Source organism: Macaca fascicularis, chromosome 8 (assembly GCF_037993035.2).
Source record: "Macaca fascicularis isolate 582-1 chromosome 8, T2T-MFA8v1.1".
Lineage (NCBI taxonomy): Eukaryota > Metazoa > Chordata > Mammalia > Primates > Cercopithecidae > Macaca > Macaca fascicularis.
The window spans coordinates 58,315,111-58,386,738 of record NC_088382.1 but is presented as its reverse complement, the minus strand read 5'-3'; the positions used below and the strand labels follow the sequence as shown (position 1 = coordinate 58,386,738).

Below are 71,628 nucleotides of genomic sequence, written 5' to 3'. Positions count from 1 at the left end.
GCCATGTTTTCAGCTCCATCAAGTCATTTAAGGTCTTCTCTACACAGTTTATTCTAGTTAGCCACTTGTCTAACCTTTTTCAAGTATTTTAGCTTCCTTGAGATGGGTTAGAACATGCCCCTTTAACTCAGAGAAGTTTGTTATTCAACCTTCTGAAGCCTACTTCTGTCAACTTGTCAAAGTCATTCTCCACCCAGCTTTGTTCCATTGCTGGCAAGGAGATGCAATCCTTTGGAGGAGAAGAGGTGCTTTGGTTCTTAGAATTTTCAGCTTTTCTGCTCTGGTTTGTCCCATCTTTGTGGTTTTATCTACCTTTGGTCTTTGATATTGGTGACCTACAGATGGGATTTTGGTATGGATGTCCTTTTTGTTTATGTTGATGCTATTCTTTTGTGTTTGTTAGTTTCCCTTCTAACAGTTAGGTCCCTCAGCTTCAGATCTGTTGGAGTTTGCTGGAGGTCCACTCCAGACTCTGTTTGCCTGGATACCACCAGTAGAGGCTGCAGAAAAGCAAATATTGCTGCCTGATCCTTCCTCTGGAAGCTTCATCCCAGAGGGGTACCCACCTGTATGAGGTGTCTGTTGTCCCCTACTGGAAGGTGTCTTCCAGTTAGGCTACATGGGGGTCAGGGACCCACTTGAGGAGGCAGTCTGTCTGTTCTCAGAGCTCAAATGCCATGCTGGGAGAACCACTGGTCTATTCAGAGCTGTCAGACAGGGATGTTTAATTCTGCAGAAGTTTCTGCTGGTTTTGTTCAGCTATGCCCTGCCCACAGAGTTGGAGTCTATCAAGGCAGTAGGCCTTGCTGAGCTGTGGTGGGCTCCGCCCAGTTCTAGCTTCTTGATCACTTTGTTTGCCTACTCAAGCCTCAGCAATGGTGAACACCTCTTCCCCTGCCAGGCTGCAGCCTCTCAGGTCAATCTCAGACTGCTGGGCTAGCAGTGAGCAAGGCTCTGTGGGTGTGGGACATGCTGAGCCAAGCATGGGAGAGAATCTCCTGGTCTGCTGGTTGCTAAGACCATGGGAGAAGCACAGTATTTAGGTGTGAGTGTCCCGTTTTTCCAATTACAGTCTGTCACGGCTTGGAAAGGGAAATCTCCCAACCCCTTGTGATTCTTGGGTGAGGTGACACCCCACCCTGCTTCAGCTTGCCCTCTATGGGCTGCACCCACTGTTCAACCAGTCCCAATGAGATGAAATAGATATCTCAGTTGTTGGAAATGCAGAAATCACCCATCTTCTGCATCGATCACACTGGGAGCTGCAGACCAGAGCTGTTCCTATTCAGCCATCTTGGAAGGGAAAACTCACACACACACACACATGAAATTTAAATAGTCATTATAAATATGCTCAAAGAACTATAGAGAATCATGTATACATAATTAAAATTACATATGAGAATGCTGTGTCACCAAATAGGAAATATCAAGAAACAGACAGAAAATCTGAAAAAAAAAACAAAACAAAACAAAACAAAAAAAACAGAAAGTCTGAAGGGGTAATGTATAATCACTGAAGTGAAAAATTCCCTAGAGGGACTCAAGAGAAGATATAAGGTGATCAAAGAAAGAATCATTTACTTGAAAACAGGTCAATTGAGAGTATCTAGTCTGAATAACAAAAATAAAAAAGAAAGAAGAAAAAGAACAGGACCTCAGAGACTTGTGGGATGGCATCATGTGTATCAACATATGCAAAATGTGAGTCCCAGAAGGAAAGGAAAGGCGCATAAAAAGTACTGGAAGAAATAATAACAGAAAATTTCCCAAATTTCATTAAAAATATTAATCTACACATCCAAGGAGCTCAACAAACTCTGAAAAGGATAAACTTAAAGACTTCCAAACCTGGACCAGTTACAATCAAACTGTTGAAAACCCAAGACAAAGAGAAAATCTTGAAAGTAATAAGAAAAACAATTCATCAAATATAATGGATTGTCAACAAGATGATAAGCTGACATCAGAACACATACAAACTAGAGGCCAATGAGAATTCAAAGTGCTGAAAGAAAGTAAATGTCAATTAAACATTCTATACCCAGCAAAACTATACTTTATGAATGAAGGAGAAATTAAGACATTCTTAGATAAACAAAAACAGAGAGAATTTGTCACTAGCAGGCCTGCCCTACAAGAAATACTAAAAGGAGTCCTTCAGGTTAAAATGAAGTAACATGAGACAGTAATCTAAATGCATATTAAGAAAGAAAGCATACTAGAAAAGGCAACTACAAAGGTAAACATAAAAGTCAGTGTAATGGTATTTTTTGTTTGCAACTCTTTTCCTATCTGATTTAAAAGATAATTGCTTAAAGCAATAATTCACATATTACTTAGTCATAGCACAAAGAAAAGTAGAAGAAATGAAGCAGTATAGGAGTAATATATATCAATTGTTTTAAAAAAAAGAAAAGATTGGTTCCTGTTGTGATTAAATTGTAAAACAATAGCAGTGAAATGGTTGAGTTTTTTGTTTGTTTGTTTTCTTGAGACAGAGTCTCATTCTGTCACCCAGGCTGGAGTGCAGTGGCGCTGTCTCAGCTCACTGCAACCTCTGCCTCCCAGGTTCAAGTGATTCTACTTCCTCAGCCTCCCAAGTAGTGGCTGGGATTACTGGTGCCTGCCACCATGCCCAGATAATTTTTGTATTTTTAGTAGAGATGGGGTTTCATCATGTGTCCAGGCTGGTCTCAAACTCCTGATCTGAAGTGGCCTGCCCACCTCGGCCTCCCAAAGTGCTGAGATTACAGGTGTGAGCAACCATGCCCAGCCAAAGTATTTTTTTAATGAATATATTTAAGTGTATTAGGTAGCAATAATTTTCTTTGCAATGATTTCTACATTTATAAAAATAAAGTTGAAAAATCAAATATTCATTTTAAAATTGGCATAATTAAAAGAAGCTGACAACTGAAAATATTTGGATAGTTCAATACTCCACTTTCAATGATGGATATAACAACTAAGCAGAGTGTCAACAGAAAAATAAAATACTTAATATTATAAACCAACTAGACATAACAGAAATCACTCAATAACAGCAGGATATACTTTTCTCTGAAACCATCATGAAACTTTTTCCAGTTTAGAACTACAAATTAGGCCATAAAATGACCTTCAATAAATATAAAGTGATTAAAATCGTACAAAATATGTTATCTCATAAAATAAAATAAAATTAGAAATCAATAACAGAAAGAAATGGGAAATTCACAAATATGTGGAAATTAAATGCATATTGCTAAATAACAAATGTGTAAAACAAGAAATTACATGAAAAATTAAAAAATATTTTGAGATGAATGAAACCAGAACCATAACATGTCAAAACATATGGAATTTTTATAGCTGATATGTAAATATGTAAAGACCTACCTTTAAAAAGAAATCAATATCATAATTTGCAATCTTAAGAAACTAAGGGAAAAGACAGAAAACTAAATCCAAAGCAATCAGAAGGAAGATGAAGGAAGGAACAATAAATTAGAGACAATCAACAAAACTAAAATTTGCTTCTTTGCAAAGAGTAATAAAATTTAGAAATCTTTAGGTGTTTGGCCAAGAACAAAATAGAGAAGACTCAAATGACTGAAGTCAGGAATGATAAGAATGGACATCCCTACCAACATTAGAGAAATAAAAAGAATTATGAAAGAATACTATGAACAACTGTATGACAACAAATTAACCTAGATGAAATGGATAAATTGCTAGAAAGACATAAATTACCAAAAATGACTCAAGAAGAAATAGATAATCTGAATAGACATGTAATAAGAGACTGAATTAGAAATTTTAAAATTTCTCACAAAGAAAAGCCTAGAATCAAATGGCTTCACATGAATTCTACCAATCATTTAAGGAAGAATTAGTACCAATACTTCACAAAGTCTTTTAAGAAATAGAAAATGAAGAAAAACTTCTCAGCTAATTCTAAGTATCACCCTCATACCAAAACTGGATAACAACATCACAAAGAACAAAAACTATAGGCCAGGCATGTTGGCTCATGCCTGTAATTCCAGCACTTTGGGGGGCCAAGGCAGGTGGATTATTGAGGCCAGGAGTTCAAGATTAGCCTGGCTAACATGGTGAAACTCCGTCTCCACTAAAAATACAAAAAACTTAGCCGGGCATGGTGGTGGGTGCCTGTGGTCCCAGCTACTGAGGAGGCTGAGGCAGGATAATCGCTTGAACCTGGGAGACGGAGGTTGCAGTGAACTGAGATCATGCCACTGCATTTCAGCCTGGGCAACAGAGCGAGACTCTGTCTCAAAAAAAAAAAAAAAAAAAACGAAAAAACAAAAGAAAGAAAAAGAAAAGAAAAAACTATAGACAAATATTCCATATGAATGTAGACGCGCTCCTCAACAAAATACTAGAAAATCAAATTTAAAAGCATATGAAAACGTTATACACCATTACCAAGTGGAAGTTATCCCACGAATGCAAAGTTTATTTTACATCCAAAAACGCATCATATTAAAGTAAAGGACAAAAACTACACCATTGGCTCAACAGATGTAGAAGCATTTGTCAAAATCTAACACATTTTTATGACAAAAAATTTCAACAAACTAGCAATGCAAGGAAATTTCTTCAACCTGATAAATAGTATCTATGAAAAACTCTCAGCTGAGATCACAGTGAAAGACAATGTCTTCCCACTAAAAGTAGGAAAAGAATAAGGATGTTCACTGTCACCACTTCCATTTAACATCATACTTGAGATTCTAGTCAGAGCAATTAAGCAATAAAAAGAAATGACAGTCAGGCTGGGTGCAGTGGCTCACACCTGTAATCCCAGCACTTTGTGAGACTGAGGCAGGTAGATCACCTGAGGTCAGGAGTTTGAGACGAGCCTGACCAACAGAAAACCTCTCTCTACTAAATACAAAAAATTACCTGGGCGTAGTGACACATGCCTGTAATCCCAGCTACTTAGGAGGCTGAGGCAGGAGAATCACTTGAACCCGGGAGGCAGATGTTGCAGTGAGCCGAGATTGCACCATTGCACTCTAGTCTGGGCAACAAGAGCAAAACTCCATCTAAAAATAATAATAAATTAAAAAAAAAAGTCATCCAAATTGGAAAAGAAGTAAAACTATTTCTATCCGCAGATGACATGATCCTGTATATTGAAAATCCTGATGAAAAGCTATGAGAACGAATAAATAAGTTCAGCAAAATTTCAGGATGCATAAATCGAAGTACAAAAATCAGTTGTATTTATGTATACTAGCCATGAACAATCCAAACATAAAAATAAAAAACAATTTCACTTACAATAGTATCAAAAAGAATAACATAAATTAGGAATAAATTTTAATGAGAAAGTACAATATTTGTATGCTGAAAACCACAAAACATAGTTGAAAGAAATTGACCCAAATAAATAGAAAGAAAGGTATCTCATGCTCATGGATCAGAAGACTTAATATTGTTAAGATGGGGATATTCTCTAAATTGACCTATAGATTCACCACAATTTTTTTTTAATTCCAACTTACTGTTTTGAAGAAATTGACACATTCATCATAAAATTTACACGTAATGCAAGGGATTCAAAATAACCAAAACAATATTTTAAAAAGAAGAACAAAGTTAAATGACTCACAGTTTCTTATTTTAAAACTTATTACAGGCGCAGTGGCTCACGCCTGTAGTCCTAGCACTTTTTTGTGTCACAGAGTGACACAAAAATAAATAAATAAAACTTACTACAAAACTACAATAATCATGAAGGTGTGGTATTGGCATAAGGGTAGACATACAGACGAATAAAGTAGAATGAGAGTCCAGAGATTTACCTATACATACGGACTCAATCGATTTTTGACAAGGGTACCAAGACAATTCAATGGGGAAAGAATAGTCTTTTCAACAAATAGTACTGAGACAACTGGATACACACATGCAAAAGAATGAAGTTGGATCTCTAGCTCATACTACATATTCAAAAATCATTTCAAAATGTATCATAGGCCTAAAAGTGAGGGTTGAAACTATAAAACTCTTAGAATAAAACATAAAAGTCATCATGACCTTGGATTAAGCAGTGTCTTCCTAGATGTGATGCAAAAGCATGAGCAACAAAAGAAAAGAGAGATACATGAACTTCATCAGAGTTTAAAACCATTGTTCTTTAAAGGACCTCATCAAAAAAGTGAAAAAAACAACCTATAGAGAAGAAAAAAATATTTTCAAATAATATATGATAAGGGACTTGTATCAAGGATATATAAAGAACTCTTGCAACTATAATAACAAATTTGAGTAGCTATTTCTCTAAAGAAAATATGCAGTTGGCCAATAAACACATTAAATGATACTCAACATCATTAGTCATTCATAAGGAAAATGTAAATCGATATAATAATGAGATACCATTTCACATTCACTAAGATGGCTACATCAATAAGGTGGACAAGGACAACTGTTGGTGAGGATGTGGAGAAACAAAACCTCACAATTCCACTGTTTTGTATATATCCATGAGAAATTAAACATATATGTACACAAAAACTTGAACACAAAAGTTCATAACAGCATTATTTATAATGGCTAAAATGGGGAAGTAACCCAAATGTTTGGGGGTTTTCATTCCTTTTTATTGTGGAATAATAATCTTTCTGGAAGAGACGAAGCATTTCAATTGGTAGACTAAATGAAGAAGGCCCACCCTCACCAATGTGGATGAGTATCTCCAAAGGGCTGAGTTCCTGAACATAACAATAAGGTGGGGGAAGGGGTAGGGCAAGGGAAGGATGGAATAATATTCCACCATAAAAAGGAGTGAAGTACTGATACATGCTACAGTATAGATGACCTTGCAATCATGTTAAACTTTTTAAAGCAAGTCACAAAAGACTACATATTGTATAATTATATGTGTAAGACACAACCAAAATAGGCAAATCTAATTTTTTTAGATAACCTACAGAATATGGGTTAGCGGTTTTCAAAGGGAAATAGGGAATAGAGGAGATAAGGTTTATTTGGCAGTTGATGAAAATTCTTTAAAATTAGATAGCTGTAATGTTTGCACAACTCTATGAATATACTAAAAACCACTGAATTGTATATTTTGAATGGATGAATTTTATGATAAATGAATTAAATCTCAATAAGGCTATTATTTTCTTAAAGCTGTTCTAGATTTTGATATGCCAAAAGAAAAAAAGTTACAAGAAAAATACCATAAAAATCTACAAGATATTCTGTATTTAAATGTGACTAAAAAGTTGGGCTTCATGTTAATTAGTATGCTAATCTCTGAGAAAGAGCATGACCCACTTCAGAATTTCTGTGTATGTTTCAGCTATTGCAACTGTTACGTTACCATTATTTTAATATTATCATAAGGATACCTTCTGCAATGACTTTGATGCTGAGTTTTTTTACTGGTGCGTAGTGTAGTAGACTGGTTATGTCAAGCTGGGAACTACATTTTTCAGAATTCCCTTTCCTGTGTGTTCCAGTTTAGAATTAGCCAAAAGAAGAACTTCTGAGAGATTTGGGAAGCAGAGGTTGAGCAGCCATCATTGTCTGTGATAGTTGATTTTATGTCAATTTGACTAGATTAAGGGATGCCCAGACAGCAGGTAAACATTATTTCTGGACAATCTGGGAGGGGTTTCTGGAAGAGATGAAGCATTTCAGTTAGCAGACTAAGTGAAGAAGGCATACCGATGTGAGTGAGCATCTCCAATCTGAATTCCTGAACACAAAAACAAGGCAGGGAAAGGGAGAATTTGCCCTCTTCTTTGACTGGGACATCCATCCTCTCCTGCCCATCAGAGCTCCTGGTTCTCACAGCTTTGATCTTGCCCTGAATTATACCACCGACCCGACTTTCCTAGGTGTCCAGTTTGCAGACAGTACATGGCAGGGCTTCTCAGTCTCCATAATCTTGAGTCAATTCTCATAATAAACCTTCTCTCTCTTCATTCTCTTGGTTCTGTTTCTCTGGAGAAGCCTGACTCACAGACAGTTTTCCCCAGATCAGATGATGTGGTGAAGATCAGATACAAGTGTTGGGTGAGCTCTAGGCAGTCCTTCTCCCTTGCCCCCTCTCCAGTCCGGCTGCCAATCTTGACCTGTGATCCCACTGAACAGGGCTTGAGCTCACCACAGAGCCTGCTTGGGGAACCAGGAGGCAGCCTGTATGGGGACAATGTGGATGTCCCTGGAGCTCCTGGCTGCAGTCTCACTTTGGCAGTGGACTTGGTGGGGCCAGCTCCTCAGCCTGGAAGTGTTCTGATGCCTCCTCTGACCCCCACTTCCCACTGGGCCCCCCAAATCCTTAGATGTGTAAGGCTGATAGCCAACATAAACCTTTACCTCATGAGGCTCTTAGGACACTGTCCCCAGGCTGAGCCTTGGCAGAGCCCTAGGTCTTCCATCCACATTCGTTCCTTTGTTCAGGAAACATGTTTTGAACAAGGAAGAGGCTTTCCATGCCTCTGGGCTTCCTGCCTGGTTGACCCAGACAATTCAGCAGCCATGGACCAGGAGAGCACAGGCCTTGGGAGTCCCCTCTTCTGGGTGAGGTTACAGAGCAAGTGACAGAGTGACATCAATTCTGAGATCTGCAGGGATGACCACCAGTCAGATGAAAGCTGTCCCCAAGGCAGGCATGACAAAGCAATTGACATGGTTTGGCTGTGTCCCCACCCAAATGTAATCTTGAATTCAAGATGTAGCTCCTGTAATCCCCACTTGTAGTGGGACGGACCTGATGGGAGGTAATTGAATCATGGGGTGGGTCTTTCCCTTGCTGTTCTCGTGATAGTGACTGTCTCATGAGACCTAATGGTTTTATAAAGGGCAGTTTCCCTGCACATGCTCTCTTGCCTGCCACCATGTAAGACCTGCCCTTGCCCCTTCTTGCCTTCTGCCATGATTATGAGGCCTCCCCAGCCATGTGGAGCTGTGAGTCCATTAAACCTCTTTCCTTTATAAATTACCTAGTCTCAGGTATGTCCTTATCAGCAGTGGGAGAAGAGACTAATACAGCAACTCAGCACTGAGTGGGGCAGGTGAGCCGGGAGCAGAGGCTGAGGCTGCAGCAAGATGAGCAGGGCTGCTGGGGAAGGTTTCTAACGCAGCCCTGACCTGGGCACCTGCGACCAGGTTCACTCCATGGCTTCCCTTTGCCTGGTCTCCAGGGCCTGCTGCGCACTGCGGGCCACTGCCCAGCGCTCCAGTGCAGCCCAGGCCTTGCCCTTGCGTCTGCACTAGCAGCTGCCGCGTGGGCGTTTCTCTGCCGCGTGGGCGTTTCTCCGCCTCAGGTTCCCTTCCCTTCCGGCGGGCTCCCCTGCACTGCCTGCCCACACTGGACATTCTCGGGAGACCCTCCTGTCCACTATCTCAGTAGTCCAGGGCCGTCTCGTGCGGAGCGCCCCGCAACGATGGGGCCATACGCAGGGAACGGTACCTGGAGGCTGTTGCCAGAGGAGCCCGCCGAGGAGGCTTCGTGGTTTCCTTGGTTGCCGCGTTCTGAATACTCCGCAGGCACCGGGCTGTAGTGCGTGTTCATCCTTGTGGGATGCTGGGCTTTTCAGTTCCAAATGGAGGGCAAAGTATTTGTATCCATGAAGAGCATTACCAATAGAACTAACCTGCAATTCAAAACTAATTCCTTTTTTAAGAGGAAAGCGTAAAAAACTAATAATAATAAAATTACAAATATAAATATAAATAAATAATAAAAATAAAATAAATTGGTTGCCTTTCGTTTCTAAGAGTAAATATGCAACAGAGTTTCCAAGCTAATACAGGAAAATGTGGACAATTCAGTAATTAAATGCATCCTTTTGTCAGACATCTCTAGAGGCCTAGTGCATAACTGCTAAGTCCTGGGAATAAGGCACACTCCCTGCTCATCCAAGGAGAGAGCAATTGAGAAAGCAAGCATTTAGTTACAAATCCACTGAGCACTACCACCCACAAATGGAAACTGTAGGGGGGTGATAGTGTCCCCTAAATTCCTGTCCACTTGGAACTTCAGAATGCAACCTGACTTGGAGACAGGGTCTTTGAAGATGTGATTAATTAAGATGAAGTCATACTGCATTTAAGCTGGGCCCTAAATCCAATGACTGTTGTCCTTAGAAGAAGTGGAGGGGACACATAGAGATACATGCAGAGAAGTAAACAGGACATGGAAAAAGAAAGTGATTAAGGATCTTCAGAGGAGGAATTTACCCTGGACTATATGGGTGGCCCTAAATGCAATAATCTCTGTCCCTATGATATAGAAACACAGAGAAGGCTGCATGGCCAGGGAGGCAGAGGTTGGAGTGCTGTGGCCACAAGCCCAGGAAGGCCAGCAGCCACCAGAAGCTGAAGAGGCAAGGAACAGACTCTCTTTCACCTGGAAAGCCCAGAGGGACCCAACCCTGCCAGCCTCTGCATGGGTAAGAAAATGAATTTTTGTTGGGTCGAGTCACCCAGTTCATGGTAATTTGTTAAGCTACAGGAAACTGATCCAGAACCTTTGACCTCCTTGTCCTCCAGAGTCCGTCCTTCTGCTCCACCTGCTTGGCTGTCTGTCGTGAGAGTGGTATGAGAGTCCTTCTAGTATTCTAACCATTGCAAACAAGCAGATTCCTTGCGGGGACAGCACACGAAGAGCTTGGAGACCTCCATGCACAATCCTAGAGGGAAGCCAAGTGCTCTTCCAAGTGCTTTGCACACTTTCTCTAATTTAAACCTCGAGCAGCACTAATTGATGAGCACTATTGCTTTGCTTGTTTGCCAATGGGGAAACTTCAGTGCGGGGATGTTGGGTTACAGCTGAGGCAACAGCTCACAGGCGACAAAACTGGGGTCTGACCTGGCTTCAAAGCCCTGCTTCCCTCACCCAGCTGCTGGCCTGTCAGGTAAGGAGCTTCCTCTGAGTTGTATCTGTTATTGGAATACTTTGGGGAATAACCCATTTTAGATCTTGTCCAATGCAAATAAAGCTCAGTGTGCTGGATGAATGCAAGGGACATACTTTCCCATCATGATCAGCTCAGAGAGAGAATTCATCAGCCAGTTTGCCTTAGAAACACCACACAACATCCAACAAATCCAAGGCTGAGCCAAGAGAAGGTTTAGCCAAAGTAGATAAACACAAGAAATCCCCTTTTCAATCAAGAATATTTCCCCTACAATTTTTCACTGTAAATTGTGCATCTTGATGGGAGACCAGTCATTCCCTTCCGTAGCCTTCCTGTGACACCAGCAGGACAGCCGGGCAGATGTGTCCACAGATGGACTCTGCCCACCAGGAGGAAGGCGAAGCCCCCAGCCATGTGTCTGAGAGTTGGCTAGGACAGACCTAAGTTGAAATTATAACTGGTTAGTAAAAAATCTAATCTTGGGAATCCCCTCTTAAGCAAATGTTGCAATTTTAAGTACTCTATCAATATTGTGGAAAGTCCAAATAAAACTATCACAAAATGAAAAATTTTCCAGCCCATTAAGCCTGACTTTTTAAAATAGTACTTTTTACATTTGCTTAAATCGGATTTAGGTGGGGAAAGATTTTGGTTGAAATTTTTTTTTTTACTTTTATTTTTTTGAGACTGAGTCTCGCTCTTTCACCCTGGCTGGAGTGCAGTGACGAGATCTCGGCTCACTGCAAGCTCCACCTCCCAGGTACACGCCATTCTCCTGCCTCACCCTCCCAAGTAGCTGGGACTACAGGTGCCCGCCACCACTCCCAGCTAATTTTTGTATTTTTAGTAGAGAAGAGGTTTTACCGTGTTAGCCATGATGGTCTCAATCTCCTGACCTTGTGATCCACCCACCTCAGCCTCCCAAAGTGCTGGGATTACAGGCATGAGCCACTGCGCCCAGCCGATTTTAGTTGAAATTATAATTTCTTAGTGAAATACATAATCTTTGTGCTGAGACATTTTGCTATCTCTGCTCCCTGGGAAATGTAGCAATAGAGAATGACACCCTACGCTGACCTGTTGAACTCAGGATATGAATGGGGCAGTAGGGATCTGGCGTCCAGACAGCTGGCAACAAGCTCCTGAGGTGCCTGTATATCCCCGCCTGGCGGAGTACAGCCTGACAAGCCCTAGCCCCTGCCTGGGAAGATGGCCAGGAGGCACGGGAGCAGGAGTTCACAGACAGAGGGGCCCCAGGATCAGAGGAGGCTGAAGCTGTGTTACTTACCATTAGCATGCCTTCCCCTACATACTCTGTGGCTTCCAAGCTCCATTTGCCCCTTATAAATGGCGATTATAATCTTAAAATATCTTATAGGACTGTTGGGAACGTGAGTGAGGCTTAGCACAAAGCTAAGGGCTCAGTAACTGATCATTAAGATTCCCTGGAGTACCACAATTGTGGGGAAATCACAAATGAGTGTGTCTGATGGATCATTTTCAAAGGGTTTTTTTTTTCTTCAGTCTCCATGTCCCCACTCCCACCCCCAGCCCCTGGTAAACACTATTCTGCCCTCTGCTTCTGTGAGTTTGACTTTTTAGGATTCCACATATAAGTGAGGTCATGCAGTATTTGTATTTCTGTGCCTGGCTTATTTCACTTAGCATAATGTCTTCTAGGTTCATCCGTGTTGTCACAAATGACGTATTTCCTTCTTTTTCAAGGCTGTATATTCCATTGTGTATATACACCACATTATCTTTAGCCAAGGTAAGTCTCTAGCTCCAGCCCAGACCTTCTCCAGTGCTCTCCACAACCCACTCTGGAAGAATTCTTTTCTCTTAAACTGCCCATTCTCCCTCAAGCACATCCCCATGGAGAATGCTGGGAAATGGAGAAGAGGAAGTCTCCATAAAGAATTAACAGCAGGAAGGCAAGATAAAGAGTCTTTAAGTTCAGCAGACTAAGGAGCTCCTCCTTTTTATAACTTTATGTCTGCCGAGTGTGTGCCTTACATTCCAGGGACAAGTGCATTTTGCTCAGTACGCCTCATTACTCAGTGAAACTTGATACGAAAGCATCCCCCTCGCCCATCCAGCACTCAAGCCTTTGCCATCAGTCTTTCCCTAGAGCTGAGATTTTGCTCTCAGGGGCCTTTTGCAAAAGCTCATATCCCTTTCCTCTCTGTGCCCCCAGGCCAGGCAGGCTGAAGGCAGCAGTGCCTCCTGCTGCCTGGTGTTCATGGCAGCCATGAGGTCAAGTAAATGCCAGAGACTAGTGACCACCCCTGCCATGGGTGGAGCTGTCCTTCACCATCACCAGAAGGGCAAGAGAATCTCACAGGGAAAATCCCCAGGCATTTGTGTCCAGCTACATTTGACTCCATAGATTAACTGTGGGTTCATCAGTGTTGCTCAATTTGCAATGAGCTGGCAAAGGCTAGCAGCTTCAAGAATGCAGTCTGGGCTTTACTTCCCACCAACCAAGGCCCTTGGATAAGTCACAGTGACTTATTCTGGGAAATAATTAACTTCTTTGAAAAATCAGATTAATGCTAATATCTGCCAGTTTTCCTGGGCAAACAGAAAGTTTCGTTCATGACAGTAAAACACCACATAATGTGTTCTCCATGTTGATGAGACATTACACTCACAGTTGAAGTCAGGACTGTGATCCCTAGTATATCAAGCTGTATTAGTGATACATGATGGGTGTATAGTTTTGAAAACTTTGAAAGTGGTTTCAACATAGAAGATGCCATTTAGTCCCCCAGGGCTGAAGTCATTGCCTCCATTTCCTGGAAGAGAACAGATGCAGAGAAGTTAGTATGGTTCATGGCGGGGTGGAGGTGGGGGTGGGACCTGGTCTTGTGCCCTTTGCAGGACAGTGGGTTGGCAGAGAGCTTTGCTGAACAGTGGCAAATTACAATGTGGGTACAAATAGAACCGCAGTGCCGTGGGTCACTCAGATGTCCTGAACAATGCGTGGTACAGTGAGACACAGAGGGGTCAGAGATGAAATGGAAAGTGAGACACTCACACCTCCTGCCCCACACCTGCTGGTTTCTCCCCCCAAAACAACTTCCCCCATCTCACCTGTGCCCTCCTCCCTCTGTTCACAATTTCCCCACCTGAGTTTGCCTTTGTTATAGCACTGTTACTGGTAGAGGGTCTTGACCGCAAGTTGTTCAGGTTCTTGGCATTTTGAACAAAGAATTGGGCAAAATGCACAGCAAAGCAACAAAAGAATGAAGCAACGGAAGAATGAAAGCAGGGATTTATTGAAAACGAAAGTACGCTCCACAGTGTGGGAGCCTGCCGACCAGTGCTCAAGGGCCGGGACAGAATATTGTCTAGACCATTGGCCACTTCATGCTCACCTCATGTAAATGAAGTGGTGGCCTGCATTTGATTGCCAAAAGCAACCAATCAGAGGCTGAAGTGGAGTTACAAAGGGCACACTCCTATGCAAGTATCTGATTTGTTGCTTTTTGCAACCAATTAGAGGCTAAGATGAAGTTACAAAGTTGCAAACAAAGACAATTTTCAATCTGCCACACAGAAAATGTGAGGGATTGGAGTAGCCGCCTCTGGTCCTTTTGTTACTTAGGTGTGGAAAGTTACGGTTTTCCTTTCAATTTAGTTCTAGGAAATTGGGGTGAAACAGCTTTATGTTCTCTGCCTCCAGATCCTATTCTCCTGCCTCAGTACCTGTTAAACTCCTCTGTCTTCCCAATCAGGCTGACAAGCTCCTGAGGGCAATGGCCCTAAAACGACATCACAGTGGCCTGATAGTGAACACATGGACCATCCAAAACAAATCTGCTTCAAAGGCAAATGACATGCGTGAGAGAGGCTACCCAGGGCCAGGTAGGCTGTCTTGGGGGGTGAGCAGCACAGAGAGGAAGCATTAGAGCACCTTCAGTGCATCAGCCTATGCCAGTACCATGTGTGTAAAGACGCAGGAGATGATAGCAAGGAGTTTTAACATCTACCTCCTTGATATCCCCATATGCTAATTTTTGTGAGAAATATTTTGAATACCAAAATTAATTTTTGTTGAACATTGTGTGTGCTCTCGGACTATATAACCTTTATGTGCACTAAAGGCTGAACTTACCCTAGCTCATCTGACTTTTAGCCCCCATCCCCCTCTTACTATGGATGTCTCAGGAGAAGAGGTCCCACAAACTGGAGTTTCTAGTTCACCCCAAGATTCATCGACAGGGACACTCCATGCGATATCCACAGACAAAAGAACATTGAGTCAACCCTGACCACAGTGACTCAGGCATGGACACACCTGGCCCTGCCGAGAAGCCCTAGCCACAAGCCAGAGTGGTGAGCAGGGCAGGGACTCCTGTAGGGCATGGAGGGTGCAATGTATCCTCTAGGGCAGGCCAGCTGCCTGTGGGGGCCCTCGGACCATCCTGGCATCTCACTCTTCAATCCAAAATGGGGCTTCCAACCTACTGGAGAGTCCCCTGTTTCCTGTGGTTTGTACCCTCACCTAAGCAAACAGCCACATCTTGCCTACATCTTGGCGTTTTTGGAAACACCATAATTATATAATGTGTTGTGTCAGTGGTAGTCTTTTCCCATTGTGACAGATTTTCCTTCCATATGAACTGTGTGTATGGCCCTAAAGTGTGTTTAAAAAGTGAACCACAGCTTACCCAAGGCCGGACTGACCAAAGCATGGGACATGCACCTCGCAGCAGTCCTTGAATCAGAGAGATGTCCAGCTGCCTGCTCTCTCCTGGCCTTGTTGCCTCATTTAATTTAGTTCCAGGGAGTCAATACATGTATTATTTTAAAGGAAAAATGAAAACATTCCAGAAGAACATTTGAGTATAATTTCAAGCTCAAAAAGAACACAAAGATCACTTTACAAAGAAGTCCTATAATGAATAAACTCTTCGTGGGGGGTAGGGGAAAGCAGAAAAAATAAAGTTGGATTTCCTTGGGATCCACTCAGCTCTTTAATTCTGACTCTCAGTTACTAACAAAACATTCTCCCATGCAGCCCTTCACCCCACACCGCTCCATCAAGCAGGAAACTCAGGAGCCTTTACCAAAATTGGCGCATGACTGTTTTCAAATGAATCATCAGCTTGCTATTGTTCTTTCAAGGAATTTTTAGGAAAGAAAGAAAACAAAATTCTCCAGATTCCAAGATTTGGTGATAGATGTTTGTTGTCTTCTTGGCCCTCTTCTGTAAAGAACTTCAGCAAAATCAAAGAACAGATGCATTTTTAATAGATAGAAAGATGAGAGAAAACTAAAAGAAAAAAATGTGGTGGTTGCTAGGGGAGGGGTGTGGGGTAAGGGATTGGGAAGACAAGATACAAAATCTCAAGAAGATCAATAAATCTATTGTAGGACACGGGTGACTGTAGTCAATAACAATATATTCTATCTTTGAAAATTGCTAAGAGAAGATTTTAAGTGTTCTCATCACAAAAAAAAAGTATGTGAGGAAATGCATGTGTTAATTAGCTCAATTTAGCCATTCCACAATATACACATATTTCCAAACAACATGTTGTACACCATAAATATATACAATTTTTTTTAATTTATTTATTATTATTATACTTTAAGTTGTAGGGTACATGTGCATAACGTGCAGGTTTGTTACATATGTATATTTGTGCCATGTTGCTGTGCTGCACCCATCAACTCGTCATTTACATCAGGTATAACTCCCAATGCAATCCCTCCCCACTTCCCCCTCCCCATGATAGGCCCCGGTGTGTGATGTTCCCCTTCCTGAGTCCGAGTGATCTCATTGTTCAGTTCCCACCTATGAGTGAGAACATGCGGTGTTTGGTTTTCTGTTCTTGCGATAGTTTGCTAAGAATGATGGATTCCAGCTGCATCCAAGTCCGTACAAAGGACTCAAACTCATCCTTTTTTATGGCTGCATAGTATTCCATGGTGTAATATATACAATTTTTATTTGTCAATCCAAAAAAAATAAATATTCTGAAGTGGAGAATCTAAATGGAAAGAAATATAAAGAAAAATATATTGATTAACAGATAAAACAGCTGACTCCAACTTTAGTTGAGCCTCTGATATTTGGGGTCCTGACTGGCTCCGCCCTGGCCTTGCTCCCTGCCTTCCCGCTGGTCCCGGGCTGGCAGCTCTGGGCTTGCTTCCCTCAGTCGCGGCCCTCCTCCCGTACCCTGGAAGATCTGACCCGACACAGTAGCCTCGGTACCATCTGCGGACTGGGAACCTCCCAGTCTGTGTTCCCAGCCTGACCTCCTTCTTGGGGTCCAGTCCGGAAGCTCTCGCTGCCTGCCAGGCCTTCCCTGCTGGAGACCAGTCACATCCTGCAGCCTAAATTTCCCAGAAGAACCTCATTTTCGCCACGCGACACTGAGCCTCTGTAATGACTCCTTGTTCTCCATGGAAGGCCCGGACCCCAGACCTGGTCTGGGGACTCTGTCGGCCCGCACCGCCCCCAGCCACCGTGCCCAGCACAGTCCTCATGCCCCTCTGCGGTGAGGCACAGCACTCAGTCCCACGGGCCCCTTGCTCACGCTCTCCCTTCTGCCTGGACGGTGCTCTCTCTGCCCTTTTCCACCTGACTGACGTCTACTCTTCCTGTACATTTCAGCTGAGATAAACCAGACCCTGAAAAGGCCTTCCTGACTTGCTAGGCAGGCCGGCCCTGCTAGGCGCGTCGGCTCCGTGCACCTGACCCTGGGCTGTGCCACACTCCTACCAGCCCCAGGGACTAGGGACAGACAGCATTTCTTACTCACTAGGAGGCACAGTGCCCGGCAGACAACAGGAAGTCGCAAGCGAATGAGCAAATGATTGCAGCATGAATAAATGAAGGTTATCGATTTCTTCCTGAGAACATACTTGAGGCTGGGCCCCACAGGAAAGCGCTAGAAAAGTTTTCATCTAGGTTTTCTTCAGGGATCATGGAAAGACACAAGGCCATTGGATAAATATAGCACTACTTCCTAGAGGACCTTATTTACTGAGTAATTAGCCGACATGATAGAAAACAATAATATCACTGCAAAGAGGACTTTATAAGATTGACACAAAGGCCTCCAAGATGTATTTGAGTTTGCACCTGGCTACCCAGTTAACTTTGCTGCACATCCCCCAAAGGGGCCAGTCCTTTCTGTCTGCTGGGCTCCTTCTCTGGAAAAGTCTGGGAAACATTTCCAGGGGGAGAAGCTCTCATGCTGTCCCCCTGAACACCTCACAGCAGCCCTCATGGTCAGCCTTTGAAGTGATGGTTTTTGATTCCTTACTTTTCCAAGTCAAAATCAGCACAGCCCTCAATGACTGGGGCTAGGAGCAGAGGTAGAGGAAGTTGGGAGGTGTTGGAGTAGGAGATTCAGGGAACAAAGTTTACCATTTGAAATCATGTCATGTATCGAGAAGGGCATGGACCTTACAGACTGAACTTCCGGCTCTGCCACAGACACATGCAACCTTGGGTAAGGTAAGCCTCGGGTAATTAAATTAAATTTGCATGGAAAACCCCATTTAGGGCTTGGCTTACAACTGAGCAGCAGGCAGCAGGAGCTGGTAAGGATTCTATTCTCATGACGGTCATTTGGAAGGCTGGTGCCTTTACCTTGCACACTGGGGATTCAACTCAGTCCTGACCCCACCACCTCAAGAAAACAATTTTCTTTCATTTCCTTAACACCTGATATGGTTTGCCCCCCACTCACCAACAAGCCCCAGTGTGTGATGTTCCCCTCCCTGTGTCCATGTGTTCTCATTGTTCAACTCCCACTTATGAGTGAGAACATGCAGTGTTTGGTTTTCTGTTCCTGGGTTAGTTTGCTGAGAATAATGGCTTCCAGCTTCATCCATGTCCCTGCAAAGGACATGAACTCATTCTTTTCTATGGCTGCATAGTACTCCATGGTGTATATGTGCCACATTTTTTTATCCAGCCTGTCATTGATGGGCATTTGGGTTGGTTCCAAGTCTTTGCTATTGTGAATAGTGGTACAATAAACATACATGTGCATGTGTCTTTACAGTAGAATGATCTATAATCCTTTGGGTATATACCCAGTAATGGAGTTGCTGGGTCAAATGGTATTTCTGGTTCTAGATCCTTAAAGAATCACCACACTGTCTTCCACAATGGTTGAACTAATTTACATTCCCACCAACGTGTAAAAGCATTTCTGTTTCTCCACAGCCTCATCAGTATCTGTTGTTTCCTGACTTTTTAATCATTCCCATTCTAGCTCAGTCAGTGGTTTTCAACTGGGGCTTTCACATCACTTACCCATGAAGTTTTATAATGTACAGACATTCAGGACCTGCTCCTTCCTGAGTCTCTTTGAACTTCATATATTCTTGATATATTTTTAACTATATGCTCTAATATATTATGTCAGTATTATTATGTGTTGTATCTGAAGATATTGTCTCCACAAAGATCATGTTAATCCATTTTAATAAATTAGATGTGACAGCCTTTCTTCTTTGAAAATAGGGTTGTCCATGTTTGTGGGTATTTTATCTAAGTTTACTTGGACTGATTTTACTACCGCGTTTTGCATATGCCACAGCAACAGCACAATTTCCCTGTTGGTTGGATCATTCTTGTCATGAACTCTCATCAGACTTTCACTTTTGAAAATGGTCAGTAATAAGGTAACCACAGCCATTGTAAGTCTTTCTTCGTCTACACATTTATTTTTCTTTTACTCTGATGTTTCTTTGAAAGCTTTACAATCAGCTATAGGCCAAGGTGCTATGGTTTCAAAAAAGAGTCTTCTCAGAACCCTGTGGAAAAGGTATCTGTTTAGGTGCGGATCTCTGATGGCATTGCCTAAACCATGTCTGTGGATTGAGTCAGGATTTCCAAGACTCTAGTTGAGAAGTAGATGGATTTGTGAGACTGCTGACCCAAGATCCAAGAATTAATTGCATACGGCTGAATGAACAGATGAGGAACGACTGTGGTTTTTGCTTAGAATGTTATTGATGTTTTAATATTCTATTCTCTGAATACATAAGGTAAGTGTTTTTACAGATAGTTAAGCTATCTGGAACTAACAATTTAGTAGACTCTGTTTTTGTAAGTGGAAATAAAGCATTTATAAGTGATATTTTATTCTCCTTGTCTGGGCCCTCCAGAAGTCAGAACTTTTATTGAGTGTTCTTACTTTTCATGGCAATATAATTGTTTGTCTAGGTTGGATAAGAATCTGTCCTCCTTGTAACAAGACAAAATTGGAAACACTGGTTCCATAACAAAGGCCATGACTGAAATGTCGTATTTGAGAATAATGGTCGTTTAATAAGATATGAACAGACACTTTTGAGGAACTAAGATTGACTATATGGAGCCAATGTTTACAAACTCTCCCAGGAATACTGGTGTGGTACCTGGCAAATATGTTCTCAGCCTTACAGATGAGCAAAGATTACTTCCTGGACAGCCCAAGAACATTAGGACAGCTTGGGTGGGGACCTCAAGAAGAGAAGAATTTGACCAAATTTATAGATATTTCAAGTGAAATCTAGTGGTTTGATCTAGCTTTGCCTGCCTAGCATCAAGAGGCTTTAAGAAATCCAATCTGAGATTCTTTATGAAAACGTCCAGAACAGCAAACTTAAGGCCAGCAAATTTAACACTCCTATAACACCTCCATAAATAAGTAGGCTAAATCTAATGAAACCAGCCTTATTTTGTGATCAAGAACAAGCTTTCTTTCATATTATCTTTAATCAAAAGGGAGATCGCTAAAGAGAATTGTGTGTTTGAGTAGAAAACTATAGCACTACCTGAGTTTATCGAACTCTGGCCCTGCCTGTGGGCTGTTTCTTCCCTCCTTTTGTAAATCGAGGTACCTGATGAATATGCATTCTCTGTCTTATCTGGCAAAGAATTGACTTCCTCCTACTTTGAAGAAGGTATTGATACCTACTTATAAATTAGATCAGACCCTATCACCTTACTCAGATTGTCAGTTTCCCTCAGTGTCTGGCTAAAACTCTCCAAGCAAACAGTTTCCATTTTTCTCCCTCCCTCCTGACTTGGTGTCACTGAGAATTCAAGCCTGATGTCCAGATCCCCTTGAACTCCAGGCTGCCTTTGCCTAGGTGACAGAACTCCAGATGGCCCTTGCCTAGGATGGCAGAAGCTCAGTGAGCTGAAGCCTTTGGACTTGATCCAAACCTCCCAGAGCCCCACCCCACAGCAGACCCTGCATGGGCTGGATTCCCCTGGACAGGTCAGAAGGAAGTTGAGCAGAATGCTCAGGTCATGCACACCCTTGTACAAGAGGCAACCATACCTGTGCACAGCATCACAAGAACACCAGCAGCCTGGCTTGGGAACTGCAGAAACTCAGGGAATGGGGCTGCCTAGTGGCTTGGAACCCACTGAGAAAGGACAAGAGCCTGGGATGTTAAAGCAGTTAAACAGGGAGTTGTCTAGAGTCTCCTGGGATTCATAAGGGAGAGGAGCCAGGTCTTCCAAGCCACTGAGCCAGGCTAGAGGAGAGTCTTATCTCGGAATATGGGAGGGCAGGGTGTCCTGTGGGGCTGTCCATTTCTCTCTCAGATCACAAAACGGTAGAAGAGGATGAGGATATCTTATTTATTTATAACATGTTTAGGGGTACAAGTGCAGGTTTCTTACATACATTCATTGCAAAGTGGTGAAGTCTGGGCCTTCAGTGTAACCATCACCCAGATAGTGTACATTGTACCCTCTAGGTGGTATTTCATCCCTCACCCATCCTCCCACTCTCCAACCCTTCTGAGTCTCCAAGGTCTATTCTTCCACTTTGTATGTTCATGGGTATGCATTTTTAGGTCACACTTGTGAGAACATGCAGCATTTGACTTTATTCTTCTGAGTTATTTCACTGAGGATAATGGCCTCCAGTTCTATCCATGTTGCTGCAAAAGACATGGTTTCATTCTTTTTTATGGCTACATAGTATTCTATGGGGGGTGTGTGTGTGTATGTATGTATGTGTATGTATATGTATATGTATATGTATATGTATATCTCACATTTCTTTTTGGATCCCGTCTCCTGTTGATGGTGTTGGTGGACATTTAGGTTGATTCCAGATCTTTGCTATTGTAAATAGTGCTGCAATAAACATAAAAGCAGGTGTCTTATATGATGATTTACTTTGAGGGTAGAGGAGGATTTCTTGACCATCAATTGTTGTATTGCAGGACAAGATAAAGTTCAACCTTGTCATTCTCCCCTCTTATTCAAGAGGAATGAAGATCATCATTAGTGAACAATATTCACCAAGGTTAGTCATCATCTTCCTGAGTGAGGTGAAGTGGGTCTGAGAAATACTCTACCAGAACTTTTGCTGGTGGTATTCCTGTGAATCAGTTCAATCACCTGTTGAGAGGTGGTGGCACAGTCCAGAGTGTTAATACATTGAAGGCCAATCTTGTTGAAAGAGGAATGCCTAAAATAAATGATGAAGAGAAATGTGAGTGTAAAGGTCGCATTAAAGGGAAGAGTGAGTGTTGATCCCTGGTAGTGATGAATCTCACTGAGCCCTCACTGATGAAACTTCTCCCCTATTCCAACAGCCTAAATAAATCATCTCCTTAATCATCCAGCATATTCTGTCTTTCACAACAAGATTGAGTCTTAAATTTACATAATATACAAAAATATTAGAAATAATGTCACGAAGTGTTCCATCTTAAACCTTCTGTGTAGTATTTTTTTAAACCTTGTGTAGTGTTTTAATCAAAACATCTGTAATCTTCTGATAAAAATACTACACAAGATGGTGAAATATTTGTCAACCAGTAAAGAACTCCTGTCTTGGCCTAGGAAGGTGTAACTGTGTAGACACAGTTCATAAACTTAGTAGTGGGCATTCAGCTCATTTTAGTTCAATCTAAGACCTTTTATCAGAGCCATATTTTATTATTGCACAGCCGCCCGCCCGCCCTCCACCACCCGACACACAAAAGGCCTAGAGGACTTTACACACCTAAGGCAATCCAGTATCATGGTTTGACTGCTGTAATGATGGACAGATAACATTTCTTGATGAGCTGTCTCCCAGGTTCTCCCAGCGTAACCAGGGTTTAGTCACTTGTGGTTTGGACACACAGTCTCTGGAAGCCCATCTCTTCATTTTTAGTCAGATCCAAAATGTAAAGAGTCCAGCCCATCCTCATTCCCTGGGTATGCCCTTGAAATGCAGCTGGTGTGAACTGGGACGTGCTCTGGGTGTGAAATGCACACCAGATTTCAAAGGCTTAGTATGAAAAGAAAAATGCAAAGTATCTCCTTAATAATTTCACTTGATTAATATTGATAGGTTAATATTCTGGATATATTGGGATAACAATAATATCACATTAAAATTAATTTCACTTGTTCCTTTCTTACCTTTTAAAAACGTAGCTACCAAAAAATTTAACGTTACATCTGAGGCTCACATTCTATTTCTGTCAGACAGCACTGAGTCTAAACTCGATTTCTGTGAGTACCAATAAATGCAGAGTGACTTTCATGGGGTCTGCTTCACAAGGGTCACACACCCTAAGGCATCTATTCTCTTACCTCTTGTCGCATGGAGTCCCCCAAGGTCAGCCTCTCAAGCAGCAGGGCCCCTGAGCACCAATTTCAAAAGTGGACTGGGTAGGAATTCCCCACCCCAGGTAATCCTCCAGCCCCCACCTGCTGACAGAGACGTCAACCAAGTGTCAGAAGTGTGACCAGGACAACCAAGTGTCAGAAGTGTGACCAAGACGCAGATTCCTGAACTCCCACAGCTCCCCAGGCCCACAGCAGGCTGGCTCCAGGACCATGGGGGAGGTGAGAGGGGCCCATAGTTCAGGCAGCCCAGTACCCCCAGGCTGCCAGGTCTTGGTTTCACACCTTCCCCCTCATCCAGACACAGTCCTCTTTCCTCTCTTCCCTTGGAAAGTCTTCCTAATTGTGAGCCACTAGCAGTTCATCTGAGGCACCCTGGGGGGCTCCTCCTGCCTGTGTTGAATTGTGCCTGCATTCCACATAAATGACTGCAGCCAGCTCTGGCCTGCCTTCCCTAGAAGAGGAGGGCAGGAAGGCCTTGCTGGGGAGCATTTGGGGTCCCTGGGGCCAGTAGGGCATTCAGCAGCAGTTGTGTAGGGTGACCGCGCATCTGCCAGGCACCCTGGGAGCACGCTGTCCTTCACCTGCTGCTGTCTCCTTGCAGGAGCTACAGCACCTGTCACACAAGAGTGCAGGTTCCCCTTTTGTATTTAAAAAGGGGATTCCAGTGTTCTCTTAGGGGCTGGCTTCTTCCCAGGTGTCTTCTCCAGATAGATCATTCAAGCATCTGTTCCTACCAGGGCCAGACCAGAGAAGACACCCTAGAGGAGTACTTCAGATTCCCAATGGCAGGGCAACCCCTGACCTAAACACCTGAGAATGTCTCTAGGACACAGGGTGAGTGTGCTCTGCAAGATAATGAATGAGAACAAAAGAATTAAGACATACAGAATAGCAACTTTATCTCATTCAACAGACAGATTCTATTTTAATTGCTACAGATTTTAATAGGTTCAGCAACCATCCATTAAACAATCTGTAAGACTTAAGGCACAACTGTCATTAATCTGAGTTTGCTAATGAAATTGTTTGTACAGAGCATAAATACCAATCTTCAAATTACAATATGGAGCATAGAAGGGGGCCTGCGGATCTCCGCGAGGCACAGCTGACTGCTGAGCTCTGGGGTGCTGGGATAGAGACCCCCAACACCCAAGCCTGCCTTAATTTCCAGACACAGCTTCCTTCTTAATAGTCTATTCCTAACATTCTTGCCTTCTCTAGAATTCTGAGGTTTTAAAATGCTGCAAATACTCATTTTCCTGTTGAAGTCTTTCACACATCTTATAGTACATAGCTCCCACATTATAAACAAACAAAAGACAACACCAGAAAGTTGGGGACCGAGTTGTGAGGCAGCCGGGCAGAGGCCTGGGCTGTCCCAGGGGTCTGAATAGATGGCCACCCAACAAGGTGGAAGGTGGAAGCTTAGCCTCTGGGAGAGGATTGAGTAAATAGTAAACAAGGAGTTAGGTTCTTCATTGGTAGCTGGCCATGGTGGCGCCAGTCTTTCACTGTGGGGAGAAAGCCTCACAAATGCAGAAAAGGAAAAGGCTGGAATGAATGAGTGCTGTGGGCCTGAAATGGGAGGCGTTGGTGTGAACTCATGGTTTTCAATTTAACTTGATAAATGTGGAAAGAACTACAGATGTATGTATTGATGTGTGTATGTGTGTGGAGATACAGAGAGAGATGATGAAATATATTTCCTAATGCTATCCGCAAAAGGTACCTGGGGACAAGGACCCCTTGGTAACAAAGGCACACCTACATTGAGATCTTGGCTTCCAAATAGCATTTTTCATTACCACAAGGAAAAATGCCTGGTTCAGGGGTTAGCAGGGAAAGCACAAGATGGCCCTGGAGTATCCTGATGTGGCGGAAAATAAGAATATGCTCAAACAATAATGGGCACATGCGCAGGAAACACAGAAGCCAGGCTGATGAGGCTGTCAGTGGCCAAATCCAGGGTAATTTGGACATCAAGACAATAATGATAGCAATGCATTATAACTCATTGAATAAAACAGGAATTCGGCTGGGCGTGGTGGCTCAAGCCTGTAATCCCAGCACTTTGGGAGGCCGAGACGGGCGGATCACGAGGTCAGGAGATCGAGACCATCCTGGCGAACACAGTGAAACCCTGTCTCTACTAAAAAAATACAAAAAACTAGCCGGGCGAGGTGGCGGGCGCCTGTAGTCCCAGCTACTTGGGAGGCTGAGGCAGGAGAATGGTGTGAACCCGGGAGGCGGAGCTTGCAGTGAGCTGAGATCCAGCCACAGCACTCCAGCCTGGGTGACAGAGCAAGACTCCGTCTCAACAAAAAAAATAAAAAATAAAAAATAAATGAATAAATAAATAAATAAATAAATAAAATAATAATAAGTAAAAAATAAAACAGGAATTCATGAGAACGCACATAAATAATGTTTTAAAACCATGCACACGTATGTACACATATGCATATATGAAAGAGAAACAACTACCTCACAGTAGAATGCCAACTGATAAATGCAAAAAAAAAAATTACATTTGAAAAACACCTCTCAGCAGTCCTCTATTCCGGCAGGAAACATCAATAGATGTTAAAACTTAAGTAGGCAAGTGGCTGAAGAATGAGACCTTAAATAGTTTCAATGTTATCTCCACATCAAATATGTACTGACTGATTGCAAATGGAAACAAAAGTAACTTTATAGCGGAGGAGCCTGGCTATTAAGATAGCATCTTAATCATGTGATCAAAGTCAGTGTCACAAGCCATGAGAGAAATCAGCATCAATCTGCCAACTGATAAGAGGTAAACAGAACACACTACCAGATATGTGATAATTCAGTGAAAATACATGGAAACCAGCTCTAATCCAGAGGAGACACTGGACTGCACCAAATGGAGGGATATTCTACAAAATTTCGAGGCAGCAATTTTCAACAACATCAAGGTCATAATATTCAACGAAAGATTGAGAAACTGTTCAGATTGAAGAAGATTAAAGAGATACAAGTGAGTGCAACAGTTAGAGCCTTTTCCTGTAAGGTTTATGACCATGAAAATTGGAGAAATTCGGATGTGATCTTTGTACTATTCTTACAGCTTTTCTGTGAGTTAAAAATTATTCCTAAATTAAAAGGTTTTTTTTAAAAAAAAAAAGTGTCTTGTCCCTTCTATTGTTGCCTGTGACCAATAAAAATCATTTTCTTAATTTTTGCAATCTAGCATCTGACAAAGGTCTAATATCCAGAATCTACAAGAAACTTAAGTGAATTTACAAGAAAAAAAACATCAAAAAGTAGGTAAAGGGCATAAACAGACACTTCTCAAAAGAAGACATTTATGCAACCAACAAACATGAAAAAAATCTCAACATCACTGCATTAGTGAAATGCAAATCAAAACCACAGTGAGATACCATCTCACGGCAGTCAGAATAGCTATTATTAAAAAGTCAAAAAACAACAGATGCTGGTGAGGCCGTGGAGGATAGGAATGCTTTTACACTGTTGGTGGGAATATAAATTAGTTCAACCATTGTGGAAGACGGTATGGCTATTCCTCAAAGACCTAGAACCAGAAATACAATTTGACCCAGCAACCTCATTACAGGGTATATACCCAAAGGAATATAAATCATTCTATTATAAAGATACATGCACATACACATTCATTGCAGCACTATTCACAATAGCAAAGAGATGAAATCAACCCAAATGTCCATCAGTGATAGACTGGGTAAAGAAAATGTGGTACATATACACCATGGAATACTATGCAGCCATAAAAAAATAAGATCATGTCCTTTGCAGGGACATGGATGGAGCTGGAAGCCATTATCCTCAGCAAACTAACACAGGAACAGAAAACCAAACATTGCATGTTCTCACTTGTAAGTGGGAGCTGAACAATGAGAACACATGGACACAGGAAGGGGAACAGTGCACACTGGGACCTTTTTGAGAGAGAGCATCAGGATAAGGAACTAATGCATGTGGGGCTTACACAGGAGCTGGTCAGAACTGGGCAACTCTCCCTGTAGGCTCCTGGGAGAGTCACCAGCCCATTCTCCTTCGTTACAGACCCTCTCATAGAGGGTCTTCCCTAACCCATCTTCCTACCCGATAAACCTTCACAAAAATCACTTCTGAAACACTGAAGACCTGACTGACTTCTCAGAGCATGTTGGTAAACAAACAAATCAATGTAACTATTTTCATGACTAAACTGAAGGAACACAAGGACTAAAGAACATGACCCAAAATACCGGCCGTAACTGCTTTACCAAAGATATGTTTTAAAATCTTCCTTTGCACACTCTCTCTGCTCCCAAACCCCTGCTCACACCTCATTAGACGGTGAGAACAGCCAGCAAAAACGGCTTCTCACTTTTTCTCCATCAGAAGCTTAGCAGTCTGCCTAGGCAACATAACATGAGCCATCTTTACAAAAACAAACGAACAAACAATTAGCTGGGTGTGGTGGCTCAAGCCTGTGGTCCCAGCTACTCAGGGGGCTGAGGCGGGAGGATTGCTTCAGCCCAGCAGGTCGAAGCTGCAGTGAGCTATGATCCTAGCCACCTGATGTCTGGTGAGAAACAGAATGAGCATGGGGCTGACTGGTAAAGGGAGGATCCCCTGCAAAGCTGCCACATGGGAGGACATGCTAGTGACATCTCGGTACAGCAAGGACCATGGCCCACCTGAGACAGAGTGGGTGGCTGGACACCTGGCCATCCCCTGCCGGGGACTAATGTGTACACAGATGCCTGCTTACAAGGACCAGTGCGGCACCTTAGCCCCCACCCCCAAAAAAGGGATTTGTGATCCCAATAATATTTATCCTCAATGTTTTTTGTTCTTTCTTAAAATACCTTGTTCTAAATCCTGAATATTGGTGTCCACTGTGAACGAACCAGGGCCAGTGATTAAGGAGTGAGAAGAAGCAAGGTCCACTGTGCTTATGCCCGGGTTTGTTTACCAGATCCCCTTAGCTACTCGGCAAACCTGCAGATTTTGCAATCCCATATTAAGAGGTTTGAATGAAGTCTTTATATGCAATTCAATCACTGCAGCCTTGGATCTAGTCCATGGGCCTGGATATTTATTTTCACATCTTGACCTGAGGTTGGCTCATGTTAGTGGCTGTGTCTGTGATCCGTACTCAGGGCCTTCCTCTGTGTAACTTATCACACCCTGTGACGAAGCAAAGAGGCAGAGCGGGTACCAACATTTGCATGAAAACCAAAACTCAGTCTCACACAGAGGCCTTTACACAAAACCCAGGCCCCTGCATCTTAACAAAAGACGTCCATCTCCCAGCAAATGGTATAAGGAAAGAAGGCCCCTCCCTGAGTGTCCCAGCAGCCTGGGTTGGGGTGGGGATTCAGCTGCATCCCGGGATCGCTCTTGAAGACCCTGCTCCCACTAGGGCCTGCCCTGAATACGAGAAGGAACGCACTCACCAGGGTGTCTGCCACCCTTGCCAACCAGCCAACTCCCTCCCCTCTCTCTCCTTCTTTGCTTGTTTTTTGTCCAGTTGGGCATTTGCTGCCAGCCTTTTTCTGTTAACGTGCCCCTGTTTTAGGGTAAATTTAATGGTCACAGATCAGCCTCTGGAGAGTGGGTTTCTTTGCTGTGGGTGCACAGACACCCTCCTGGGAGCAGGAGGTACAGCAGGAGGCTGTGTGCCAGCCTGGCCCCTGCTCATACTTCATTAGACGGTGAGAATGGCCAGAAAAGATAGCTTCTCACTTTTTTTCCATCAGAAGCTTAGCAGTCAGCGTGGGCAATATAACATGAGCCATCTTTACATAAACAAAGAATTAGCAGGGCATGGTGTTATCAGCCTATGGTCCCAGCTACTCAGGAGGCTGAGGCAGGAGGACTGCTTGAGCCCTGGAGGTTGAGACTGCAGTGAGCTATTTTCACACCACTGCACTCCAGCCTGGGCGACAGAGCAAGACCCTGTCTCTTGAAAAAAAATTAATATTTTTTTTAAAAAAGAAGCATATCAGTGACAAAGTAACTTATGGACTGGTGGCAGGAGGAGCCTAGTAGCAAAGACTGGCCATCCAGGCTCCCGGCATAAAGAGACACACCGTCAGCATTGCAAATGTAGTATCAAAAATACATTTATTCTCCCTCTAAGCAATCTTACCCACTCATGGCCTTATTTGCTATCCACATATTGAGAACTCCCAAATGTGTGACCACTGGTCACATCTGAACACTGGGCTCCAGACCTGCAGACACCTGCATGCACTGGATGCTTTGCTGTCTGTCCCACGGGGCCTCAGACTCACCATAGCCCTTCCCTGCCCAAAGGATCCCCTGACACCTTTCTGCAGGATCCCAACATTAGGAGCCCGAGCTGAGGCCTCCCATGACCTCTACCCTCACCTCTATATCCAGTCTGTCACCAAGCCTTGTAAATGGGTGGGCATCTGAGGAAAGCCCACCAGGCCCAGGTTTCCTGCCCCGCACCCCAAAGGGCCTCCTGGTCTTCCCCTGCCATCCTCACTCTGACCTGCCTTTTCCTTGTCTACCCTGCAGCCTTCAGGGTCGTCAAGTGCAGTCCTGGTCAGACTCACTCCCTCCTGGGTCCTGTGTTTCTTATGACTTGGCCTGCTGCCCTCCCTCACCAGCCTGAGACCCTCAACTGGCCTTTATACCCAGCCGAGATAGCCATGCATCCACCCTCTCAGTCTGAAAGGACTCTCGTTCCTGGACTTCTGCACACCAATGAGTTCACACCTACTCGGCCTTCAGACTTCAGCTCAAAGGACACCTCCTGGGGTAGAAGCTCCTCTTGGCCCTGTCCTCCCCCAACCCCAAATCTGACTCCATTTAGTACCTTCACCAATACCACTCTCAGGTGCTTCTAGCACACTATTCCTCCAAAGCATCTACCAAGTTTGCAGTTAGATGTTTAATGTTCAGCTGATTTGATTACTGTCTCTCCCACCAGCTGCCTTCTACTACACAATTTTGCCCAACTCTGTATCCCTAATCCACAAAAAATTTGTGAGGTACAGCACATATATTCTGTGCTCAGTAAGTGTTTGTTAAATAAACACATGCATGAATGGCAGAAAGATGGTGTAGAAAGATCTCAAGACCTGCTGGATTTTAAGTCATCATTTTAGGTTAATATCATCTTAGGTTTGAGTCAATGTGGAAAAAAAAAGATACTAAAAATATTCCACAGATTAGAAAGCAAAAGGAATGGGTGTATGGCGTGTTATTTTCATTGTCATGATTTGTTCTAGCTGACTTTTGTTTTTTTCCCTGGGGAAGGCTTGTGTTGCGGTGGTGTTGCCCAGGGTTGGCCCATGTGTATGGCGGGGAAGGATGGACTACCCACCCCCAGGAGCTTGGGGGAGGCATTTTCATTTCTGTGCATTCCCCCCTGCTCCTCTAGAGTGTAGGTACAGTGTGGGAGTTACAAATAATCTATAAAATGCCATTAAATGTGTCCTTTCAGTATTCAGAAAGTCCAAAAGGAAAGAGAAACCAGTTGAATTTCATGGCCCTGAGACACTCGTGGGCTTCTATGACTTTGCATAATACTGGCTGATAGTAGGTACAGCCCATCCCAACTCGTGGCCTAACACGATTTTTTGACTTTATGATGGTGTGAATGCAATACGCATGTAGCACTCAAAGCACTCAAATCGTGCTTTGAGTATCTATGAAAAATTCTGTGTTTCACCTTCAGTACAATTTCAATAAATTACATGAGATAGGCAATACTTTTTTCTAAAACAGGCTTTGTGTTAGCTGATGTTGCAAAGCCATGGGCTAATGCAAGTGTTCTGAGTGTGCTTAAGACAGCCTGGGCTAACCTGTGATGTTCAGTGCGGTGGGCACGTTAAATGCACTGTCAATGATACTTCCAACTGACCATGGGTTTGTTGGGACATAACCCCATTGTAAGTCAAGGTGCATCTGACAGCTCGGCCGTGCCTCACAAAGTCATATTTCAGAAATGTTCAGTGGACCGAAAGTGCACAGATGCTGGGCATTCACTGCACAAACATGATCATCATTCTCCTGCACTCCAGCCTTTCACCTCTTCCTCCCAAGAGCCATTAGGCACATTTTACAAACTTGTAAATGATTGAGTCCATGTTCTCTGATCTTTTGGCTGCCCTAGGCAAATTCCTGATGAAAAGCTGGGGCATCCTTGACGGGCTCTTGAGACTGGATTGAATCAGAGCCACTTCCAGAGCGTGGCCTGCTCCAGGAAGTCTCCCCACACTGCCCCCTTAGAGTTAAACAGGAATGTGATGGGATCAAGGGAGGAATTCTCAAGGGGTCACGTAAAAGTTGTATAGTGTGGAAGAGATGCAAGCAATTCCGTTGGGGATTGCTTTGGGCTATGCTAAGACCACTTAAAACAAATAGGGAGTCTTCGCACATGACAGCCAGTCTGCAGGCAGCAGCTCCCGCCCTCAAAGTCAGAGCGTCCCAGGCTTCTCTGTCTCCTGTGCCGTCACCCTGATAGCCATTCTCATCCTCATGAACAAGCCGGCCCCACCCTGCCGTCAGTGCTGAACCCCTCCACTCCCCCATTCCGGGAGGCAAGGCAGGGAGGAAGGGAAAAAGCACATGCCACGAGCCTCCACTCCCCTTTGAAGGAGCTTCCCCATCCCCCTCCAACTGACCACCGCCACATAACATGGCCACATGGCCACCTGTCAGCAAGGCCAGCTGAGAAATGGAGTCTTTTCCACTGAGCTCATTGTCACTCACAATGAGATTGAAGTTCTGTTAAGAGGAGGATGTTAGATGAACACAGTTCTTGCCTCTCAAGTCAACACAAAGGTACATATATGCATGGACACACACACACACGACACACACATACACACACATGCACACACATATACACATACAACACACACATACACATGAATACACACATATATAAACACACCACACACATACACACTAACACACATATATACACACACGACATATACACATATGTACATGTAAGAATATACACATACACACAGATACAAATACACATACACACAGAGATACACACACATACAGACACACACAGATACACACAGACACGCACACATACACACATGTACACACACATACATACATTCAACACAGCATCTGGCATCAACTCAGTGGTCCAAGTTAGGATTCGGATGAGTCCATAATTGCGCATCTGATCTTCAAATGAATCTATAGCCCTCCACCTATTTCAAAAGGCCAAACTTCATGATTCTGTGCTAATTTCAGTCAATTATGTTGCAAATAGAACCTCTCAGTGATTTGCATGATCAGAGGACATTCCATTTAGTCAAGGTTCCATGTGTTATTCTTAAGAGCTTTAAGAGCAACCCTCAAAACAAATATGAAAAATAAAAGCATCCAACAGGAATTGTGCTTGGTGTGACTAAATGATCCATTGAAAGCTATGAATACCACAGCTCAAGAACACGTGATAAGCATGAAAGCATTTCCCTATGACTGTGCCTAAAGCTACTGCTGCCCTTAGGAGGGCAACGGGGTGCACCAGAGAACAACAGGCCACTGTCAGAGCAGAGCTGGGTTCAGATCCTGCCTCTGCCCCTCAGTAACTCCACAGCGCAGCTGAATCACTGTTTCTGTATGTGCAGAATGTGGACGGCGCATAAGGACAGAGGTTGTGTATATAAAGAAAAGGTTCAGCTAATGTAAATAGTGTTTTTTTAATGCCATTGGAAAATTCGGTTTTCTATCCTTGTTCATACTAGATTAATTAATCAACTGGAAAAAATTAAAGCATAGCACGTTACCCTGCAGCTGGGGAAAAGCACCACATGAAAGAGGGACATGTTTTAAGGGTTTTGGATACAGACTATTTAGCCACAATACTAGCAATGCAATGTGGAGGGTTGTATATTATTGTGAAGAAAGAGAGATAATTATTTCTCAAAGTGAGAATGGTAAGTGTTTCATTTTCCCAGGGACTACTTCGGAGAAACCAATGGGAAGGAATTCCATTCTGTTTTCCCTAGTCCCTAGACAGGCAGCCTGTCTTGGATTAACACCACTGTGCCTCCGCGCAGGTCTGGGTGGAGGAGCTGAGCTGGAATTCCCGGGGCTGCTGTCTGGAACACAGAGCCTGAGGAGCCATCCGGGCCATTTCCTGGCCTGGACACTGAGCCAAGTAGCAGGAGGTAGAAGGAGGTGAAAGCAAAACCCAGCCCCAAGGCTGTGTCCCTTTTCAAAACTGCCCACCTCATGTTGATTCTTTCTTGCAGGTCATACTAAGGACCTGCCAGGATTTGGAACTTGATTCGGAACCACTGTCATCCCGACTCTTCATTTTAAAAAGTCATTCTCCTTGAAAATAAATGAGTAAAACATAAAAACAAATTCATTCTTCAAAAGAGCTTATAAAATCAAAACCCTGGGGGTGGTTTTGGATACAGGTTTCCAGCTTCTAAGAACACAGAGTGTCTTACACTTTCCCAAGTTTCCCTTCCTCACAGGGGACCCCAGGCCTGAAATGATCTCTTTTCCCATTTAACTAATGCTTTCCTTGCTTCTTGGGGAGTCGTTTCTCAGTGCCTGCCAAACTCTGCAGTAGGAGCCAGGGGCAGTAAGCCCTTCTCACACTGCAAGAACACACAAGGACAAAGGATGCTGGTCGGAGAAACGCATTTATTTTTATAGTATCACTTCCTCACTCCCCCAAATGATAACTGTTTGGATTACTTATTATGAACTTGGAGGGGGGAGAAACCTCAAATCTAACTTGGTTTTCACTATTTGTACCACTATTTGTTTATCTTTCATTCATTACTGAGCTTGGGAAATCATAAAAAGAATCTGGCCATTCATTCCACTCTGTGTCTAGAAGTTTTAATCTGCTGCCTTTCGGCTGCAATCCTTCTTTCTCAGCTACTTGCATATTGAGATAGAAAGGACCCATAAGGCTTCTGTTTCTCTGTAAATACTCTAAAATGCAGAGGGGAAGCCACTAAGTAAAACACACAGAAAATCATTCTGCAAATATGACAGCCATTTAGCCACAGAGCAGGCTGGCCTCTGCGGAGGTTGGGGCCGTCCATGCTTGACCGGAGAGGACCAGAGACTGATGGGAATCCTGGTCCAAGGAGGCTGAGGGAGCAGGACCTTGTTGTGGTTCAAATGCGACTCCATTCGTCTCCTAGAACATGCTGAGTAGACCTTGAGGGCAGGGGAACAGTGAGGAGGCTGACCTGGGCCCAGGAAGGAGAAGGTGAAGGCAGGCAGGAGGTGGAGAAACCATCCCCAGGGCTTTCACAGCTCCCAGGAATGCAGCCGAGTTTGGGAGCACAGGAAATTAAGCACCAGGCCTGTGGTCAACTGGGCCAGCCCCGGAAACTCAGGCCAGGGTGGCTGCAATCCCACGCTGGCTTGGGGCAGGTGTGTCCCGCATCTGTCCCGCCTGCTGGGGCTCCTGCCAGCCATATCCTGTTCCCACAGGGAGCACGCAGTGGGTCAGCACCCTCGTGCTCCAGGCACTGCGTCTCCCCTCCAGTGCCAGCAGGGAGCCCTCCTAGATATCTTGGCAGCATCATAGCATCATGTCCCACCTTCGCAACTTATCTGCAATTTATCCTTTCTACCCAACCCAAGTCACCAGCTCCTTCAAAGGGTGTCTGAAATGTCCCAGCTCTTTCCATGTCCACAGCTGCCTGCCCATCTCAGGGCCTCACTTCATCAGGCCTGGAGGGCAGCCTGAGTGGTGAAGGAACGCGGGCCTCACAGAGATCGCAGCAAACAGAAAGCAGCGCCATTTACCAAGTGTCACTGTGTGCCAGCCATGGCCGGGGCTACTCCCAACCCATTCACAGAGAATGAAACAAGACCACTGCATCCTTCTCCAGGCCACAGCAATGTGTCATGTCACGTGTCACGTTCAGGCTGGGTAGAAGCTTCACGAAGAAAGCCTGAGCTCTTCAGAAGGAGGTGCCAGGCCCTTCACATCTGACCTGCTTCCTCCAAGCCAGGCAGGACCCTCATTTAGATGCCACTAGTGGTAAATTTGGAATTTCCCCAATCAACCTTTGCAAAACAAGCTTGTGTGCCGTGCTGTGTTTTGAAAAGCAAAATGGAGACAGGGTAGGCTTTTGTGATCATGCATGCACATGGCCTGCAAAACACTCTCAGTTACGGAGTGCTGCTGGGTTCCAAGAACCCAGGTGTGGCATACACAGGGCTCTAACCGCAAGAGAAGAGGAACTTTGGAAGGAGGGCCGTCTGTGTGTCTGTGTGTGTGTTGTCCTGGCAAAGCTTCTTGTTTTCACATGAGGGTTTTACTCATGCTTGGACTATTTGGAATTTGACATTTAATTAAAAGTTGCTATTTGGGCAATCCTAAAGATAGAAAATCAAACACATGCAAAAACTGCAATAATTACATATGTGATCTCATTTTAAGTACAAAGTGTTGGTGCTATTCTTATAAATTTTTCTGCACATTCCTTGCAGTTGAACATGGGCTCTATCCCGGGAACTGCGGAGGAACAGAAGCTGCTGGCTGAGGAATCACCTGACCCAGGTCTATCCTGACTCTCCTTCAAAGCATGCATTTCGAATAAGCATCTGAGCTTCTGAGGGCTGGCTGCATCTGTCAACAGGGAGGGCAGGCAAACGTCACTGCATTTCCTACCTGCAGAACTACTGTCATTGGCCATGGAAACTTTGGATGTAGAAACACTTTCAGTCCCAATTTTATTTCTCCACTTCCAGTTCCTCCTCAGCCAAAGGCAGACCTGCAGACAGTCCACCCATCCAACAAAGACCTTGAGACCCATCAGGAGTGAAGATTTAGGCACCCCCCACCCCCGCCGCAAGTGTTTGTGAAGAAGGATAAAAAGTAAAATAAAACTGGGAAATGGCCAGGTGCTCACGCCTGTAGTCCCAGCACTTTGGGAGACCGAGGTAGGTGGATCATGAGGTCAGGAGTTCAAGACCAGCAGGGTGAAACCCCATCTCTACTAAAAATACAAAACATTAGCCAGGCGTGTGGCGGGCACCTGTGGTCCCAGCTGCTTGGGAGGCTGAGGCAGGAGAATCGCTTGAACCCAGGAGGTGGAGGTTGCAGTGAGCCAAGATCATGCCATTGCACTCCAGCCCAGGTAACAGTGCAAGACCTTGTCTCAAAAGAAAACAAAAACAAAAACAAAAAAAACACCCTGGGAAATACAAGGTCAACAGTGAAGCAAGAGGAGAAAGTAAAACCTCAGTGGCCTGAGGCCTGTGTTCTAACACCTCTCAAGTGTCTGCAACATTCCCAAGCCCAGGAGAAGGCCCCCGATGGTCTAAACAGGTGCTCTATCTCTTGTAGACACACACACAAGGCACCCTCTGTTGTGTGTGGTGCTGAGGTGTTAGAGTCAGCCAGGAGAACAAGGAACTCTCAGGCCCAGGCACATGCACCCCACACCCCCAGGAGCTCAGAGCAGTGAGGCAGACATTCACCACACAGAAAAGCACGGAGACCCGTCGTGCTAGCAGAGAGCCTTCTTTCCTGCACCATCTCCAGCTAAAACACAGCACAGTAAAATTGATGGAGACAATGACAACCTGGGACAGGAGAAAATGGATGAATTATGTCCTGGAAACTTTGCATAAGACGGCAGGAAATTGGAAGGTATATTTCAAAAAGATTGTCACCAAAAAAGTGTTCAAATGTAAATGCCTCTATTAGAAAGGGTTAAAATCTCCACCATCCAAAAAAATCACTTTCCTGGAAGAGTCCACTCATTATTCTGGATAATTGGCATTGTATTTGGCAATTCCTCCCTTTTTTCTACAATGAGGCAAAACTGAAAAATTCTAACTATGATTTTTCTTTGTACCTCAAAATCTGCTTGTCAGTCTTCAGATTTTTGGGAGTTGATTTAGGTTCCAGTCCCCAAGATAGGCTAGAACCAATGTTTATTGAATCTTTACTGTGAGCCTAGACTGTGCGAAATATGTTATAGCAACTGTCTCACTCAGAACTCGGAGCTCCTCAGCGAGGCGGGTGCTGGTATGAGGCCCAGGAGACGGACGAGGAAACTGAAGCCTGAGGAGGTGGATTAAGCAATGCAAAGCAGAGCAAGAACCATGGCAGGCTCCAAAGCTGTGTCCCCTCTGGCTCCCGAACCCAAGTATCCAACTGCTGTGAAGGTGGGAAGGAGGGGAGACCAGCACAGAGGGCCCAGGCAACTTAACAACAAATTGGCTCTCACAAGAAAGTCAGGTTGGCTATATGACCAAATCCCAGGCAACTCCTCTCTCAGCCAGCACTCAGACATTCATTAGGGCCCTGTTAACAGCAGTCCTTGGTCCCCCATCTGATTCTAGCAACAGCTTTGGGTCCCTTCAGCAAAGACAACACTGTGCAGAAGAGGGGACTCCTCTCACTGGGTTCTGAAATGGGAAAACAGAGAGCAAGGGGAGGCAAAAGGCACTCATGCTTAGCCACGATCCATGTCTTACTTCATCATAGGTCTCCTGTTAAATCATCTTTTTCTGACATAAATTTAAGGGATACTAGCGCAGATTTGTTACATGGATATACTGCACAGTGGTGAAGTCCAGGCTTTTAGGGGACCCATCACCCTAACAGTGAAGGTTGTACTTACTAAGTAATTTCTCATCCCTCACTCCAACCTCCCATCCTTCCCCATCTGCAGTGTCTAATGTGTACGTGCATGTGTACACACTAGTGAGCACCCACTTATGAGTGAGAACACTTGGTATTTGACTGACTTGCTTCACTTAAGCTAATGGCCTCCAGTTCTATCTATGTTGCTGCAAAAAACACGATTTCCTTCTTTTTATGGCTGAATAGTATTCCATTGTGTGTATGTACCACGCTCTCTTTGTCCAATCACTTGTTGATGGACACACTTAAGTTGACTCCGTACATTTGTGGTGTGAAGAGTGTTATGATAAACACACAAGTGCAGGTGTCTTTCTGACATAATGATTTATTTTCCTTTGGTAGATACTCAGTAGTGGGGCTGCTGGATCAAATGGTAGTTCTATTTTTAGTTCTTTGAGAAATCTGTCTACTGTTTTCCATAGAGGTTGTACAATTTTCATTCCAACCACTTGTTAGCTGAGAGCTGTCGGAGGTAGGAGTAGCCTCAGTGTTTCGGCAGGCATCTGTCAGAGACCCCCTGAAAAGGGGCTTAGCCACCACTGTCAGCTCCTGCATGCCCCAGCACCATCCCCTGCAGCCGTTCACTGCCACCCTGGGCCCTGGACCCCTCACGGGGAGAAAACACAGAAATCACAGGAACCCTCACAAATGCCACGCACAACCATCCCAACTCCTCCAAGAGCAGGCAATGCTCAGCCTGAGAAGCTGGCCCTGGAGGAATTTAAGTGTGGGCTTTCAGCTATTTCTAGTTTTTATTTGTTTCTGGAAAGGAGGATGAAAAAGAAAGGGAGGAGTTGAGAGGGGGACACTGAAAGGCCTCCTTTCTATTGTTCCTCATCATTCAAAACTCATTATTGCCTCCTAGACTAATAATCCTGCCAGGAGTCCCCGGAGGGCATCCAAGGGCGCCCCAGATCTGGCCTTGGGGCTCTCAGCAACCACCCAGGCTCCTCTGTCTGCCCCAGGGGCACTTGCTTCTCACCTTGATTTCTCTCTACTGATCCGAGTAGAAGCAAGCTGAGCTGCTGACATTTATCAATCTTACTTAGACAGAGGGGCCCAAGGAACACCACAGGAGTTAAAGGGAGGTGAAGGCAGGGGGGAGTCCCAACTGGGTATGAGGTCTTTTGTGCTCTCACAACCCTGGGGCAATGCAGAGTGCAACAGTGGCCAGCACTGTCGGGGAAGACAGGACCATTAGCATTAAGTTATTCACAGAGAAGCTGGATGGCTTCACATCACCATCTGGATTCACATCACCATTCAGGCAAGACAGAGTAGAGACAAGAGTGCCAGCCTCCGAGACTTCTGGTGCCATGCTGTCCCCACACCCCACATGCTGCTGTGGCTGGGAAGGTTTCCTCCTTCAGTATGTGAGTAGTATTTCTATGTCTGGGGCTATGCTAGTACTGTTATGCCCAGACCGTTTATTCCCCGAAGAAGACCACCAGAGTCCAGAGTCAAAGCTAAGCAGCAAGGATCTTTATTACAGGTTCGAACCTGGAGCTCTCACTTGCTCGCGAAACGAGACGGGCAGGAGAGCTCCCCTACTGAGCTCCGAACAATGTTATATAGTCTAAGGAAAGTAGGCATAGAATCATTATACAAATTAGAGGTATGATTGGCTGGAGTTTGAACAAAGCGATTTGGCAAACTATGATTGGTTCCCGCCATTTCTGATATTTCAGTACAACCCTTGAGGTGGAAGAGCAGTTTTACACAAAGGCAGTTAATTATATTGCATCAGGTTGCACGACCAGTTTATGGCTATCTTGCTTAAACACACCTTGTGACCTGGCTATCTTACTTAAACATTCCTTGTGACCTGGCCTCAGAAAGAGAAACATGTACTTACAGAACTTACGAAACCTCTGGTACGTGCAAAGATTAGAGAGCAGAACAAGGGTGTAGCGGGTGGGGGGCGGGTACACATCTATCTTTGTGTCCTTTCATTTCTCCCTTCTCATAAGTAACTGGATGTCCAATCTTGGATTTCCAGAGTCTTATAATATAGCCTCACTTTCTGGGTGCAGGAGAGGCTGGTGATGGCTACGGAGGACCATTAGTTGGATGGTATCAAACCTTTCTCTGACAAATTGTAAAATTTTATTTACCACACAGGGGCCTATAGTGAATAGAAGTAGTAAAGACATTAGGGGGCCTAAAAGGGGTGCCAGAAGGGAAAACATTGAAGAGCTCCACCAATTGTTAGCGGCTGTAGTGAATTGTTGCTTTTTCATTTCTAAGCTTAGTTCGTGTAGGCGTTGGACTCTTTCCTCAACTAACCCTGACTCATTTATATAGAAACAGCATTCTTCTTTGAGGAACATACAGGTACCTCCTTTCTCAGCCGTGAGTAAGTCTAAGGCTCTGCGGTTTTGAAGGGTGACCTGTGCTAGGGAGGTGAGCTGCCGCTGAAGGGAGGCTAGGGAATAGGCGGAGTCTTCCATAGCAACAGAGAATTGTTGTAACAGCTTGTCGTTTTCTATCATGGAGTGTTGTAGGGCCCCTCCTGCTAACCCCGCTGCGACGACAGAGGTGGTTAAGGATATTCCGGCAATTAGTGGTAGAAAAACTGCTCGTCTATGTCGCGCAGTTTTAGTTGGGGCGGTCCCTGCCCAGCCTATGAACTCTGCCGGGGTTAGCAGTGTCAGTCGGGGAACTAGGGTAACAGGGATACACAACTGTCCGTCAGAGATGCTTTTGGACAGAGTTTTTAACAGAGTCATATTACACCAGAAGAACACACCAGGGGGAGCATATATGGGACTATTAGGGTATGTAGCCGATTGGTTGCAGAGGCTGTTGCTAAATGCCGAATAACAATAGGGGTATTTCTCTTGGTATGGGTCACGGTACAGGGCTACATCGGGTATCGTGACTATCGATGAGTTAAAACCTGTATAGTTTGTGGGAGGGGAGGATAGAGGAACAGCCGTTAATGGTGGTCTTCCTAGGGTTGCACACATAAAGCAAGAGGACAGGTCGCCTAAACCAGTGAGGTTGGCGAATGCTAGCCCTTCCCGTAATAGAGTTAGCCAGGAGAAGGGCTGCAAGTCTTGTGATAGCTTGGTTTCTTGCCTGTGGATTTGTGTGTGGATTAAGGGTTGAATCTGGACTAGACTTCTCCACAGATATAAATGGCTACTGGGCCAGGTACTAGTTGATGAGTAATATACTCCCCCATGTTGTGGGGTTGTCCACCGAGAGTCCCATGGGTCTCTAATTATCCAAGTGTAAGTGACGGGAGACTCAGTTTTGTAAAAATACCACCCTTGTCGTTCTCTCCAGTATCGGACAGAGTGCGTCTTACAGTAGCTATATGGGCAACCTGCACTCTGGTGCCACCAATAATTTTTACAATTATATTCAGTTTGATCATATTCAAAACAGATCATGGGTGTTGCTGGTTGGGCAATCTGGAACCTAGTGAAATTGAGGTAAACTATAGTATTACACCCTGAGGGGGGGCAGTCTGCGCTAGCTAGCAGTTTACCCGCTTGGGGGGTTTCCCCGGGGTGAGTTTTGTTCTCATAGAGCCAGAACCTCCAGACATAGGGATTAGACGGCGCAGCAGTGAGGAGAGTCAGATGCATAAGGCATAAAAGCATAGGTAAGCTAGACATGGTTACGGCTATGGGGATGACGGCGCAGGGTTAGCTTTAAGGGATTGTTCTTAGCTTTGTCTACAGTCCATGTAACCGGTGCTCCAGACGGCTCGAGAAGGTCGGATGTTGGGTCCACTGGTTTGACGTGTGTGTAGTGGATCCACGAAGCGATGCCTTCTACTTTGAGAGCGGTGGGAGTAGTCAGGAGTACTTGCAGTGGTCCTTTCCACCTGGGTTGAAGAGTTTCTTGCCGGTGGCGCTTGACTAGGACCCAGTCTCCCGGCTGGAACGGATGAGGCGTCGGCGGAGGTCCTGCCTTGTACAGTTCTCGTAGTCTGGGCCAAATTTCCTGGTGAATTTTCTGTAAGGCTTGTAAGGAGAACAGGAGCTCAGAGACATTTTCAGTTTCAGGTTTGAGTAAGTCATCTTTTAGACTGGGGACCAGGGGTGGGGGTCTGCCATACATGATTTCATATGGTGTGAGGCCTAGTCTGTAAGGGGTATTTCGGGCCCGGAACAGAGCGTAGGGGAGAAGTACTACCCAATTAGCGCCAGTCTCCATGGTCAATTTAGTTAAGGTCTCCTTCAGAGTCCGATTCATCCTTTCTACCTGTCCTGAGCTTTGGGGCCTATAAGCACAATGTAATTTCCAATTTGCCCCCAGAATGGAAGCCAAATCCTGACTTACCTTAGCAACGAAGGCTGGTCCATTGTCTGACCCTATTTGGACGGGAAAGCCATACCTGGGGAGGATTTCTTCCAAAATTTTCTTTGCTACAACCTGAGCAGTTTCTCTCTTAGTTGGGAACGCTTCTGTCCATCCTGAAAAAGTATCTACAAAGACAAGTAAGTACTGATACCCATATTTTCCAGGCTTTATCTCAGTAAAGTCTATTTCCCAATAGATACCAGGCCTAGTTCCTCTACACCTAATTCCTGTGGTGGTCTGGGTTTGGGGGCAAGCGTTGTTTAGTTGGCAGGCTTTGCAATTTGTTGTGACATCGCTGGCCAGTTCAGCTATGCGCCTGATTCTAAACTTGGCGTGCCTGATTAAGTCCATCATTCGCCGGGCACCCAGGTGGGTTGTCCGGTGGATGTGTTCCAACACCTGCCGTCCTAATTTTTCTGGTAGGATGGTTTGGTCATTTATATCAGTCCACCACCCATTTTTAACCTGTTTTAGTGGAAGCGTGTTCATCCATTCGCGATCCTGTTCGGTATAGTCGGGAAAACATGGCAAATTTCGCGGGCCAGGATCGGGGAGCTGGAGCGCGAGGAGCTGACTGGGAGCTTTTGCTATGCTCCTTGCGGTTTGGTCGGCTAAGAAGTTGCCTCGAGCAATTGGCGTAGTTGGTTTCTGATGCCCAGGGCAATGTACAATAGCCAATTTCTTTGGTTTCCACAAAGCAGTTAATAGAGCTAGGATCTCTTGCTTGTTTTTTATTTCTTTGCCTTCGGCTGTTAATAGTCCCCTTTCTCTGTAGATGGCCCCATGTATGTGCGCAGTAGCGAAAGCATAGCGGCTATCCGTGTATACTGTTAGTTTTTTCTCTGCCCCTAGGGTGAGGGCCTGTGTAAGGGCTATCAGTTCGGCTCTTTGGGCCGATGTCCCTGGAGGCAAGGGTTCCGCCCAGATTACCTCAGTCTCTGACGTTACAGCCGCTCCTGCATACCGCTGGCCTTGGTGGACATAGCTGCTGCCATCAGTGAACCAGGTGAGTTCTGTGTCGGGGAGCGGACGATCTTGCAGGTCCTCCCGCACCCCATGCACCTGAGCCAGTATCTCAGTGCACTCATGGGACGGGGCGTCCAAGTCTGGATTTGGCAGCAGTGAAGCAGGGTTTAAAGAGGTTGGGGGCAGAAAAGTTATTCTGAGGGGGTTTAACAGCAGTCCTTGATAGTGGGTGAGCCGGGCGTTACTCATCCATCGGTCCGGCGGCTGCCGGAGGACGCCTTCAATGGCATGCGGGGTTATAACGCGCAACTCTTGCCCCATGATAAGTTTATCAGCGTCTCGGACCATTAGGGCGGTCGCCACAATTATCCGGAGGCAGGGTGGCCAGCCAGCAGCCACTGAATCTAATTTTTTTGACAAATAGGCAACTGGCCTCTGCCAGGGGCCTAGGTACTGTGTTAACACGGCTTTTGCAACACCCTTACTTTCATCCACGTATAAGTGGAAGGGTTTGGAGACATCAGGGAGCCCCAGCGCGGGGGCTGATAACAAGGCAGTTTTGATTTGCTGAAAGGCCAGCTCAGCCTCTTCCGTCCAATTGAAGGGCTGCCGTTCCTTTGTTGCCTGGTATAGGGGCTTGGCTAACTCAGCAAATCCGGGTATCCATAACCTACAGAACCCTGCCGACCCCAGGAATTCTCTCACTTGCCGTGTTGACTGGGGTCTAGGGATGCGTAGGACTGTTTCCTTTCGGGCTTTGGTTAGCCAGCGTTGCCCCCCTTTTAATAGGTACCCCAGATAAGTTACCTCCGACTTGCAGATCTGAGCCTTTGTTGCTGAGGCTCGGTAGCCTAGCTCCCCCAGAGTCTTCAGGAGGTCCTCAGTCCCTCGAACACAAGTTTCTGGGGACCTGGCCGCTATTAAGAGATCATCAACATATTGCAAAAGAGTTATTTCAGGGTGTTGCCGCCGGTACTCACCCAGATCTTCATGAAGGGCTTCATCGAACAGAGTTGGCGAGTTCTTGAACCCTTGTGGCAGTCTGGTCCATGTTAGCTGACCGTTGATGCCCCTCTCAGGATCCGTCCATTGAAATGCAAAGAGTTCTTGACTTTTGGGAGCCAGAGGAAGGCTGAAGAAAGCGTCTTTTAGATCAAGAACGGTATACCACTGTTTTTTGGGATGTAAGGCACTCAGAAGGGTGTATGGATTGGGCACAGTGGGATGTATGTCCATGACCCTTTTATTAACTTCTCTTAAATCCTGTACTGGCCTGTAGTCCGTACTGTTGGGTTTACGAACAGGTAACAGTGGAGTATTCCAGGATGAGTGGCAAGCCCGTAGGACTCCCTGGTCTAGGAGTCGGCGGATATGGGGCGTAATTCCTTCTCTTGCCTCCAGGGGCATAGGATATTGCCGAACCCGAACGGGGTCCGTCCCTGGCTTAACTTCCACAAATATGGCAGGTCGATGTTTAGCTAGCCCCAAGCCCCCAGTTTCTGCCCACGCTTCAGGGAAACGCTGGAGCCAAGAGTCAATTCCCTGATCGGGGGGCTTTTGCTCTTGATGGAGTCGGTACTCATCTTCTAAGGTGACAGTCAGGATAGATATTGGCCTGTTTTGGGAATCAGTTATCTTGGGCCCTTCTGGCTCAAAGTGGATTTGGGCCCCCATCTTTGTCAGCAAGTCCCTCCCTAGTAGAGGGCAGGGGCTCTCTGGGATGACTAGGAAGGAATGGGAGACTTTTCCCGTTCCTAAGTCTACAGTCCTCTGGGTTGTCCAGGGGTATTTTTTGATGCCTGTGGCCCCGTGCACCCAGGATGTTTTCTTAGACATTTTTCCAATTGGTTTGGTTAGGACTGAGCGTTCCGCCCCAGTATCGACCAAGAAGCGAACTGGGGACCCCTCCACTTGCAAAGTTACCCTGGGTTCGGGGAGGGGGTCCGAACCCCGTCCTCCCTAGTCAGAGTCCTGGGTAACGAGTACGGAGGTAGGGTTAGCTGGTCTCCGTTTCTTTGGGCAGTCTTTAATCCAGTGGCCACGTTCCTTGCAATAAGCACACTGATCTTTTTCTAATCCTTGCCTAGGGCCTTGCTTTTTCTGCTTTCTGTTTTGGCCATTTCCTGCCTGGGGGAAAGCTGCTACTAAGACTTTGGTCATTTCTTTGGTTGCCTTGAACTGTTTTTCTTCTGGAGTATCCCTATTATTATAAACTCGCTGGGCCATCTGAAGGAGGTCCTGAATCTGCTTTCCCTCTAAACCTTCTAATTTCTGGAGTTTTCTTTTAATATCTGGTGTTGCCTGGTTTACAAAGGACATTACTACCGCTGCCTGATTTTCCGGTGCTTCCGGGTCCATAGGGGTAAACTGTCTGAAGGCTTCCATTAATCTCTCTAAATACACAGCGGGGCTTTCTGTCTTACCTTGTAACACAGAATATACTTTAGCCAAATTGGTGGGCTTGCGAGCTGCAGCCCGGAGACCCGCCATTAGAGTCTGGCGATAAATGAGCAGTCGTCCCCTACCTTCTGCCGTGTTGTAGTCCCATCTGGGCCGGGTCAAAGGGAAAGCCGCATTAATGAGGTCAGGATTTGCAGTTGGCTGGCCGTCATCTCCTGGAACCAGTTTTCTGGCCTCAACTTGGATTCTTTCCCGCTCCTCCGTTGTGAACAGGATTCGGAGGAGCTGTTGACAGTCATCCCAGGTCGGCTGGTGAGTAAACATGACACTGTCTAACAACGAGGTTAGATCTTTGGGATTATCTGAGAACCGAGCATTTTGGGACTTCCAATTGTATAAATCACTGGTGGAAAAAGGCCAATACATGAGACGGGAGAGCCCGGTATCATCGAGCGATCCTATTTCTCTGAGAGGCAGGGCTACAGTGGAGTCAGGGAGTCGGGAAGCTTGGTCCCGCTGTACGCGGCCTCGTGTTCGGCCGGCCGGCCCCCCCAGGTTACTTTCACTCTCGGCTGCTTCCGCTTCTCGGTTTCCCTCTACGGAAGCACCACCCTGGGGGACTGGGTCCTGCGGGATAAGGTGCTGATATGGTGGGGGAAATGTGGGTTCTAACGTTAGGGGGTCCTGGCTGTCCGGCAGCACAGGGGCCGAGGGAGCAGGGGGAGTCTTTTGTCTTGTAGGTCGCGTTACTAGGACTTTGCAGGGCTCAAGGATGAATGGAGTTATCCAGGGTGGTGGGTTTTCCACAAGATCCTGCCACACTAGAATATAAGGAATTTGATCAGGATGTCCTGACTGCCCTGGCAGGAAAATCTTAGTTTTTACCTTAGTAATAATAGAGAGACAGAAAGTTCCTTCAGAGGGCCACCCTACGCCGAAAGAGGGCCACTCCGAACGGCAGAAAGTAACTAGCTTTCCCTTCTTTAGTTCTACGCTTAAGTTACGCCCCCGAGCCTTCACATCCTTAAAATTGGTAACAAGGAGTGAGAGCGGCGTGCTCTGGTTGTTGCCCATCTTTGGACTGCTCCTACAAAGAGAAGGGGGGACGAAAATGAGTGTGAAGCAGAGGGGAGTATCCGACAGGTCTGGTCCTGGAGGGGGAAGAAAAGGTTTTATGTTTCGTTTTGGGCTTACACTTAACACTTAACAATAATGGACAGACAGTAATAACGATGAGCATTCGCGAGCGCGTGTCGGACTTCCGACCTGAGTCAGACGGGGCAACCAAGGATGGAGGCCCCCAGATGGGCACTGGGGAACGTCTCCCACCAGTCCCGAGTGGCTGTCTTCTAGCGCGTCCGCCAAGACCGTGCCACTTACAGAACAGACCAATACAGATTACAGATTACGGATTTCGCGAAATTTCAGGGAGACAGACAGAGACAAAGACAGAGACAGTGACAAAGCCGGCTTACCTACAGATTAAGATCCGTTGACTTGGGGGTCTGGTGGGCTTGGGGGAAATCCCGGACGAGCCCCCATTTGTTATGCCCAGACCGTTTATTCCCCGAAGAAGACCACCAGAGTCCAGAGTCAAAGCTAAGCAGCAAGGATCTTTATTACAGGTTCGAACCTGGAGCTCTCACTTGCTCGCGAAACGAGACGGGCAGGAGAGCTCCCCTACTGAGCTCCGAACAATGTTATATAGTCTAAGGAAAGTAGGCATAGAATCATTATACAAATTAGAGGTATGATTGGCTGGAGTTTGAACAAAGCGATTTGGCAAACTATGATTGGTTCCCGCCATTTCTGATATTTCAGTACAACCCTTGAGGTGGAAGAGCAGTTTTACACAAAGGCAGTTAATTATATTGCATCAGGTTGCACGACCAGTTTATGGCTATCTTGCTTAAACACACCTTGTGACCTGGCTATCTTACTTAAACATTCCTTGTGACCTGGCCTCAGAAAGAGAAACATGTACTTACAGAACTTACGAAACCTCTGGTACGTGCAAAGATTAGAGAGCAGAACAAGGGTGTAGCGGGTGGGGGGCGGGTACACATCTATCTTTGTGTCCTTTCAGTACTTGGACGGTCCTCAGCCCTTTCTCCCACACTGGTGCCTTTCTAACATTGGGCAACCCACAGTGATTTAACCTCAGAACCTCTCCAGCTGCAGTGGAGCCAACCTCAGAAACCCACCAGCCTAGGAGGAAACAGCAGAGTATTGTCTGGGCACACAGGGAGCCGTCGGTTCTCACCATAGATTTTATATTATTTATTCTTACAATCTAATAGTAATCTGCTCTGCTGGCCAGAGAGTTTGAGCTGCCCCAACAGATTTTCAACAAAAGTATTAGTAAAAGAGGGAACAAGCTTATTCTTTAATACTCTAGAAAGAAAACCAGGCACACTGAGTAGAAGTACGAAGTTCTACGTATTTTTTAGCAGTTGTAATGTTTATCATTTTTAGCTGCTTGAAAAGAGAATGTGATGTCTTGGCAGAGAGAAGCTTTCTCCAGAAGCACTGCCTTGCTTTGTCGTGAAGAGTAATCCTTCGTTCCTCAGCCTCCCATGCATTCCATTTGGGGAAGAGTGTGGAGGCTCTCCCACCCTGCCAGCACCAGAGCAGGGACAAAGACAGACAGGCAGCTATGGTTTCAGCCTCCTCCACCAGCCCAGGCCGGAGCATGAGCTGGCAAGATGCTCTGAAGTTTCCTTCAATGTTCTGTTCCACAATTTGGCAGTTGATGCTGACGTATAATGCGGCTGCCTCCCTCCCTGAGGTTTCTCCAACAGGAACACTGAGTTCCTGACTCCACGCTTCCCTCTGTTCTCTTCCTTCTGTTCTGAGCATCAGCTGTGGCTCTTCTAGTAAAAGGTACCTAAGGCGTTCATGAGTATATCTAGGGGTAAGCAGAGGTCACCTACCTTAAGCGCATGCAAGACTGATTAGCATCCAGTCTCCATGTTTTGTGCATGGCCAACACTCTCAGTAAGATTTCAGAGACTCACCCGAGGTGAGCGGCTCATATTCTCCTGCCTCTGGCTCCCATGAGTGTGAACTATTTAGTGATCAGTGCACAGTGTGACTCAGTCCTCTTAATTATTGACCATCAAAAAAAAAAAAAAAAAAAAAAACCCCAAAGACATATCCAGGTGAGGAGAGGAGGAAGTCGTATCATACCATAAAGCTCTGCCCAAGACAGACCTGTTTCCAAGCCAGCAGACACAGCTGCACCCAGGCCATAGCTCCTCTGAATACGCCAGCCCCTCTCCTCTGCCTTCTCGCCTCTCCCCACCATTGGCAAAGTGTTGTTCATCCCCAGTGCAAAGCAGTTTGGCTATGTCATGTCGACTTAGCTCAGCCCTCGTTTCTTGAGCAAACACAGCAAGCACATATCCCGGGAGGGTACTGCTGGGAGCCAGGCAGCAGACAGGTGGCTTGTCTACCAGGTTGCGATGAGGCAAAGGACAGAAGTGAACCAGCAGGGGCATAGGTGTTGCCAAGGCTGAGAGTTGCAGTCCTGGAAGACTTCCTGGATAAGGGGACATCAGTGCAGAGCCAAGATGTTTCCTGGAGGAAGAGCATTCCAGATGGGGAAGTTAGCATGTGCGAAACATGGAGGCAGGGACAGCGGCAGCACAGGACAGGGCTAGGGTGGCTGGTATAGGAAGGGAAGGAGCAAGGAATAGGGCAAAGAGGCAGGAAGGACTCGGACCATCAGGCACACAGGCTACTGGAGACTGCCTCTTGCTCAGCATGAGACAGAGAATGGCTAGCAGCAGTTGAGCTGAGCATGACATGCTGTAAGAGCCCTCTGTCGGTTTTCAGGGATATAAGGTGTAAGTTCAGGGAAGGGAAGACCAGGCAGGGGGCTTGCAGGGAGCCCAGTGAGAGATGATGGCAGCCCGGGGAGCCAGGCAGAGCTGGATGCGGTGAGAAGGGCTGGCTTCTGCACGTACTTTGGAGGGGAAGCTGATCGAATGTGTGACGCACTGGGCGAGCAGCGTGGAAGGAAGAGATGAGTCAAGCATGACTTCAGTGTCGGGCGGCCAAGCATCATCCCGCCCTCCTCCTCCAGGAAGCCCATCCAGGCAGCTCTCTGAACAAAGGTGGTGCCTCTTCAGGAAGAGCTAGGGTGTGAGCAGCTCCTGTAAAGGATGGGTCTCCACTGTCTGTCTTTGGGCTCCTCTTCTCTCCTCTTCCCTAAGAGGTGGAGGGAGTTGAACTGCCAGTCTTCTGGCAGGAAGACATTCAAAGGAAATTTTTCCTAGAATTGTGAGTAACAGAGCTGCTAAAAATGAGGCTTGGCTTTACAGGGCACATACTGGAAATAAAGGCTATTAATAGGTTCCTGCAGGACCGTTGCAACACTGAAACAGGCTCCCAGGAGGCCAGCCTCGCCCAGCGGCGCCCATGGGGGTGAGATGCAGAACTCCAGGCCTTCTAAGCAGGGCAGGGAAAGAAAAGTATTTCATAGACTTGCCTTAGGAGTGCAAAAAGAGTCAATAACCTTTTCCACCCCCAGTGTAAGGCGAACGGACCCATGAACTGGTGGGAATATTTGAACATACACAAAACTGAAAGGTCACAGAGCAAAGCTGCTAGGCACTTCCTGCCCATTCCACCTTTGCATGAACAACACAGATGGGGGCTTTGACTCCCTTCAACACATGACTGGCACCTAATGTGTGCAGACACTGGGGGAGCCCTGCTCCCCTGGGACAGCATCTGTGAAACCCACTGTACTGTTGGGACCAAGGGGGAAATCAGGCAGCAAGAATGAGAGTACCTGAAAAACAACCCATTTCTCTCAAGCAGCAAGAAGCCAAAGGAAAAAAAAAAAAAAAAAACATGAATTCTTTCTGAGCCCAGTTTCCTCATCCATAAAATGGGCATAGTGCTGCTTACACTGGTGTTGTGAGCATCAAATGAGATGACATCAAAAAGGGGCAGCTCCCCGTGAGGAGCCGCGAATGTGAGTTTGCCTTCCCGGTTGCTAATGGAAGAGGAAAACAAAGAGTTGGAGTCAAGGGGGCCTTGCAGAGCCTGGGCGTGCAGGAGGAAGCTGCTGTAGTGGGCTGTTTTCCAGTCTCTGGACGGCGGTCACATATTGAGTGCATGCCCTCTTTCCACCTCCCACCAGAGCACCCTCTGTGCCAAAGCAGTATTGCAGTAGTGCTGCATGGAATTCATCCAGCACACAATGAACAGAAACTGCCTTTTGCTTTCTTCTTTTTTCTTCTTTTATCTTGCAGACTTTTCATGTTTTCTCCAGAAACAGAGGACCCCGGTTCATCAAGGGCATTCTTGGGATGCCAAGACTCAGGACCCCATGTGGTCGCCCATCTCTTTCCTCTGCTCCCCAGTTTCACCTGCGTCTCACACAAAACCAGAAACCCCTTAAGCAGAAAAAGAGTCTGTGACCGAATCATGGTTTCTATTTTTTTCCCCCCCTCTTGGAACAGATTCGGGAGGAATCTAAGTATCAATGTAAAAGTCACAGAATCCCAAATCCACTGAGTGAGCAACAGATGAGGGAAATTGCTCCACATCCCATGGAGAGGAAATGAACAGGACTGGGGAGGAAGAATGTGCTGCGTGGTGGGAACACTGTTTTGATTCCTGATGCTGCACATCTGCCACGTTTCTGCGCAGAGCTACCAGCCCGGGCAGACACTGAGGACCCTCCTTGCGCACTGGAGCTGCGGCCTCGGCAGCTGTGGGAATGCGGACAGGAAGCAGGGGACCCTGGAGGCGAGAGGAGGAGGACATCCTGCCGGGATAGATAAAAAATAACGGCCGGGCTGTGGGAACCTCTTCCGAGCAAACACGTGAGCCCAGGAATTTCCTGAGCCAGAGATCTGACTCCAGTTATTTGTTGTAACTGATTATTTGTTTTCCTGGAGATTTTGCATAATTTTGACAAAGGGAAAGGAGGTATAAAGCCAAGACATGCAAGACTACCCTTCTGAAGCCGCTGCTCACAGAGCATAGAGATGCAAGGCTGTGATTCAGAATGTGGGGCCTCCAGGCTGGGGAGGGCGACCCTGCAGGGGCCCAGGAGCAAGCGGAGTGTGCCCCATAGACCCCTCCCTGAGGCAGAGGGACAGCAGATTACTTGGCCCCAGACAAATTAGGTGGCACGTGCTGGCTCCCTCTGTCCAGTGAGCCTCTCCCGCAACGTCATCCAGCCCTTGGCCTCCAGCAGGCAGAGGAGATCACGACCAGGAAGCAATTCATCACCATCCAAGGCCTTAGGAGACTCTGGCTTTCCTTTGAATTTCCAAGAAAATTGCTCCATAATTTTCATCAAGACTTATAATTTGCCCATCTCACCCTACACACTAGAATTTTAAGTGACGAAGTATATGTGGAGACTTATTTTGTAGTCTTTTAAGCTAATGACCAAATGAACATTTCTGGCCTCACTCTTTCAGCATCTGCCCTGACACAGGTTTAAGGGGCTGCCACGGCCAGGAAGAGGTGGGCCTGGTACTGTCGGTGAATGTGCATTCTGCTTCCCTTAGGCGGGGCTGGGCATGCTGGGACCTCCCCTGTGAGGGGACAGTGGAGCTCTCAGGGCAGACCCATGTCCCTGGCATCTTCCTTCTGATGGTCCTTTCCCTTGCATCAGGATCCACCTTACAGGGCATCTGGCCTGGTGTCTGCACATAGTGAAACGTGGCTGAGTGTCCCTTGCATTAAATGCTTGTCCTTGGGATTGCAGGTTCCCTCTCCTCTTCCTTGTCTTTCCCAAGAAACCCTCCACCTTCACGACATCCCGCTAATATCTCCATGTGGCCAGTTCCTCACAGGGTCAAGTGTGCTGGGCCACCCCCCTCTGAGGCTGCAGCTGCATCTCAGGTTCACATTCTCACCACGGCCGTTCTACTGATGGAAGCCTCATTTCTATTTGCTCTAGGTATTACACCTATTTTATTTTTCTTTAATGAAATCCTCCTCACTTCCATCACCTCACTGCACCCCTCTCTTCAGAGCTTTCCTTCTCTCCCCTCCTCCCTCCCCATCTTTCTTCCTTCCTGTCCCCAAAGGCCAGGCCATGGTGCCCTCGAAGGACACGACAGGGCCCCACGTGGACTGGGAAGCTGGCCCTGGTCCAGGGCCTCTCCAGCACAGCCTTTCCCCCAATGGTCTTAGGCAAGTGCCCCACAGTGTCTATCTGCAGCCATCTCTGCCCCATGTGTTTATAAATTCACCTTCTGCTGTGGATCCCTGTCAACCGCAGGTCCGCCCAACACATTTCGCCCTGGATCTCACTGGGTGGACGTGAACATCCACCTGCACGACAGTAAAGGAAAAAGGACAAGGTGGAGTTGCGGGGGGAGGGTGGTTCTTCCCACAAAACACAGAAGCATCACAAGAATAATATTTGTTAAAAAGCCTCCAAGATTTGATGCCGAACATCTCTCAAGGCATCTGCTGATTTCCCAGAGCTGATGGAAATATTCTGAAGGTATTAATAGAATGCAGATGTTGGAGAATGCGACTTAGAATCCTACTGAACAAATGACCCTGTTGGGAGGCCCTTTGCAGTCTCCCGGGACATTCCACAGAGGGCCCAGCTGATCATCTCATATTGAAACAGCATGTCCCAGCATTCCAGCTAGAAGAAGCGGAACAGGGCTCCTCCACCAGATATAAATCACAAGGCAAAGGGCAACTGAACTCCTTCAGTCCTGCCCTCCCTCCTTCCCTGGTTCACCCTCCACCCCCTCCCCCTCTCCCGCCCCCCAAGGAAAACAGAGCTTGAGTAAGAGGCTGCCAAGCCAAGCCACGCAGGCGCCAGACGGCCGAGCACGGCACACACGGCGGGCCGTTTGGGAGGCTCACAGCTTTCGGCACTGCGGCCCTGGTGTTTTTGCTTCACTGCAATTTGTTTCTGATCTCCAGTCAAGTCCTTACAACGCTGGGATCCTCTAGAGAGTTTATACTTTGACCTCTTGACAATTAACACCAGAGGCCAAGAAAAAAAAAAAAACTCGATAAGAGAGAAACTCGATTGGTGGGAGGTGCAGGGTGGGAGGATGGGCGGGGGCCTATTGCTAAAGTAAATGCGTTACTTGTGAAATTATTTCCCATCCAATAAAAAGAATGCAGTGTCTTTAAAGAGAGAGTTGCCAAAATGGAAAGAAAGTCTTCTTTCAAAGACTGCCAAGCCTGGCGATCCTCGGTGAGCTGTGTGTTCAGGAAAGGACACAAATTAGCCAGGCTGGGCAGCCGGCCTTGCTGCAGGAGCCTTGGGACAGAACCTTTCACAGCTCTGTGTGGTTATGAAAGTGTGGGCGAGCCCGCCATGTCCTCTGCATGGAGGCTCCGTCCAGGCCCTGCCACTGCCCACCCAACAGGGCAGACCTGAGTGCTGGCCAGAGCTGTGGTCCGGGGTCCCCAGCTACCAGGGTACCATGGGTGATGGGAGGACATGGGCAGTGTGGGAGGCCATGTGTCTCACTTCTCAGGCAAGGCACGAGGTGGGTGGGGCATGGAGCGGGACACTAGAAAAGGCTGGGTGCTGCCTAAGGTGCCCCCCGGAGGTAAGGATCCTGACCCCACAGCCTTCTGAATGGCCTTCCAGCCCTGCTGAGCACAGGTACCTGTGTCCCTGGGGACCCACGAGCTGTGTGGACTCAGGAGCAAAGGCACCGACGACACACGATCAGTGCCCAGCCTGGAAGCAGGAATGTACCCTCAGAGCCACCCAAACCAGGAGCCCCTCAGAGGACAGGGCAGGGCATGAGCCCCAAAACCAGGGGCACGAGAGGGCCAAGCCAGAGTCACAGCTCCCAGGTGGGACAATGCTTCATTTAAATCTGCTCTTTCTTTCAATGCTTTACCCTCATTCCAAAGACAGTCTGTGTTGGGAGCTTGGCCCGGGTTTGAAGGAAGGGGCCAGTGCCATCTGTGGGCACCAATGGGGTGATGTGCACATGGCTGGCTGTGAGAGCGGCCCTTCTCCCAGGAGACAGCAGTGGAGGAGGCCCCGGGGCCATGGGCTGCTTGTCGTTAGCCACTGATCCCCGTAGCAAACAATGAAGAGCACAAATAGGGCAGGTGCCACCCGCATGTGGGTACGTGTGCAAACACGGAAGAGCCAGCCAGCAAGGGAGGCAGGTTTCAAAAAGAATTCCCAGTTAAAACAAAATCGTCAAAATTATGTTCTTACTTCTGAAATTTATTGGAAAGCAAGATTATCACTATCCTGAGCAGCTAACTGGGCTTCCTTAGAAAATAAAACATCCCTCAATGGAGGATGCCTGCCGACGTCCATGGGCGCCAGCGCACATGGCTGAGGCCTGTGGAGGGCCCCACTGCCCGGAGGTGAGGGAGGGGAAGGGGGCCATCTGCACACTCTGTGGGGACAGAGGCTACTATGAGAGCTGAGGAGAGAAATTTAATCATGTTTGGGAATCAAGGCAAGCCGGCCGTGGAAGTAGAATTGAGACAGCAGAGCTACTCAAGCAATGAGAGCAGGACAAGTATCTTTTGGCAAGGGAATAGCATGTGCAGACACCTAGAGAGGAACAGGGCCACTGTCCCCAGCCTGGGATGCGGAGCAGGTGGGAGCTGGAGAGAGGAGGATGCTATGGAGAGGATCAGGTCTGCAGAGCAAGTGGGCACTGGACCACAGACCATTCTCCAGACCACTACACCTATCAAGGATGCCATCTTTTTTCATTTTTCTGTTGTAGTAAAATATACTTGACATACAACTTACCCTCTTAACCATTATTAAGTGTACAGTCCAGTAGCGCCAAGCCCATGCAAAGCGTTGGGCCGCTGTCACCACCAGCCATCTCCAGAACTCATTTCATTTTGCAAAACTGAAACTCTGTATCCATTAAACAATAACTCCCCTTTCCCTTTCTTCTCTGCCCTGGGCACCCACCATTCTATTTTCTGCCTCTACGAGTTTGGCTATTCTTGGTACATCATGGAAGCAGAATCATGCAGTATTTGTCTCTTATGACTGGCTTATTTCACTCAGCATATATCCTCACGGTTCATCCAAGTTGTAGCACGTGTCAGCATTTCCTTCCTTTTCAAGGCTGAATCATATTCCACTGTACGTACAGGCCACATTTTCTTCATCCATTCATCTGTCGACGGACACATAGGCTGTTTCCACCTTCTGGCTATCATGAGTAGTGATGCTATGCACATGGGTGTGCACATACCTCTTTAAGATCCTGCTTTCACTTCTTTAGTGTCCATATCAGAAATGGACTTGCTGGATCACAGGGTAATTCTATTTTTAATTTCTACGGAAGCCCCCTACTCTTTTCGGCAGCAGCTGTGCCATTTTACATTCACACCACGTGCAGGGGTTCCAATTTCTCCACATCCTCTCCAATACTTGTTATAAAGATTAGAATTTTGAAGAGAAAAGCCCTGCTGGATTTTTAAACGTCCGCTGTGGATGAGGGAGTTCCTCATACTCCTTAGTTCACGCCTGGTGCAAGGACCCTTTTGCTGTGATTTTTAAATTCCGTTGTGTCCCATATATCACTCTTATTCCTTTCTCCTTCAAAGGCAGTGTCTTTATGGTGCATTTCTTCTTATTTGAATGCGTTCTTACAAAGTGTGTTTTATGGTCTTGTGTGCATGTATTTGGGATTGATGTAAACGATTGTGTATTTCATCTTGTTTGTTGCCTATTTTTTTAGCCAAGTGCTATGTTTTTAAGACTGTCCCAGTCTCTATGTGCACACCGAGTCCTTCGCAGGACACGTTTTCCATGGTCTGAGCACACCATTTTCCACTCATCCAGGCCTCAAAGGCCAGCATCCAGGATGCACCAAGTTCACATCCCCCACAGAACACCGTGATGAACATCCTCACACACATCACCTCCAGGACCTGCCTGAGGATGTCCACAGAGCCCACTGCTGGTGGTCTTGCATTTGATTTGGTTAATGGGCCAGGTCCCTCTGCGCAGCCACCAGCAGCACACAAGGCCTCCCATCAGTGATCCAACGAGGAGGAAGCTGGGGTGTGGGTAAGCCTGATGGAAAGCTGAGCTTGCAAACCAGATTAGAATTTAGACTTTGGCTTCTAAAGAGTAGAGCCATTGAAGGATTTTTAACCAACTCCATAAATAAGGTAAATAATAGCACCTTTTATATTCCAAGTAATCCTTAGGCAAGGCCTTTCTTCTTGTCACTCTCCTACCCAAGCTACTGCTGATGACTGTGATTCCCACAAAACGGCAACGCTCTGAGATGAGAGGCTCTGCCCCACACTCCCACCCCACCCACTCACACTTGGCCACTTCTGCAACCTTTAAAACATGTATGTCAAAAGCAATTTTCTAATAAGAATCAAGAGTAGAGGCAAGGATTAGAGCTAGCCACACTTGGGTGACATTTCAGTTCATGTCATGTCAACCATGCCCACATAACTGACTGTACACCTAAAACCATAGGATGAGTGAGAACTTAACCGAGAATGAAGACGGGATCAGTGAAGAGGATGAGGGGTGCGTTCCAGAAGAGGTAAAGTCTCCTGAGCTAGACACTAGAGTCAGAGCCACCATAAAACAGGAGGTCAGAAGGCCACCCTCCCTGGGGCCCCTTCTGCACAGAACATAAAAGGGGACCTTGCAGGGCAGAGGATACAGCCACACAACGGAGATGCCCAAGACAGTGGGACCCACCTGGGCCACACAGCATGAGGATTAGGAGCAAATAAATTATCAAGTAGCAGTCTGGATCCTTTGCTTACTCACCTGGCTCTCCTCACCTCTTTGTCTCTAAAATGAAGACAGCAATCGTCTCTGTTTCTTCTGTTCTGAGGATTCGTAAGCTCCTTGTGCCAGGCACTGCTCCAGGTGTGAGGAGGTTCAGTAATGAGCAACCCAGACCAGGTTTCCATCATAAGGAAGCCTGTACCCAAGACAGGGGAGACAGCCATAACAATCGTTAGGCCCCCACATCTCAGCTATGGAAGTTCAGATGTTCACCGGGACTCTCCACGCCTTACAATCTAGGTAATATTGTATACTGCCTCTATCCTATGTCCTGTGGAAGGAAGCCAGTGGTCTCCCAAGACTTTCTGAAAATATATCCCCTGGAACTTCTCAAAGTTGTTCTGCCTCTTCCTGCCTACCCTGAATTATTCTTCTCTACTTAATATACTGGTCAAATATTTCCTTGATTCACACACACATGCACACATACACACATGGCAGTGACAGATTTCACTGAGAACCTTAGAGCTATGGTGGGGCTTATAGAGAGTCAGGGCAAAACTTTTCCTTTGGGTCATGTTTGCAATATTTCTTCTGCCACTGGCTATGTTGCTCAATCCTTTCCATTTTGTGTCCTCTAGTTCTCCCCTTTCTACTTTCCTTCAACCCTCATGGAGGTGATATTGCTACCCCAATGGGTCCAGAAGGTGTAACCCCGCCCCCCCCACACCCACACACACTGCAGGGGGTGTGGAGGGCAGAGCATCAAGCCAAAACAGATTATTCTCAAGCCTTGCCTGGTTTTGGACTTGCTTGGAACCCTTCACCCCTTTTTCTTCCCTACTTCTTCCTTTTGGAATGGGATTGTCTGTCCTAGGCCTGCCCCACCACTGCACATTGGAAGCTCATAACTTGTTTGGTTTCACAGGCTCCCAGCTGAAAGGAAATGTGCCTCAGGAGCCATCATACCTGTAATCTCACCCACGTCTGATATTTAGATGAGACTTTGGATTTAAATTTCAAAGTCAATGTTGGAATGAGTTAAGATGTTTGAGGTCGTGGGATGGAATTAATGTATTTTGCACGTGAGAACATGAAGATTGGGGGACCAGGAATGAAGTTTCATGGACTGAATGTGACCCCCAAAATTTATCTGTAGAAATCCTACCCTGCAGTGTGATGGTTCTAGGACGTGGGGCCTTTGGGAGGTCATGAGGATCAGTGTCCTTGGCTTATTTCTGCCCATCCCTCTAATGAAACATCCCAGTGTTTGAGTAGAAGCCAGAGGCACAGAGTCTCATGACCTTAGGGCCCCAAGTGGCCCCTGCACTGGACTTAACAGATGGCTGTTCTGTCCTCACCTCTCTTGGACCTCCCCATAGCTCTGACACTGTGACCACACCTTCCTTAAAATGCTCAACTCTCTTGCCTTTTATGTCCAAAGCACCCAGACACTCCCAGGCAGGGCCCCTGGAAGCTCAGGATCCTCCCCTTGCACATTAAACTTGGGGCATTTCTAGGATTGGCCTGGAGTCCCCTTTCTTTCCCTACTCTTGAGTGCCAAGGGTCAGCACACCTTGTCTATGGGGGTCAGGTGGCCAATCTTAAAGGGTCTTCTTGCAGCTGCCCACAATGGCAACCTCAGATAGCCAATGTGCAAGCAAAGGAGAGTTCCAATAAAACTTTACTGACAAAAGCAGGTAGCATTTGCCAAGCATGGCTCCATACCTTCTTTGAGTACAGATCCATTCTCAAGGCTTCAAAATGACTCGGATTTATAGTTTCCACTCAGGCTTCTCCTCTGAGCTGCAGACCCATCCTTGCCTCCTTGGACACAGCTTCGCCAGGCTGACCTCGCGGCCTTCCACTGCCCACACGACTGTCTTGTGTGTTCCATCTCAGCAACGAGGCAGCCATCCTGGCAGGGAAGCCAGATGCCCAGGCCAGCCTGAACCCGCGGCCCCCGCCCCTGTGTTCGACTCCAGTGTGGATGCGCCCAATCACTAGCTAAGAGTTACATGAGGTTTGCTCTCCACTCCAACCTCACAGCACTTCCCAGGTGGTGTTGCATGCCCCTGAAGGCAGCTCAGCCCACGCGGCTGCAGAACCTAAGGGCATGCACCAGCTTCCCTGCAGAACGCACGGTCCCTGGGTCTCAGAGCAGACTCCGACCAGCAGGGCAGGTCCCACCTCCTCCTCCTGGATACATCTCAGACCACGCTCCAGCACCCCCATCTACAGTGCCCTGTCCTCCCTGCTTTACTGAATTTATTCTCACCTTTCAAATCTCAAGTCAGATATATTAAATTCCCCTTCATATCCTCTGAGTATACCACACATCTCTTCTTCCATTGTATATTTATTGTTTTGATCAGGGGTCAAAAAACTACAGCCTGCAGTCTAAAGCCACCCTCCATCCCTTTCTGAAAATAAAGTTTTGTTGGAGTTCAGCCTGTCCTGCACTTACATGTGGTACAGATGCTTCTGCACCCCCATGCAACGGCAGAGCTGGGCGGTTACAACAGAGACCAGGAGGCCCACCAAGTCTCAAGTCTCTGCTGTCTGGCCCTCCACAGAAAACATGTGGCAGTCCCTGGTTTTGCTTATTTGGTAAGTCTGTCTGCCACACCGGACAGTAATCCAAGGAGGCTGGAGACCGTGCATGTCCTTCACTGCAAGAGCTTCACCGCCAGCGGCAGGGCCTGAACTCAGCACTGGCTGGCTGGATGCAGAATCAGATCCGCCACATCACCAGGTCACGCGTCCCACCCTCGGCTGTCTCCTAAGCAAAGACCCAAAACATTCACTTCACACTCTTTTTCTCCCTAGCCTCTCTGGTAATGCCTGTTCACTCTGCTGGCTGAGGCTTGTTGACAACCCAGTGCTCTTCTAAAGATGAAGGAGGCAGTAAATAAATTGTCTGAGCACAGGGGCTGGTTGTCTAAGTGTGAGTACAGCAATCACATATGAAGTAAGTATCACCTTTGCAGAACGACCACGCACATGGTCACACACACGGTGGCACAGCCTGTGAGGGCATCTGGGCATTTTGCCTCATTTTACAGTAGAGAGAACTAGGCTCAGAGGGTGCTACAATTGGAAGGAGTCTACTCTCATCTGGCTATGAAAGCTCTTTCCTTTTTAGCACAACGTTTCCAAAATGTGTGTTTATGAGGAAAAACGGGGACCTGTGCTCAAATATGATTGGAATGGGGGGCATATGCCATAGCCCTCATGGAGGTTCTACAAGAAAGAAGTCTGCCTAACATTCCCAGTGTGTTTGGCCTCAGTACTTTTTCCCACCAAATACCCAGAACCCCTCTGCAGAGACTGGTGTTCTATAGAACGCACTGGGAGAAACACCTACCTTTAAGAATCCAAGTCTATACCTATTGCTGTGGCCCTGAGGAGAAGATTTGGGGGAGAGATGTCTCAGCCTTCCTTTCTATAAAATGCCTTCATCTCCCAAATCACCCCATTGCACCATTCTCTCAGCACAATTGAGTTAAACTCTTAAGAAAAAAGCAATTTCATTATCTGAGCAAAGTAATTCCCCTATAATAGAAATGACAGAGATAATCCTTTGAAATGATTTTTGACGTTTAAAAGAAGAAGTTGCCTACTTACATGCAAGTTAATATCAGACTACACCTCATCCACCTGGGTGATGCCCCATGAACACCTCCTTCACCCTCCATGTCCATAAACAGGAATCAGTTTTGCAACATCCTCCTGAGATGCTGCTGACAGCCTCCCCCAGACTCTGTTGCACCGCAGTGAAACTCAGGTCATGACTCACACATGATATACTTTGTTCCTCACTCATTCATCTCTCATCCATCTTTATATCACCCCCGCCTCCTGCCAGTGTTCAAAGAATGCTCACTGAATGAAATTGAAAGCCTTTCGATTCTTATCTCACAGGTCACTGGCCAACAAATATTTCTCAAAAACCTCCTATGTGCTCAACCCCACGCTAGGCCAGAGTCCAGGGGCTCACAACATATAGGGGGAAATAGGGGAGACACGATGGTCCAGAGGGCGCTATGAGGAATGTCATCTCATCATCATTAATGAAAATGACAATTTTCTGAGAAATTGGGAGAGGTCTCACAGAGGAGACTGGAGCCCCTTACAGGGCCAGAGGAGCTCTGCTGGACACACGGAAGGCAGGGTGAGTAGGGCTGAAGTCAGGAGGGGCACCGGGAATAGCTCGTGGAAGGGCAGATAGACCACCCTAGGATATCCGGACTTTGTCCTATGGGTAATGGAAGCCATGGAAGATTTTTAATCAAAGCAACATGACTAAGTCTCTGTTTAGGACAAAACCCAGTCTGGAGGAAGGATTGCAAGGGAGAAAGCCTCTTTATTTGAAAAGGCACTGGAATGAGGCTGCAGTGTTCCTAAGCAAGTATTCTTGGATCTCCTATGAGACACATGCTGTCTAGGCAAAGCCAGAAGTCGGGGGTAAGGTGCTGCTGAACATGGTGACGGTGCCATCGCCTCTGAGACTGCAACCTTTCCCAACAGAATGAGGCAGAGAGCTGGGAGTCAAAAGGGACCTGCTCTTGCCCAGGCTTCATGTTCATTCTCCACAAGGAGTCAGGGCATGTGCCCGATGGTGGTGACGCTGGCGAGGTCATGGTGATGACACTGGTGAGGTCACCCTGGCGCCCACAGCAGCAGGAGGGTGCCTGTGCCGGGCGGCACTGCCCCGCCCTCATGGCCAGGGACAGGAGCCCTGCAGGATACTGGACAATACTGGGAAGGAAAAGGAGGGAATCCTCGACCTTGGGCCAGAGCCTGGCCATAGACCACTGAACCCTGAGTGTCTCGACAGGTCTCAAGAAAAAAATAATTATTGGAAGCTGACAAGGCAGTGAGTGAAAACAAAAGATCCTATCTGGTAGGAAATAGGATAAAATAGAGAGAAATTTGTTTTGTTTCTGGAGATAAAATAAGCAACAGACCACTGAACTCAGGTCAGAAGTGCACAGCCGCCTGCCCCAGAACTGACGGCAGACACAGAAGGAAGTGTGTTGGAGGTAGGTACAAAGAAGAAGCTATTTTGAGGAAAATCATCTTACACCCAGTATGGCTCCTCTCTGCTGGAAGGCGGCATCTTGCAAGTAGACTGACCAGATCCCTCAAGATGAAAAACATCCCAGGCAATGCTGGCGCATGTGAGAGCTCTCCAGTTTCTTTGCGCAGATTCCTCCTGGAAAGCAAGCAGGGGCCTGAATGATGCACACTGGCCTCTTCCTGAGTGGATTCCCTCACCGAGTCAGTGCAGTTGCCAAGTTTCCACCTGGCTTTGTGCTGCGTGGACCCAGCTCTGGAGGTGAAAACCGCGATCAGAGGAACCTCTGGGAGAAGAGCAGCCTCACCCGGGACCTGAGCCATTTATAACACAGGTCAGCCTAATGGCTGCAAGGCCCTTTTGTTTGGAAAAAAACAAGCTTCGGGCCTGTGGGATTTCCATGTGCTTTGAAGTTACTGTTTATACAAAAGCATTTTTGCTAGCAGTAATTGACTGATGCTTCTTCAAAGTACTTCCCAATTACCCAGAGAGCTTGGAAACATGACTTCGAGAAGAGACGTGTGGCCCCCGCATCTGGTTTGTGTCTAGGTAGTTTCAGAAGTGGACTCCTCATTGGCTGTGTCCTTTCTCATTTCATCACACATGACCCTCTCCTGCATATGTCCGGAGGGTTTTCCCAACAGGGTCCATTACCATTGGGAAAGCCTTGAAAATTGAATGCTTCATTATTTGCTTCCTGGGCAGATACTTTCCAAAATGCAAAGTTGTCTTCGCTCTGATAGAGGTGGTCTAGGCATGATCTTGGCCACTTTGAACATGAAGCCCAGTGGAGCATGCACAGTCTGACTTGTCGTACGGGGTGGATTCATGAGGCTGTCACATGAGGAAGTGATTGAGAGGATCAAAGTAATTATTCAAGCCAGTCTTGGCAAAAGACGCAGGTATTACAACAAAGGGTCATTTGAGGCTCACAGAGAAAGGTCATTGTCATGGTAAGAGAGCTGGAAAGTTGACCTGCCACTAATTAGCCATGTGTGAGCCCAACAGATTTTTAAAAATAATATATAGTAGCTTTATTGAGATATAATTCAGGTACCATACTATTCACTCATCTAAAATGCAGAATTCAATGATTTTAATATATTCGTAGAGGTGACCGATCAGCACCACAATCAATTTTCAAATAGTTTCACCATCCCTAAAGAAAACTCGACCGGGTTTGGTGGTTCACACCTATAACCCCAGCATTTTAGGAGGTCAAGATGCACAGATCATTTGAGTCTAGGAGTTTGAAACCAGCCTGAGCAACACAGCGAAACCATGTCTTTACAAAAAATGAGCCAGACATGGTGATACGTGCCTGTAGTCCCAGCTACTCTGGAGGCTGAGGTGAGAGGATCTATTGAGACCAGGAGGCAGAGGTTGCAGTGAGCTGCAATCACACCACTGCATTCCAGCCTGGGCAACAGAGAGAGACCCTGTCTCCAAAAAAAAAAAAAAAAAAAATGTTTTAAGGAAGAAAAACCTGTACCCGTAAGCAGTCACTTCCTATTTACAACCAACCACCCCAAACCTAGGCAACCACTAATCTTCTTTCTGTCGCTGTAGATTCCAGGCATATTTTAATATGCCTGAGCCTCAGTTTCCCCATATGTAAAAGACAGGGAACTGGAATGTGTGGATGCTAAAGAAGCCCTCTGAAGCCTCTATTCCTTTAACACCCCTAAGACCTATTATCATGTAATAACCAGTTTTTCACGTGATCTCGCAAAATCAGGCTGTGGTGCTGGCTCTGGCTTGGATTATGTTATTCGTTTAGTTGAAAGAGTGTAAGATTTGCTTGAGAAACCAAGGAGCACATCACATCCCATTTCACTGATAGTCACAGGCTCCACTCTGCCACAGACCTCCCTCTGGAGAGTAGAGTCCCTGTGGGGGACCCTCAACACAGATCACAGAGCACAGTAAGAGAATCGCTCACCAAGGCTCCAGGTGAAGAGCACTGGTCACACTCTCCAAAGAAAAAAAAATAGACTCTTTTAGAGGTAGGACAGCACCTGTTCTGGGACACTTTGTCACCATCCACTCCCAGCCTAAGGGAAGGCTCCAAGTGGAAGCAGTAGATTGGGAGGTGATTTTGTTAAATTATTTTAAAGTGAACAATTAGGTGGCGTTTAATACACATGGTACAACCACCACCTCTCTCTAGACCCAAAACATTTCCATTACTTCAAGGTAAAACCCCTTACCCATTAAGCAGTTTCTCCTTATTTCCCCCTCCTCTCAGCCTCTGAAAGCCACCAATGTGAGCTCTGTCTCTATGGATTTGTCTATTTCATATAAATGGGATCGTGTATTACTTATCATGTCTGGCTTCTTTCCATTAGCATAATGTTTTCAAGGCGCATCCACATTGTATTGTGTATCTGTATTTTATTCCTTTTTGTGGTTGAATAAAATTTCATTGGATAAATATGCCACAATTTGTTTATCCATTCTTCTGTTGGTAGGCGGACTTGGGTGGTTTTCACCTTTTGGCTTATGTGAATAATGCTACTATGAAAATGCATGTTACACGTACTTGTTTCTGTACCTGTTTTCAGTTCTTTGGGGTATATACTAAGAAGTGAAATTGTGGGGTCAGACAGTAATTCTATGTTTAACTTTTTGAAGAACCACCACACTGTTTTCCACAGAGGTTGAATCATTTTACATCCCCACCAGAATTGTCTTTTGTTGTTGAGTTTTAAGAGTTCTTTATGGATCCTGGATACCAGATGCTTATCAGATGTATGATTTCCAAATATTTCTCCTATTTCATAGGTTGTCTTTTCACATCAAAGGATAATGTCCTTTGATGCACATTTTTTAATACATACAAGGCCCAGTTTATCTAGTTTTTCTTTTTTGTACGTGCTTTTTGTGTCGTATCTAAAAATCCATTGTCAAATCTAAGATCATGAAGCTGTATCCCTATGTATCCTTCTAGGCATTCTATGAGTTTAGTTCTTATATTGAGGCCATTGATCCATTTTGAGTTAATTTTGTATATGATGTGAAGAAGGGGTCCAACTTCATTCTTTTGCATGTGGATAGCCAGTTGACTAAGGGGTCCAACTTCATTCTTTTGCATGTGGATAGTCAGTTGACTTAGCACCACTTGTTAAAGAGACTATTCCTTCCCCATTGAAAGTCTTGGCACCCTTGTTAACACTCAATTGACCACAAATGGTTTGTTTCTGGGCTCTCAATTCTATTCCTTGATCAATAAATCTATCTTTATGCGAGTACCACATTGTTTTGGTTACTGTAGTTTGTAGCACTTTTCAAATGGGGATGTGTGAGTTCTCCAACTTCGCTCCTCTTTTTCAGGATTGCTTTGGCTGTTTGGGGCTCACTGAAAATCCATATAAATTTGAGGGTCAACTTCTCCATTTCTTCACAAATGTTGTTAAAATCTTAATAGTGATTGCATTGAATCTGTAGTTTTCTTTAGGTAGAATTGACGTCTTAACAATATTGTCTTCCAATCCATGAATATGGATTTCTTTTCCACTTATTTAGATCTTCTCTTTAATTTCTTTCGGCAATGTTTTGTAGTTTTCAGTGTACAAGTATTTCACTTACTTGGTTAAATTTACTTCTAGGTATTTTACCTTTTGGATGCTATTGTAAATGGATTTTTAAATTTTCCTTTTCATATTTTTCACTGGGGGAGCATACAAACACAACTGCTTTTTGTGTGGTAATTTTATACCCTGCAAATTTGTTGAATTCACTTATTAAATCTAGTAGCTTTCTTAAGAATTCTTTGGTATTTTCTACATACACATTCTACATGTAGAATATAGAATATATTCTATATATACATTCTATATGTAGAAAATACATGTATATGTATATGTAGAAAATACCGCTCTGTGAAAATAGACATAGTTTTCCTTTTCCAATATGGACATCTTTTTTTCTTGCTTGATTGCTGTGCCTAGAATTGTCAATACAATATTGAATAACAGTGGTGAAAGTGGGCATCCTTGTATTGTTCTTGAGTGGGAAAGTTTTCCGTCTTTCACCATTGATGTGATGTTACCTGTGGGTGTTTCATAAATGCTCTTTGTATCATTTAGGAAGTTTCTTTATATTCCTACTTTAATGAGAATTTTTATTATGAAGGGTGTTAGGTTGTGTCACATGCACTTTCTGCATCAGTTGTGACCATATTGTGCATTTTCCCCTTTGTTCTAATTATGTGGTATAGTACATTGATCGATTTTACTATGTTGAACTACTTTTGCATTTTTGGAATAGATCCCACTTGATCATTGTGTATAATCCTTTCAGTATGCTGTTAAATTCATTTTACTTGTATTTTATTGTATTTTGTTTAGGATATCTGCATTTCTATTCAAAAAGGACGTTGGTCTGTACTTTTCTTGTGATGTTTTTATCTGGGTTTGGTATAAGAAATATGCTAGCATTATAGAATCAGTTAATAAATGTTTCATCTCTCATATTTTAGAGGAGTTTGAGAAAGATTGGTGTTCTTCTTTAAATGCTTGCTAAAATTCACCAATAAAGCCATCTGACTCTGGACTTTCCTTTGGTGGAAAATTTTCCTACTACTGATTCAATTGTTATACTTGTTTATAGGTATCTTAAGATTTTCTACTTCTTCTTGAATCAGTTTTGATTATTTGTATGTTTTTAGGAATTTGTCCAATTCACTTAGGTCATCTAATTGGTTGGCAGACAATTATTCATAGTATGCTCTTATAATCCTTTTTATTTCGCAAGATCAGTAGTAAAGTCCCCATTTTCATTTCTAATTTTAGTTATTTGTATCTTCTCCCTTTTTGTACATCTAGCTATTAGTTTGCCAATTTTGTTGATCTTTTCAAAAAACCAACTCTTGGTGTCATTAAGTCTTTCTGTTGGTTTCTATTGTCTATTGTATTTGGTTTTGATCTAATCTCTACTATATCATTTTTCTGGCTAGCCTTGGGTTTAGTCTGCTCTTCTTTTTCTAGTACCTTTAAGTATAAAGTTAGGTTATTAATTTGATATCTTTCTTCTTTTTTAATGTATGCATTCAGGATTATAAATTTCCCTCTGATCTTTACTGCATACTACAAGTTTTGGTATGTTACATTCTCACTTTTATTCGTCTCAAAGTATCTTTTAATTTCCCTTATGGTTTGTTCTTTCACCCCCTAGTTGTTTAAGACTGTGCTTAATTTCCACATATTTGTGAATTTTTCAGATTTAGCCTCTGATAGTGATTTCTAGTTTTATCCTATTGTGTTTGGAAAGGATACTTTGTATGACTTCATTTTTTTGTTTTGTTTTGTTTTGTTTTTTTGAGATGAAGTCTCATTCTGTCACCAGGCTGGAGTGCAGTGGCACAATCTCAGTTCACTGCAACCTCCACCTCCTGGGTTCAAGCGATTCTCCTGCCTCAGCCCCCTGAGTAGCTGGGACTACAGGTACTTGCCACCATGCCCAGCTAATTTTATATTTTTAGTAGAGATGGAGTTTCACCATTTTGGCCAGGATGGTCTCGATCTGCTGACCTCGTGATCCACCTGCCTCTGCCTCCCAAAGTCCTGAGATTACAAGTGTGAGCTACCATGCCTGGCTGCCTTCAATATTTTTAAATTTACTGAGAATGCTTTTATGTTCTATTCAAGAGCATGCTGTGTGTGCACTTGAGAAGAATGAGTATTCTGCTATGGTTTGACAGAGTATTCCGTATATGTCTCTTAGGTCTACTTGGTTTATAGTTATTCAAGCCCTCTACTTCCTTGTTGATCTTCTGTCTAGATATTCTATTCATTACTTAGAGAGGGATATTGAAGTCTTCAACTATTATTGTGAACTGTCTCTTTCTCCCTTCATTTCTATCAATGTAATTTGGGGCTCTAATCTGATACATATATGTTTATAATTGTTACTTCATGATGAATTGACTATTTTATCAATATATAATGTCCTTCTTTGTTTTTGGATGAAAGTCTATTTTGTCTGATACTACCCTTACTTTCTTTTGGTTACTGTTTGCATAGAGTAGCTTTTCCATCTTTTCACTTTCAATTCATTGTGTCTTTGGATCTTTGGATCTGAAGTGAGTGTCTCATAGACAGCAAGTTTTTTTAATCAATTTTGCCAATACCTGCCTTTTGAAATGGAAAGTTTAATCCATCTACTTTTTATGTAATTGAATGTAGAGAAGGAAGGACTTACTAATAAGGAAGTACTTGCTCCTGACATTTTGCTATTGTTTTCTCTATGCCTTTTTTGTCTCTCATTTCCCCCATTATTATCTTCTTTTATATGTAATTTTCTGTAGTAAACCATTTTGATCCCCTTCTCATTTTCTTTTATGTATATTCTTTAGATTTTTTTGTTACAATAGAAAATATAATTAACATTTAAATGAAATATAATTTAGTTTTAATTTAATTTATAGCAACTTAACTTCAATAGCATGTAAAAATTCTGCTCATGTACAGCTCAACTGCTGCCCATTTACGTTGTTGCTGTCACAAATTACATTTGTATACATTGTATGCCCAGTAGTACATATTTATAATTATTTTATGCACTTGTCTGTTAAATCATGTAAGGAATTAAAAGTGGAATTGAAAACCTAAAATATAATTATACTGGTTTTTATATTTGCCTATGTAGTTACCTTTCCTGGAGATATTTATTTCTTCATATGGTTTCAAGTCAATGACTACTGTTTTATCATTTCACTCCTTTTAGCATTTCCTATAAGACAGGTCTATTGGTGGCAAACTCCCTCAGCTTTTGTTTATCTGGGAATGTCTTAATCTCTCCCTCATTTTTGAAAGATAATTTTGCCAAATACAGAATTCTTGGTTGACAGTCTTTTTCTTTCATTTGACTTTAAATGTAATCCCCCTGCCTTTTGCCCTTCATGGTTTCTGGTTAGCAACTAGAAGTCTACTAGTAGTCTTACTGGGGATCTCTTCTATTTGACAAATCACTCCCTCCTTCTATTTTCAAGATTTTTTTTTTTTTTTTTGGCTTTCAACAATTATATACCATGTCTAATGTGGATCTCTTCAAATATATCTTATTTGGAATGTGTTGTGCTTCTTGGATTTGTAGATTCATATCTTTTATCCAATTTGGGACAGGTCCAGCCCTTCTTTCTTCAAATATTCTTGCTGCCCTCTTGTTTCTCGATCTTTTCTTCTTCTTGGATGCCCATAATGCATATGTTGGTTTGCTTAATGGTGTTCTACAAGTCCCTTAGGTTCTATTCACTTTTCTTCATTCTTTTTCTTTCTATTCCATTTATAATCTATACAATCTAAATTGTCCCTTCTTCAAGTTCGCTGACGTCCTTATGTCTGGTCAAATATACTGTAGAGATCCTCCAGTAAATTTTCTTTTTTTGAGATGGAGTCTCATTGCAATGCCCAGGCTAGAGTGCAATAGCGTGATCTTGGCCCACTGCAACCTCTGCCCCCCGGGTTCAAGCGATTCTCCTGCCCCAGTCTCCCGAGTAGCTTGGACTATACTGGTTTTTATATTTGCCTATGTAGTTGCATGCCACCATGCCTGGCTAATTTTGTATTTTTAGTGAGACAGGGTTTCACCATATTGGCCAGGTTAGTCTCGAACTCCTGACCTCAGGTGATCTGCCCACCTTGGTCTCCCAACATGCTGGGATTACAGGCTTGAGCCACCAGGACTGACCCAGTAAATTTTTCATTTCAATTATTATCCTTTTCACCTCCAGAATTTCTATTTAGTTCCCTTTTGTAATTCCTATGCCTTTATTGATATTCTCATTTTGTTCATACAGCATTGTTCTGGTTTCCATTAGTTCTTTGTTTATGGTCCCCTTTAGCTCTTTCACCATATTTAAGACAGATGACTTAAATGTCTTTCTAATAACTCCAGTGGCTTGACTTCCTCAGAGATGGTTTCTGTCCATTTATTTTATTCATTTGAATGGGCCACATTTAACTATTGCTGTTTATGTGCAACCTTTTGGTTAAAAACTGGAAATTTTATTTAATTATGTGGCAACTCTAGAAGTCAAATTATTCTTCTCCTTTGGGGTTTGCTCTTTATTGATTGAAGACTGCAATAATCTGTAATCTATTTGTGCACTGAGTTTGTCAAACTATCTTGTTTCAAAGACTGTATTTCTTGTCATGTGTGGTCAATGAAGGCTCTGTTTCTTTAGCTTATTTTCATCCAGTATTTTGATAGAGATTTCCTTGAATGCCCATAACTGAAAAATTTAAAACAAACAAAAGATCTCTCCTCATCTTTGCAAACTGACTGTGCTGGGTCACTCTTTCAACATTTAACTGATCTGTTTACAACTCTGCCTTAGCCTTCATTTTCTCCTGGAACTGAACCTACAGATCAGCCAGAAGTGAAACCTTTAAATCTTTAAAACTTGAGTCTTTTCAGTGCATGTTTCCTGCCCTGGGTGTACATATTGCTTTCTAAATTCCCCAGTGTACATGGGTACTTCTGAATGCTCTTAATTTCATGAAGAAACTCTATCTTTCCCTCTCAGGGAAACTTAAATGTTCAATTGCATGTCTCAACTATAATCTTTTGCCCAGGATATTATGGATTATTTGTTTGCCATTCAGTGCTTTTGGGCAATGGCCACTGCTTTTCTACCCTAAATCATTTCTGAGTGAACAAAAACAGAGACAAACATCTTGTGTCAGTCCTTCAGGTAGCCCCTAGACAGGTGAGAATAGGCAAATACAAAAGTTTGCAAATAAGATCCTAGAGTCAGAGACCAGAATTCCACCCTGGAAATGCAAGCTGACTTCCTCAAAACTGCTGCCAAGCTGGAAACAGGGTGGGGTAAGAGCAAACAAAAATGCCACAAAGTTTTCCTCCCATTTTTTTAAAGTTGTTTTTTCCTTGATTCAGCATTCTTTTGGTTACTGTAAACCTTTGACTGTTTTCCAGAGTTCTCACAGTTTCTGCTTGTTTTTGACATTTCTGTGGTGGGGCAGGAGCTGCCTATGCTTCCTATGCCAT

The 71,628-nt window shown here is 45.1% G+C and overlaps 2 protein-coding genes across 3 annotated transcripts; both read right to left on the bottom strand.

Annotated features, from left to right (window-relative positions):
- Positions 1 to 21,490: 21,490 nt before the first annotated feature.
- LOC135964530 (uncharacterized) lies at positions 21,491 to 62,951 on the bottom strand. 2 transcript variants are annotated; one of them, XR_010577013.2, is made up of 4 exons: positions 62,627 to 62,951; positions 57,579 to 57,735; positions 22,886 to 23,155; positions 21,491 to 22,345 (listed from the first exon to the last, which is right to left on the bottom strand). XR_010577013.2 is itself a non-coding variant. In XM_065518674.2 (3 exons), the coding sequence occupies exons 1-3, from the start codon at positions 62,940 to 62,942 to the stop codon at positions 22,189 to 22,191; spliced, it is 630 nt and encodes a 209-aa protein (XP_065374746.1). In that variant the 5' UTR covers positions 62,943 to 62,951; the 3' UTR covers positions 21,491 to 22,188. The 2 variants fall into 2 exon arrangements, 1 of the variants encoding a protein (XP_065374746.1); XM_065518674.2 differs by lacking the exon at positions 22,886 to 23,155.
- LOC141407534 (uncharacterized) lies at positions 31,642 to 47,708 on the bottom strand. Its single transcript, XM_074000128.1, has 5 exons — positions 45,952 to 47,708; positions 42,533 to 44,343; positions 34,069 to 34,115; positions 32,609 to 32,708; positions 31,642 to 32,259 (listed from the first exon to the last, which is right to left on the bottom strand). The coding sequence occupies exons 1-5, from the start codon at positions 46,898 to 46,900 to the stop codon at positions 31,642 to 31,644; spliced, it is 3,525 nt and encodes a 1,174-aa protein (XP_073856229.1). The 5' UTR covers positions 46,901 to 47,708.
- Positions 62,952 to 71,628: the final 8,677 nt, after the last annotated feature.

Bases quoted from the DNA above. Each gene is read 5' to 3' on its own strand.
- LOC141407534 (XM_074000128.1), bottom strand. From the start codon at position 46,900: ATGGGCAACAACCAGAGCACGCCGCTCTCACTCCTTGTTACCAATTTT. The intron at 44,344-45,951 runs GTAGGGGACGAC...ATCTCTTAATAG, and splicing joins GGACTACAACACGGCAGAAG to CGGCCAGGTCCCCAGAAACT. The intron at 34,116-42,532 runs GTTGTAGCAAAG...GTGTTCTTGCAG, and splicing joins CTAAGAGAGAAACTGCTCAG to TGTGAGAAGGGCTTACTGCC.
- LOC135964530 (XM_065518674.2), bottom strand. From the start codon at position 62,942: ATGGCTCAGGTCCCGGGTGAGGCTGCTCTTCTCCCAGAGGTTCCTCTG. The intron at 57,736-62,626 runs GTAAGATGATTT...TCTTGGGTACAG, and splicing joins AGAGAGGAGCCATACTGGGT to GCTTCCTTATGATGGAAACC. The intron at 22,346-57,578 runs GTGAGTAAGCAA...CATTTATTTTAG, and splicing joins AAAGAGGTGAGGAGAGCCAG to GCATTCCTCTTTCAACAAGA.